Source organism: Panthera tigris, chromosome E3 (genome assembly GCF_018350195.1).
Source record: "Panthera tigris isolate Pti1 chromosome E3, P.tigris_Pti1_mat1.1, whole genome shotgun sequence".
NCBI lineage: Eukaryota > Metazoa > Chordata > Mammalia > Carnivora > Felidae > Panthera > Panthera tigris.
The window spans coordinates 9,524,436-9,585,383 of record NC_056675.1 but is presented as its reverse complement, the minus strand read 5'-3'; the positions used below and the strand labels follow the sequence as shown (position 1 = coordinate 9,585,383).

At 46.8% G+C, this 60,948-nt stretch overlaps 2 protein-coding genes and 1 long non-coding RNA gene across 5 annotated transcripts in view; 2 read left to right on the top strand and 1 right to left on the bottom strand.

Annotated features, from left to right (window-relative positions):
- Window positions 1-2,736: 2,736 nt before the first annotated feature.
- On the bottom strand, window positions 2,737-44,353 carry CCL24 (C-C motif chemokine ligand 24). 2 transcript variants are annotated; one of them, XM_042971493.1, is made up of 6 exons: window positions 44,286-44,353; window positions 9,221-9,342; window positions 5,620-5,784; window positions 4,843-4,944; window positions 4,525-4,642; window positions 2,737-3,691 (listed from the first exon to the last, which is right to left on the bottom strand). In XM_042971493.1, exons 4-6 carry the CDS (start codon window positions 4,913-4,915, stop codon window positions 3,523-3,525), a joined length of 360 nt encoding a protein of 119 aa, XP_042827427.1. In that variant the 5' UTR covers window positions 4,916-4,944; window positions 5,620-5,784; window positions 9,221-9,342; window positions 44,286-44,353; the 3' UTR covers window positions 2,737-3,522. The 2 variants fall into 2 exon arrangements, with proteins under 2 accessions (XP_042827427.1, XP_015394159.1); XM_015538673.2 differs by lacking the exon at window positions 9,221-9,342 and having other exon boundaries at window positions 44,286-44,328.
- Window positions 44,354-44,638: 285 nt separating this feature from the next.
- Window positions 44,639-45,770, top strand: LOC122234673. 2 transcript variants are annotated; one of them, XR_006212563.1, is made up of 4 exons: window positions 44,639-44,884; window positions 45,014-45,139; window positions 45,347-45,518; window positions 45,603-45,770. It is a non-coding gene; the product is annotated as an uncharacterized LOC122234673 (long non-coding RNA). The 2 variants fall into 2 exon arrangements; XR_006212562.1 differs by lacking the exon at window positions 45,014-45,139 and having other exon boundaries at window positions 44,647-44,884.
- A 9,632-nt stretch (window positions 45,771-55,402) lies between these two features.
- RHBDD2 (rhomboid domain containing 2) overlaps window positions 55,403-60,948 on the top strand; it is an 11,523-nt gene continuing 5,977 nt past the window's right edge. The window contains exons 1-2 of the mRNA XM_042971771.1: window positions 55,403-55,665; window positions 57,681-58,088. Of these exons, the coding sequence (XP_042827705.1) occupies window positions 55,479-55,665; window positions 57,681-58,088 (595 nt within the window). The 5' untranslated portion in view covers window positions 55,403-55,478. The remainder of the gene's footprint in view (window positions 55,666-57,680; window positions 58,089-60,948) is intronic.

The following is a 60,948-nucleotide window of genomic DNA, read 5'->3' as shown; positions in this document are numbered from 1 at the left end:
GTGAAGGAGGTTTTAGTGGGCCAACCATCTCCCGCCAAGGAAACTGAGGTTCCAAGAGGGGAGAGAATTTGTTCAAGGTCACACAGCTCTCAGGCAGCAGAGCCGAGGTTCAAAGCCAGGTGTGTCTCAAGTGTGTGCCCTCTCCTGCCTCTTGAGCGTCCCCTGTCGCCTGCTCCCCTCCCCTGAGAAAGGGCCTCAAGGTTAGCTTGCTCCGGGTTCTGTCCTGGATCCAAAACTAACCTGCAGTTAAGTGAGGATATCAAAGGAAAGGGCAAATAATGACAGGTACAGATAAGGTGTTGCACCTGTTCGGGCTGCAAGAGCTGGTAGTTTCAAAGAGCTGACACAGAAAGGGAGATGCACTCAGTCCCAGGATTCACAATGTCCAGAACATAAAAACCAACCGCTCGTTGCTTGGGAGAATACAGCTCTTCCCGATTCTGAGCCCCATGAGAAGTTTCTCCTGGTAATCCCCGGAAAGCGTCACCCGGCACTATTGTGATCGGGCCATACCCACGGCGTCCTGGCAAGAAGCGCCCGTTCCATAGAGCTTGTCACTACTCGGAAGTTAGAACGCCAGAAGGATGGTGACGTTTCTAGGGAAAGCCAGTAACAGGGTATCTTTTCCTGGAATCAGAAAACGCAGAGGCCAAAAAGCGACTGCTTGAAAGTGACCAAGGAGCAGCAGCATGACCGCAGATGGGATTGGGTGGGAGCCAAGGAAGAGAGGGAGTTGGGAGTGTAGTGGGTGGGCTGAGCATTCAAGGGGTCCTCTTGCTGTCTGGTTTGGGCCGAGCATTCGAGGCCTGTGAGTCCACCCCACAGCTTCAGGGGGAAGAAATCTTTAAGTGTCCTGAAGGTGTTTTCTGGAAACTGACAGAACTATGATTCTGGGAAGTTAGATAACTCTTAATAGAGATTCAATCCAGAGAAACAAGGCCGTGGAATTCGGCAGAACAAATGGATCTGCAAGATCTCAAAGAGGATTCAAGTACTTCTGATGGCAAAACATCTCCCTCGGCCAGATGAGCCTCTCCAGGCAGGTCTGCTTCCAAAATGGAAATGGGGATGGGGAAGAAGAGAAGCTGTCTCTCTGGAAGAACTGATCCGCTCGGGGGGACAGCCGAGCAGGGACTGCCATCATCACATGGCTGTCCAGAAGCACTGCCCTCTCAGCAGATGGATGGAGCCTTGCTGAGCCCAGTAGGTAGGCTGGCTTTTTGGGGAGAGAAGAATAATCAGGCGGGGCGGGGGTGGGGGGCAGGGGGCAGACAGAGGGAAAGGGTGAAGCTTGAAAAGTTCAAAGGCTTTGAACAAATATGAGACTTTATGATGTCGCCACCTTTATTTTACCGCTGCAGCCGCCATCTGAAAGCAGAAGGAGCCGAGACCATAGAACATTGTATTAGTGTCAGGGGTACAACATAATGATCGGACACGTATATATTGAGAAATGGTCACCGCAGTAAGTTAACATCTGTCCCCACACACAGTTACAACTTTTTCATGCAGGAAGAACTTTTAAGACCTACTCCCTTAGTGACTTTCATATATACAATACGGTATTGTTAACTCTAGTCCCGGTGCTACATGGGACACCCCCAGGACTTACTCATCTTCTACCCGGAGCTGGTACCTTTTGACCCTGCTATCCTCATTTCGCACCCCACCCCACCTGCCTCTGGCAACCACCAATCTGTTCTCTGTATCTGTGAGTCCGCTTATTAAAAAAAAAAAAAAAAAAAAGATTCCACGTATAAATGAGATCATACAGTATTTGTCTTTTCTTGTTTAATTGACTCCGCTTTGCATAATGCCTTCAAGGTCCGCCCCTGTTAATGGCAGGATTGTTTATGGCTGAATTATCTTCCGCTGCATATATATACATCACCTTTTCCTTATCCATGCATCTGCCGATAGACACTTAGGTTGCTTCCATATCTTGGACTTTGTAAATTATGCTGCAGTGAACATGAGGGCACACATATCTTTTCAATTTGGTATTTTCCTTGGGAATGCAAGCTGGTGCAGCCACTCTGGAAAACAGCATGGAGTTTCCTCGAAAAACTAAAAATAGAACTACCCTACGACCCAGCAATTGCACTACGAGGCATTTATCTAAAAGATACTCGTGTGCTGTTTCGAAGGGACACATGCACCCCCATGTTTATAGCAGCACTATCGACAATAGCCAAAGGATGGAAAGAGCCCAAAAGCCCATCGATGGATGAATGGATAAAGAAGATGTGGTCTATATACACAATGGAGTATTACTGGGCAATCAAAAAGAATTAAATCTTGCCATTTGCAACTACGTGAATGGAACTGGAGGGTATTATGCTAAGTGAAATTAGAGAAAGACAAAAATCATATGACTTCACTCATATGAGGACTTTAAGAGACAAAACACATGAACATAAGGGAAGGGAAACAAAAATAATATAAAAACAGGGAGGGGGACAAAACAGAAGAGACTCATAAATATGGAGAACAAACTGAGGGTTACTGGAGGGGTTGTGGGAGGGGGGATGGGCTAAATGGGGAAGGGGCACTAAGGAATCTACTCCTGAAATCATTGTTGCACTAGATGGTAACTAATTTGGATGCAACTCCGGATCATCTCTGGGGCACACACTCCCATTGTTCAGACCCCAACCCTGTCCCCACAGGAAGAGAGCAGGCAAGACACAATTACCTGAGAAGGAGAAATCACATTTTATTTGAACTGTTATTTGAGAAGAGCAATTGTGTCTACACTTTTGACATACAAATCACACAATATCTCATACATGGGTTGGGGGGGGGACCCTGGAATCCTTCTCCTACCAGAGCCCCGACGCCATCCTCACATTCCAAAAATGTAGGGAAAGAACCGGCCTTAAAGGCAGAGCTGGTCTTTGTCCCCAGAGAAGCACAGGGCAAGCCATTCCATAAAGCGGAACGCCTCCCCCAAACCCTTTCTTCCCAAAGGAATTTAACAACCCAGGCTGGCCCCTCATCCTCACCCTCCAGGTCCATTTCATCACAAAAACCAAAGAGTCCCTGAAAACGTCATTAATTACATCCCATGAGCTGTGTGCGAGGAAGGCTGGGGATCGGGCAACGCGTGCCGCAAAGGAGCCCTAGATTTTGTTGGGTTTTTATACACCCGGGATTCTGGAAGTGGGGCAGGCTCAGGGCTTCTGTAGAGTGATGAAGAGCCACAGCTGTTGACAGGTCACCCGTACCCAGACAGACAGACAGATCCCACTGCAAGACCCGAGGACCCAAGAAGCCAGCTCTAGGCTAAGCTTTGAGACACAAGCAGTGCCTGTCTGCAGGTGGGGCCCGATGCACCTGGGCTCTGGGTGCCTGGAAGGCAGGGAAGGGCCAGCATAAGCTCCGGAGGAGGGCGGACGGCTGCCACCATCTTCCTTCCAGAACCTTCTCCGCCAGCTCAGGGAAGGCAAGGGGCCCAGGGTGCATGAGCTCTCCCCCTCTCATCACTGGTGCACAGGCCCCAAGCTGAAGGCCGGGCGGTGGTTAGATGGCAGTGCTACTGGCAGGGGGCCTCTGCGGGAGGGCTTTGACACCCATCGCCCTGAGCCCCGTGGCCGCCTTCTTCCGCTTCGCATCCAGGTTCTTCATGTACGTCTGGACCCAGCGCTGCTCAGGGTCGCCACAGAACTTCTGGCCCTTCCGGGTGGTGAAGCTGCAGGAAGAGTGACAGGGCACACTTGAGACCTGGCCATGACCTTGGACCTCTTGACTTGATGAGGACGTGGGTGTGGAGGCCCACAGAGGGCAAGCTGCTGCCCGGGGCCCCCCTAGCAGTTCCTGACACGGTGTCTTCTCTCTGGGTGTCAGCATCTCTTTGCATCACCTGTTCTCAAGCTCCCTGTCAGATGGGGGGAGGCCCAGCCCTGCCTTTAGTTAATGTTGGATCTGAAGAGAGAGACACAATGTCTACCCACAGGGAGGAGAGGAAAGGAGAAAATGCACTGAAAACCTCCAGGGAGTGGCGCCTGGGTGGCTCAGTCCGTTGAGCATCCGACTTTGGCTCAGGTCATGATCTCTTGGTTCGTGAGTTTGAGCCCCACAGAGGGATGATCCTCTGTCCCCATCTCTCTGCCACTCCCCCACTTGTACTCTCTCTTTGTCTCTCTCAAAGTAAATAAATAAACTTGAAAGAAAGAAAGAAAGAAAGAAAGAAAGAAAGAAAGAAAGAAAGAAAGAAAGAAAGAAAGAAAGAAAGACAAGAAAGGAAGAAAACCTCCAGGGGTTAGTTAAGGTAATGGGATATGCCCCCAAATAGTGCCTAGTATATGTATATATTTATATATATCTGGTGCTCAAGAAATGATTGTTGTCTCAGAGTCCTCTTCCTAATCTCTTGGGGGAGAAAGCTGAGGCTCAGGGAGGTGAGGTGGCTTCCCCAGGATCAGAGAGCCAGGCCCTCCCAACTTTACTCCCCAGTGACCCTGAATGGACGGTCATCTCCCCTGCCCCTCTCGCGCCGGGGGTCCGGGAGAGGAGGTTACTTACATCACTCCTGCCTTGGGGCAGAGGCTCCCACTGGACAGCTGGTAGCTAACCACTCGGCTCTCTGGAACTTTCTTGGAAATGAAGGACATACAGCAGGAAGAGGGGATGGTCACAGAGCCTAGAGGATGGGAGAGAGAAGAGCCCGGGCTGCCTGAGACTCTGGGCTGCCGAGCCCGAGCCCAACACCTCCCAGCCCTGGGGCCACCGCTCCTCAACGTTCCGCTCCAGACCCAGCCCAGTCAGTCCTCCACCCTCCACTGTGCTGTCCCAGCCACACTGTCCTGCCTGACAGCCCCGGGCTGAGGCTGGAGCTCTTACCTGCAGGGGCAATGCGGTGGACACACAGGGCCAGCAGCAGGAGGCTGGCCACCATGGTTGCAAGGCCTGCCATGTGTGGGAGAGGGAGTTCAGGACCTAAAGCTGGGGTGCAGGAGGAGAGGGCCACGTTCCTTTCAGATCACCTTGACCTCCCTCTGCCTTTTATAAGGACAGCTGGGAGGAAACACCCACTGATAGAACCTCCCCTCACCCCTTCCAGGCTTCTCTGAAAGTCCTCAAGGCCCACGAATCCTGCCAAGGGGAAGTTCTTGTGTAGCTGAGTCAGGGGTTATTTGGCGTATTCTAAGAAAGGGCCGGGGGAGGAGAGGATCACCCAACCTAAGTGGAGTGCAGAAGTTCTGGGGGCATAGTTAGAAGGCTGATGAGGACCCTTGGGGTGCTAGCTGTTCATTCCTGTGGGATCCTGGAGAAGTCCCTCACCTTTCTGAGCCTAGTTTCTTCCGTGGAAAATGGGTAAAGCCATCCTATCTCCTCCCACTCATTCATTCATTCGTTCATTTGCCAACTTGTATTCGGCATGTGCTATGTGCCAGGCGTCCAGTGGGGAGACATTTGCAAGTGTGTGCAATACGCGGTTACAGGTGCTGACCAAGTAGGCCTGGGCAGAGCAGATACTCTCATTGTCCACGTGCCCTTGGAGTCCTTTACCTCATTCACACACACTGGCTTTGGGTGGCCTTGCATTTCCAGTGCCCAAGCTGCCAAAGCCACCTCACTGGCAGGCTCTAAGAAGGGGGTAAGGACCCAGAAACTTACATCCTCTGGGAAGACCTTGACCAACATCTGTTGGAGGGTTACACACTCCAGATGCGGCATGACCTGCCCCACTTCCTGAAGTCCTGGCGGAGTCAGGCCAGCTTCCCTCTGTGTGGTAGGGCTCTGCTGACCCCCTTCCCTTCCGGATCTGCTTCTCTCTGCATTCTAGAAGTGAGATGTGGTCAGAGTTGGTTTCCCCTGGAGGCCTTGCCTAATGAATTACTTGCCCATGAATCCTCCTTTTAGGGTCTGTTATGAGGACCCCAATCTGAGACAAAGGGTAGGGAACATAGAAGGAACTGGCCATGGCCAGTTGTGCTGGAAGGAAAGTGGGGGATGCACTTGGAATTGACAGCTGGGCTGAGATATGGAGAATGGAAGAAAATGGTAACCATGGGTGGGGGGCTTTGTAGATCATGATGAGCCGTTCTGTTCTTAGAGATGGAAGTGACCTTGTCGGACAGAGGGAAGTGTGGCACTCGCTTCAGTCTGCCCCCCATTCCAGGACCCCAGGGTGGGACCCCATATTTAGACTCTTGTCACTGCTGCTTCCATGGCCAACCCCCTCCCCCAATTCTTTCCTTTCCACTTCTCATGGAAACATTCGGCTTTCTCTGGCCATCCAGGGCACCCAGCCACACACTGGTCACTCAGATGATGGCCAGTTGTGAGTCTGTGTCTCCCACGTGCCCATGAACACCAAGATCGATGTCCAATTTCCACACCCACCAATTCCCGAGCAGATCACCTATCCCATGGCCAGTGTTTGCAGAATGAATATACAATGGACCAATTCTGAGTTGCTCTCCACTGGACCAGGGACTCCCACATGGTGTCTGCCCTGCATGACCGGGGGTCACCATGCAGGTGGACAAGTCAGTAGGCAAGTCCTCCAATGGGACCAAGACCAGCAGCACCTGATCTCGCCACTGCCCTTCTTTACGGAGTGAAAAATGCCGAGTGCCCCACTCAGCTCCTCACTAGCCTCACACTTCCTGTCACCAGCCAGCAGTGACAATCCTCACCTGACAGAGTATGGGGAGCATTAAATGAGATGCCTTTTACACATGCAGGGGCTTTTGATTCCATCTTATGACATGCATTCTAATATTTGCTTCTCCACAGTGTAGGGGGGACTTTATGACCAAGGGGGAGAGGGCTGGAGAAGGAAGAGACCAGGCAGAAACAGCAAGCAGGAGAAGAATGAGGACAGAGCTGAACAGGGCAGGAAGCCCTTGCTGTCTGTGTGTTGCAACCCAAGTGAGTCCGTATGGCAGGGTCATTGGGTGAGAGGGTTTGGGGTAGGGTGCTTCGCCCTGATTGGGAACATCCTTCAGGCTTTTCCAAGGCTCTTAAAAAAAAAAAAAAAAAAGAAAACGCCAAATCTTGATGCTCTGACTGGGGAAGTAGGCAAGGCAGGGATCACCAACCCCATTTTACAAGGGCAAAATGGAAATCTACAAAGGGTAACTAACTAGACAACATCACAGAACCACCTATCCCGGCTCCCAAAATGGGAACATGCACCCTTCCAGCTTGAAGGGGTGGAGTCCAACAGACAGAGTGATCGTTAAATTTAAAGTTAGGGGCGCCTGGGTGGCTCTGTCGGTTAAGCGTCCGACTTCGGCTCAGGTCACGATCTCGCGGTCCGTGAGTTTGAGCCCCGCGTCGGGCTCTGTGCTGACAGCTCAGAGCCCGGAGCCTGTTTCCGATTCTGTGTCTCCCTCTCTCTCTGACCCTCCCGCGTTCATGCTCTGTCTCTCTCTGTCTCAAAAAAATTAATAAACGTTAAAAAAAAAGTTTAAAAAAAAATTTAAAGTTAGAGCAAAAGAAGGAGCTTCTATTCTGCAATAGAAAGGGAGGACACAAATAGAAAGGGGGAGGAAGGGGGATAAGGGGAAGGAAGGAGGGAAGAGGGAAAGGGGGAGGGGAGGGAAAGAGGAGGGCAAGACAGCATGTACAGACCCAGTAGACTTGAGGAAAGGAGGTGGACAGGAAAGGGAAGGAAGAGGGGCCCTGTGAAATGTCCCGACCCCAGCTGAGCTCCAGCTCAGACCCTGCCCCTCCCTCACCTCCTGTGGCTTCTCCATCTGAGAGGTGGCAGGTGGTCAGAGCTGTGTTTCCCCAAGTGTGGCAGCCACATTACCACGTGATACAAAGCAAAAGATATATATATGAGAAATAAATAAATAAATAAATATATAAATAAAGTAGGTAACAGGACAAATAGCATGCACATGTGACAAAAATTGTGACAATGACCCAGGAATAGCTGAAGCCTGAGAGACGGGGCCAAGATGCCCCCTGAGGGCCTCTCCCATCCCACGTGCACCTAGGCGACAGGCGCCGGAGAGGAGGGAGGAAGAGGTTGGAGGCCAGGTGGGCACCTGGGAGGGGAGGAGCAGGTGAGGAAAATGGAGCCGTGCCTGGCAGGGAGCAGGGAGCAGTGGTCCCACCCTTGCAGAATGGCAGTGAGGGTGGCTGTCCTGGTTGCCTCTCCTATGTGAGCCACCCCAAGGGCAATGATGTCGCACCAAACCCAAAGCTGCGTGATGGGGGCCAATGGACATGAGCCAAGGGGGTGAGGGGACACTCTAAGACACATCCCAGTGAGAAAGAACTAGAAGTGGGCTGCTAGCTTGGACAAGAAATTACTTCCAGGAGCCATGAGGTCATGACTTGAGCAGAAGTTGGTCACTTAACCCACTGAGTCACTCAGGTGCCTCCAGTCAATTGATTTTTGACAGGGGTACCAAGGCCATTCAATGGGAAAGGATAGTCTTTTCAACAAATGGTGCTGGGACAACTGGATATCCACATGCAAAAGAACGAAGTTGGACCCCCTACCTCACACCATATATGAAAATTAACTCAACATAAAGTTGAGTTAAAACTATTGAATTCTTAGAAGGAAACATAGGTGTAAATCTTCATGGATTTGAATTAAGTAATAGTTTCTTTGATGCAACACCAAGGGCACAAGCAAGCACAGAAAAAAAATCATTGGACTTCACTAAAATTAAAAACTGCAAATCAGGGGTGCTTGAATGGCTCAGTCAGTTGAGCGTCTGACTTCAGCTCAGGTCATGATCTTGAGATTTGTGAGTTCGAGCCCCATATCAGGCTCTGCGCTGACAGCTCAGGGCCTGGAGCCTGTTTCAGATTCTGTGTCTCCCTCTCTCTCTGCCCCTCTCCTACTCGCACTCTCTCTCTCAAAAATAAATAAAAATTTTTAAAAAATTTTTAAAAACTTTGCAAATCCAAAGATACCATCTAAAAGATGAAAAGTCAACTCACATAATGGGGGAAATATTTGGAAATCATTGGGTAATTCCAGTATCCAGATAGATTCTTCAGAAAGCTCTTACAGCTCCATAATAAAGACAAAAAACATTTTTTTAATAAATGAAGAATCTGACAAGACATTTTTCCAAAGAAGACATACGCATGGCCAATAAACACACAAAGAGATACTCAAATCATTAGTCATTGGGGACATACAAATCAAAACCACAATGAGATACCACTTTGCATCGATGGCTATGGAAAAAAAAAAAAAGAAAATAAGCATTGGCAGGGGAAGAAATGGAAACTCTCATACCTTGTTCCTGGGAATGTAAGATTGTGTAACCACTGTGAAAAAGTTTGGCAGTTCCTCAAAAAGTCAAACATGGGGTTACAGCATGGTGCAATAGTTCAACTCCAAGGTACATACTCTAGACTCTAGAGAAGAGAAAACATGCTCATGTTCTGCCAGTGAATGTCCACAGCAATATTATTCACATTAGTCAAAAAATGGAAACCAGCTAATGCTCATCAGATGGTGAATTTATAAACAATGATGATATATCTATATGGTGGAATTTTATTTAGCTGTAAAAAGAAAGTACCAATACATTTATTGTGACAGAAGTCAGACCCCAAACGTCATATAGTGTATGATCCCATTTAGAAGAAGATCCCATTTGTTTAGAATGGACAAATCCACAGAGACTTAAAGTAGATTAGTGGCTGTCAGGGGCTGGGAGAAAGAGGGAGTCGAGAGGGATGGGATTTCTTCTTTCGGGTGACAGAAATGTTCTGGAATTGGGGCACCTAGGAGGCTCAGTCGGTTAAGCAACTGACTCTTGATTTCGGCTCAGGTCATGATCTCACAGGTTTGTGAGTTTGGGCTCTGCTCTTGGTAGGGCAGACCCTGCTTGGGATTCACTCTCTCCTCTCTCTACTTCTCCCCTGCCTGTTCTCTCTCTCTCTCTCTCTCTTTCTCTCTCTCTCTCTCAAAAATAAATAAACATTTAAAAAAAAGTTCTAGAATTAAATAGTGGTGAAGGTTGTACCAACTATGGATATGCTACTCAACTGTACACTTTAAAGGCATTAATATGACGAATTTTGTGTTATGTGGATTTTATCTCAATGAAAAGCTAAAGGAAAAAAAAAAGAGCACGCAGAAGGTGAGGGAAGTTTCAAAATATTTGCCCAAATGGTGTGGCCTGCATGAGTTTATTGAGGTCGCACCCATTCTCAAAGCCTCTCTCCCGTGGCTGAATTTGATCCAAAAGTCTGACTTATCAAACTGAACATAGGAGGGTAGGGGTGGGTGGGAGCAGTGGGTTTTTCCCTGGTCCTTCCTTGACCCTGCACACACTTCCTGGCAAGCAGGCAGAAAAGGAGTCTTCTTTTGATCGGTTTCATGGCCATCTTCATAGAGTGGAGGTTTCAGATCCCCCTGACTCTCTTCTTTTTCTTCCCTGATAACCCTCCTCAGGGCCCAGCACCTCCTTACTGCCTTTATCCCTTGTTATAGAAACTACTATTTTATAGAAAGGCAATAAAAAGGTATTTGCTCCAGGGGTGCCTGGGTGGCTCCGTCGGTTAAGCATCCAACTTCAGCTGAGGTCATGATCCTGCAGTTAGTGAGTTTGAGCCCCGCATCAGGCTCTGTGCTGACAGCGCAGAGCCTGGAGCCTGCTTCGGATTCTGTGTCTCCCTCTCTCTCTCTGCCCCTCCCCCACTCACGCTCAGTCTCTGTCTCTGTCTTTCTCAAAAATAAATAAACATTTAAAAAAATTTAAAAAAAAGCATTCACTCCACAGATAAGTGACTGACAACAGTTTAACTATAAGAGGCTTCTTGGATTCGAGGCCTCTGCAAATGAAGACAATGGGAGCCAGGCTTCTCCCTACTGGAGAAGCCCATTGAACATGGAGGGGGGGAAGGAAGGCTGTTGGAATGAAAGCAGAGGTATCAGTGAGTATACGTAAGCAAACATTTAGAAACGATGACATACCAGTGGCGACGAACATACCTAGTAAAAACATTACTTCTTGGAAAAACAGCTGAATCTAGCCCTGGAGCAGAGAAGGTAGGGCCTGGAACATCTTTTTGGGCCAGAAAGTAGTAAAGTGCTCAAAGAACCATGGGAATACGTCAAAAGGACATGGAAGGCAGATTGTAGGAGCTCACACAGGCCAAATCTTGGACAATTTGACCAGTAATAGTGATAATGATGGACTGAGAAACATGAAAAAGAATCCATAAATATGTTTTGGGTTGAACTGAGTCCCCATCTCCACCAAAAAGCATGTATATTGGAGTCATAACCACATTCTAGAATGTGATCTTATTTGTTTATGTTTTATTTTTGAGAGAGACAGAGACAGAGCATGAGCAGGGGAGGGGCAGAGAAAGAGGGAGACACAGAATCCGAAGCAGGCTCCAGGCTCTGAGCTGTCAGCACAGCGCCCCATGCAGGGCATGAACCCACAAACCATGAGATCATGACCTGAGCTGAAGTCAGACGCTTAACTAACTGAGCCACCCAGGCACCCCAAATGTGATCTTATTTGGAGACAGGGTCTTTGTAGAGATAACCAAGTTAAAATGGGGTCATCAGGGTGGACCCTAACCCATGATGATGGGTATCTTACTAAAAAAGGGAAATTTGGACCCAGTTATAGACATGCATAGAGGGAAGACCTTATGAAGACACACGGGGAGAAGGTGACCATTCACAAACCAAGGAGAGAGGCCTGGAGCAGAGCCTTCCCTCACAGCCCTGAATGGGAACCATCCCTATAGACACCTTGACCTGGGACTTCCAGGCTCCAGACTTTGAGACCATGCATTCCTGTTGTTTAAGGTCCCTGCCCTGCCCCAAGTTGGTGGTACTTCATCACAGCAGCCCTCGAAGATTAACACAGGGGGAGGAGACAAAGCTCTACCTTGCAGTGGGATGCCAACTAATAAACAGAGAAAATGCTAGAACTAGAAAATCACTCATGGACACTAAAGCTCTAAGGTGACAGTGTGATGGGAAATGGGGTATGTCCATTGTCTCATTGTGTCTCCCCACACATTCTAGCTAATTATGAACAGAAAATCAGTAACTCGCCGGGAGGACATTAAAACAAGCGAATAAAAACAAATTCGAGTCTTCCTAACAAGGTTTGAAACTGGACTGAGGGTCAAGGAGAGGAACAGCTATGGTATGTTGGAACATTCTAGTCCCGGACCTGCTAAAAAAACAGCAACATGAACTTGGGCAAATCACTCACTTCTCCCAAGCTTGGATTTCCTCACCTCTGAAATGGGGTGGGGTGGGGTGTAGACTCATGTGGTCCTGAGAATCCAAAGAAATTATGGATGTGAGAGCTTTGGGTAAACTTCGAAGCACGGCACACCTACAAATCTTCACCATCCGTGGGAAATAGACAAGCTGACAAATTGAGCCCCTTCCTTGGACAGCACAGAAGCGAATAAATATTTGGGGTCAGCGGGCCTTTCTGGGCCCCTAAAATTGGATTTCAAGGCATTCTGGCTCTGCTGTCTCTTGAATGGACTTTAATGATGAAGAAAAATGACTAGGAATGTATGTCCCACACTATTGGGGTTGTGTTTTTCTTAAGACCTGGGCCTGGGTGACAGCTATTTCAGGATGTGCTTTGAGGGGTGGAGAAAATTTCTCCCTCTTCATGATATGGACCATGGAGTTACCCTCTGAATAATGCCTCCTTTGTTAAAATGCAAATATGTCTCTTGGCAGGGATAACAAATCCCTCATACACACCCACTAATAAAACTGAAACCAGTCATCCAACCATCCATCCACTCATTGAACACTCATGTGTGCCAGCTTCTTGTTCACCAGAAGCACCTGAGGGTGTATTGCCCTCGGGGTCCTCACCCGGGGCTGTGAGAGACAAAAGCAATCACAATTAGAGGGGGAGGAAGTACACCTGGCCACACTGAAGAGTGGATGAGGACAGAGAACACGTTCTGGAAGACGTACCTCCTGAGCTGAGTAAGGCTGATTGAGGTGGGAAGGCCTGGGAGGGTAGCTGTGGAGACCTGAGAGGTGTGTTCCAGACCCTGGAGGCCACAGGTACAAGGTCAAAGAAGAGAGGTGACTTGGTCCAAGTCTATAGAGTTTTACAGAGACCACTCTGGCTGCAGGTAGGCTATGGGAGGGATGCAGGGGGCGGGGACAGTAGGAGGCAGTGAGGGGTGGAAAGAAGGGGATGTTTTTGAGAACTACTCAGAAAGCGGATTTGACAAGATTTGGTGCTTTGGTGATTGAGGAAGGAGCAGGAGCAGCCAGGATACCATTCAGGCTTCAAACTCGGGTGCATGGTGGGGATGGGGCCATTCAAGGAAGAGTAGAATCCATCAGGGAAAGCAGGTCTGTGTGGAAGCTATTTGGGGCTGTGGGGTTCAGAGTTGTGGTGGTCCTAGTAGAGCCTTTGAGGATGTAGCAGGCCCAGAGAGATTGCACGGTCAGATGCCCCCACCCGGCCCAATCCCCAGGCATGGTCAGTAGAATGCCATGAAAATGGTGCACCCCCTACAAGCAGACTTTCCTGGGTTTGTTCCCTGCTCCTACTTACTCTCTTGGTGGCCCCGGGCAAGGCGTTGAACATCTTGGAAGCCTGGCCCATTTGCAGTAAAATGGGAATATGAGGGCGCACCTGCCAGGACGGTGAGGGGTCCTGAGCCTCAGCGAGGGACTCTATCCCAGGCCTGCATTCTAGGACTTGGCAAGTCGCCGCCAGACTAGACCTGCATCCCTTAGGCTATTTCCTTAAAGACCCACTTGGCTCCTTCGAACTCTCACCTGACTCTCTTATGGTCTCCATTCTGTAGGGAAGAAGCGGAGCCTCAGAGAGGCTGCGTGACTTTGCTCAAGAGCCCGAAGCCATAATGCAGCCCAGCTGGTCCTACGCCTTCCTAATAAAGAACCTGTACCCTTGCCACGGTGCCAGGCGGACCCAGGCTGCTGCCCAGTGCCAATTCCGACAGGCAGAGTCCTCTTCCTCAGTTGACCCTCACTGCCACCCCGTTTCCTCAGGCTCCGTCAGCTCCCTCCTGGATTTCTGTCCCAACCTCCTAACCGAAGGTGGCTGAAGATGGACAGAGTGTCGGGGGTTTGAAGCAATGGGAAGTGACAGGAGGGTGCCAGGTGGTCAGATGGGCACAGGGGTGGGGAGCACAGGGGATTCAGGAAAGCAGGCTGGGGGTGTTGTTGCTACCTGTGTTCCCCTCCCCCCCTCCCCACCAAACGCACGCACACACACACACACAGTCCCACTGGAAACAGTGTGTTCCTGGGAACCACTTACCTGGAGATAACAAAGGGACAGCCTCAGCACCAAGTGCAGAAGCATTTCCTCTCGTTTAGTAGATCTGGGGTGGCAGGGAGAGTGGGTGGGAGAAGGGGAGAGTGCCCCCCCTGATCCCCGGGCAAGGAGAGGAGCCGCCTGCACATCTTACCTTTTTTTTTTTTTTTAATTTGAAAGAGAGGGAGAGTGTGTGAGAGGGGGAGGGAGGTAGAGGAAGAGAGGGGAGAGAATCTTGAGCAGGCTCCGTGCCTAGCTCAGATCCTGACACGGGGCTCGATCTCATGAACCTTGAGATCATGGCCTGAGCTGAAATCAAGAGTTGAACGCTTAACAAACTAAGCCATGCAGGTGCCTTTACCATGTTACCTTCAATTGTCTTGGAAATTCAGGAGCCCAAGTTTCCACAAGGACTTTTGAGAAGTTGGCTTCGTGGCAATACACAGACATCGACAGGTGCAGATGCAGGGGTGGGGGGACGTCCCCACCAGGAGAGCAGTGAGTCCACTGTTAAAACCGACTTCTCCCCCACCCCGAGCCTGGTCCTGGAAGGAGTGTGTCCCTGAGGGGAGATGGGTGGCAGCTATGGAGCAACTTGCCCTTTCGTCTCCTCATGGTAAGGCTTGAAAGAGCTCAACTTAATAGGAACCAGAGGGGACAGATAGCAGCTAAACCCGAGAGCACTGCTAACCATCTGGCCCAGTCTGCATAGTGCACTGGAACAGCAAGGGATCCCCTTGTATGTCTCAGTGTCATTGCTGCCTCCTATACTTTGGAGGTTAAGGGAAACAGAAGCAGAGTTAAGCGGTAAAGCTCAAAGGAGGAAGACATCTTGTGGTGGGCAAAGCCATCCAGAAACAGATCTGACTGCCTTGGATGATAGTGAGGTTCCCACCAAGGCGGGGGGGGGGGGCGGGGGGGGGGGGGGGGGGGGGGGGGGGGCGGGGGCGGGGGGGGGTCGTGCAAGCATCTTTTGGCAGAGCTCCGAGTAGGAAATTCAGGCTTCAGATAAAGAAGCTCCATCCAGCTCTGGGGTTCTGGGATGGAGGGAAAGACTCATTTTAGACTCAATGCCATTAGAACTCAGAGTCCACTGAAAGAGAAATACATAAACACATAATCACAGTATAGTGTGAGAAGGCATAGGGAGCAGAGAGGTTAAGAGTGTGGGCTGTAGAGGCAATTAGGCCTGGGCTCAGATCCTGGCTTTTCTAGCCTCTGTTTTGTCATCTGTGAAGTGGAGATAAAACCTTCTGCTTCCCAGGGTACTGTGGGGAGACAGAGTGAACCACTGCACATAATGTTCCTGGCATGGTACCTCACCTGCAATAAATGTTAACAAGGGGAAGTCATTGCCAGTGAGAGGCACCTGACTGCAAAGGGCTCTGGGAAGATGCAGCTCTGTGCTGGGGATCAGGGAAGCTTCGGAGGAGGACGAGCAGGAGCTCCAGAGGGACAAGGGGTCAAGAGCATTCCAGGCTTAAGGGGAAGAGCATGGGCAGAGAGAAACCGGATGAGCAGTGGAATATGCTGAGTTCTGGAAGATGCTAGGAAGACGTGAGATTGGGAGGTAGGGGGCAGGGGCTGGGGTAGCACATGGCATCTCATCTGTCCTGCCCCAGATGCAACTGGTGTATCATTCCTCACTGTCCAAAGAAGGCACTGTTGTCCTCCCTCCCTGTATCTGATAATGTCTCTGCTGTTCTTGATTCTACCCATTTAACAACTCCTGGACTTCTCCATTGCTCCTCAGACCCATTCTGCTACCTACCAGCTTGCCTTCCTCCAAGCTATTCTGCGCATGGATGCAAGAAAGCCCCACCCTAAGATGCAAACCAACCCTGGTCACTCCCCTGCCTAAGACGCTTCGCTAGTTTCTCATCACCAACAACCAACTTCATCCATTCTCTCATCTCCATAATTTTTACCATCTCTGTCCACCACTTAATCTGTCATATACTTAATGGCTTTAAAAAATTGACTTCATTCAAAAATATCCATGAAATTATAGGTTTAGTATACTGGCTCTATTTCCCCCAATACACATTGAAATAAACCCAAAAGTATTAAAGTAAACCAGGTGTGGGTGCGTAGGTGGCTCAGTCGGTTAAGTGTTGAACTCTTGATTTCGGCTCAGGTCATGACCTCAAGGTTTGTAGGATCAAGCACCACATTGGGCTCTGTGCTGGCAGCATGGAGCATGCTTAAGGATGCCATGCCCATCCCCCCGACTCTCTCTCTCTCTCTGTCTCTCAAATGTGTGTGTGTGTGTGTGTGTGTGTGTGTGTGTGTTTCAGTCTGTAGCAGAAACTTATCCATGTTCTGCCCATATCCCCTTGTTCTTGCTAATTCAGGGAATGCTGGCTTGATTTCTGCCTGCCACCACCTGGCTGGCCTGCCCCCTGGGCCCAGGCTGACCTATTGGAGAGGAAGGCTCAAGAACTCCACAGGGAAGTGGCTGATACCAACACCAGTGATTCTCAGCAAACACCGTGGCAGATCTTGGTTGACGGACAGGTAAGGTGGGGCCAGTGATGTGCTGGTAAATGTTTAACAACTGGCCCTGTGGGGGGAACTCTGATTTGTAGCATTTGCTGACTCCTATGGTGCAACACCCCTAACACGGCTGATTTCAAGCTTTCAACCTGACGTCACTGAAACCGGAGCTGGGAAGAGATGCTCTCCCAAGTAGACATGAGCCTGCTTTGTGTACCAGTGGGTGGGGCCCAGGAGAAGCCCTCTAAGAGGGTTCTTAAGTTCTGGGAGATGCAAGGAGGGAGAAAGTGGTGTGGAAAGGGAGGTTGGAAGATATTTACTAACCTGAAGCTCACTGAAATCCAAGTGGGTGCAGGAGGAGGAAAGTCCTCTGAGTATGTGCCCAAGGATACTTCAGGTGGGCCACAGCTGAGGCCAAGAAGGCAACGAGTCCCAGAGCAGATGGAGACAGAAAGCCCTAACCACCCAGTTTTCCTGTCTTGCCTGAGGTTAGGCCCCATCCTTCTCCTTATAGAAATAGCTCTTATACAGAAGCCAGGGAAGGATCAGATTCTGCTGATCCACAGTATCTGGTAGCTGAAGAGCTCACTAAATGAAGAACTGAAAGACCATTCCTCCTGACGACTGACCCAGCTGGATTTCTTCCCTAATACAGAAAAACCTGAGGCTAAAGTCACAGAACCCTAGGTCCTTCTCTGGGCTGCCCAAGGCTATTGAAGTTCTGGGTCTGGAGTCAGACATATGCTTCTCACGTACTTGACTCCCAAGACTCATGGGGTCCGTTGGAATAGTTGGGAATCTTGCTCTCTGGGTTCCAAGAGACAGTGTGTGGCAGGGAAGCTCTCTACCCTGGAGAGCTGGAGCCAGCGCCCTGATTCTGCCCTGTAGGGGGGATGTGAAATTGGACTACAGGCTCTTCCTCCATGCACTCATGAGAGAGTCACAAAAGCACTTTGCAAAGTGCAAAGCCTTGAGCAGAAGTGAGCAATGGGATGAGAGTGATGCCTCGTCCACCCAAGATTCCTGGGGAAAGGCTCCTGCACATTAGCTCAACACCAACCCTCACGCTGTGTCTGTGAACCATCTCTGTCCTCAGGTGCCTTGCAGGGAGACAAGGCACATGAGAAAGCCAATTTTGTTCATCCTCTCCCTGGTGTCTGCCACTATGGACAATACTCCTAAAGAATGTCTCCTTACAAGGAATGATCTCTTTATGTACACAGTCTGCCAGAATATAATGACTCCAAGAGGAGTAGCCACCGATACGATGGTAGTTCGGATGACTTCGCAATCTTTGAGAAACAAGGGAAGACACTGGATCGAGAGTTGATAGACCTAGATTCAAATTCCAGCTCTAACTTACTAGCTCAGTGGGCAAGGTACAGACTCTCTCTAAGCCTCAGTTTTCCTACCTGTAAGATGGGTAGAGTGATCCCCACCCTGTGTGCCAACCTGAAAGCGATGTCAAGAACTTAGCTGAGTTAGTGGGTGTGAGTTGGGAGCTCCCCATTCAGGTATGAAGACTGGTAAGTGCTAATTTGGCTGGACCATAGACCTGGATCCTTAGAAAGGAATGAAGAATACCAGAAATGATAAATATGTGGGCAAAACCAAAAAGCAATCTTTTTTCTTCTAATTCATATAAAATACATAGACTATTTATAGCAAAAGTAAAAACATTTTATTGTGGGGTTTATTACATATGTGGGTGTAAGACATATAACTACATGAAGGATGAGAAGAAATGGATCTATGTGGTTGCAAAGTTCTTAGAATTTCTGTCAAATGGTACAATATTAGCTCTAGACTGTGAAAAGTAGACTGTGAAAAGTTAATGATGCATATTGTATTCTTTAACCATCAAGGTCATGCAAAGAGATATTGCAAAAAAAGCCAACAGATAAATGAAAAAGAAATTCTAAAATAAATATGCAACGAACCCCAAAGAAGATAGGAAAGTAGGAACAGAGGAACATAAAAACAAAAACAAAGGGTAGAATGAGCACAAGCCAAATAAAATGGTAGACTTCAACCCTAAATCATTACATTAAATGTAAACGGACCTGTGTTGGGCCTCCAACACCAGCTTTACATTCCAAGACTTACTAGAAGAACTCAAGACTCAGCATGCAGTTGTGTGGTTGCACTGATGTATTAAGGATGCACAGCTGGGATTATAAGGAAAAAAGACTCAGGTGGAGTCTGGAGGAATCCATACGCAGGCATCCTTCTTCTGGCTCCCTCCCATGAGAGATCACATAGAGCACACTTTTCCATAAGCCATGAAAATGCAGCAACACATGTGTGTTCCTGCACACAGAAACCCATTAGAGACTCAGTACTCGAGATTTTTATTAGGGGCTGGCCAGGCTGGCCTCTGTCTGACCTCTGTCAAAATTTCAGACTCCCTAGGGGCGCCTGGGTGGCTCGGTCGGTTGAGCTTCTGACTTCGCCTCTGGTCATGATCTCACGGTCTGTGAGTTCGAGCCCTGCGTCAGGCTCTGTGCTGACAGCCTGGAGCCTGCTTCGGGTTCTGTGTCTCCCTCTCTCTCTGCCCCTCCCCCTGCTCATGCTTTGTCTCTCTCTCTCTGTCAAAAATAAATAAACATTAAAAAATTTTTTTTTAAATTTCAGACTCCCTAAAGGAAAACAGATGCTCAGGGTACAGTGAATCATTTTTATTAGTTAACTATTGACTAGGAATATTCCAAGAGCCAAATTCCCAGAAGCCAACCAAAAGCCAAATTTGCAGGATGCCTGGGTGGCTCAGTCGACTAAACATCTGACTCTTGGTTTTGGTGCAGGTCATGATCCCACGATTCATGGGTTGGAGCCCTGCGTCAGACTGTGTTGACAGCATGGGGACTGCTTGTGATTCTCTCTCTCTCTCTCTCTCTCTCTCTCTCTCTCTGTCCCTCCCCTGCTCATCCTCTCTCTCTCTCTCTCTCTCTCTCTCTCTGTCCCTCCCCTGCTCATCCTCTCTCTCTCTCTCTCTCTCTGTCCCTCCCCTGCTCTCTCTCTCTCTCTCTCTCTCTCTCAATATAAATAAATAAATACACTTAAAAAAAAGAAGGCCAAACTTGCAAGCAAGACTTTCTAAGGCTAAGTTTCAGCTATGCTACATTAACTCTTTTCTGCATAGGACTAAACACTCCAGTTAAAAGAGATTGTCCAACTGGATAAAAGAGCAAGATCCACTACCTGCTGTCTACAAAAATTGCATTTTATTATTTTTTTTAATTTTTAATGTTTTTTAAATTTATTTTTGAAGGAGAGAGAGAGAAAGAGCATGAGTGGAGGAGGAGCAGAGAGAGAGGGAGACACAGAATCTGAAGCAGGCTTCAGGCTCCGAGCTGGCAGCACAGAGCCCGACGCAGAGCTCGAACTCACGAACTGTGAGATCATGACCTGAGCCGAAGTCGGATGCTCAACCGACTGAGCCACCCAGGTGCCCCCAAAAATTGCATTTTAAATACAAAGACACAGATAGGATGAAAATAAATTGATGGGAAAAGATGTACTATGTAAATAGAAGGATAGACATTTCACAGTAACTCACCAGGAAGACAGTACAACTGTGTGTGTATACATAATTATGAGTTAAAAATACATAAAGGTAATTTTGCCATAATTAAAGAGAGAAACAGGTCTACAATCATAGTTTGAGATTCTAATAACACAGCCTTCCCAGTAATTGATAGAGCAAGTAGATCAAAATCAGCATGTACATAGAAGACCTGAAGCACCATGACTTAACTGACACAGAACACTGCATCCAATAAATGCAGAATACACATTTTCCCCCCAAACACACATAATATGGCCACTGAGATACACTATATGCTTGGCCAGTGGTTCAATACATTGTAAGAATTGAAATGTTAAAGAATGTGTTTTCTAACTACAATGGAATTAAGTTAAAACTCATAACAATAATGTACCTAGGAAAACATATTTAAAAATTAAACCAAACATTCCTAAATAACCCATGGATCAAAGGAAATTATAAAAGCTTTTTAATTAAATAATAATGAAAATGCAACATATGAAAAGTTGTGGGATGCAGTTAAAGCAGTGCTAGTTGGAGATTTACAGTGCTTAATGCTTATATTATTAAGAAAGAGAATGAAAAGAGAAAGTTCTAAATCAGTGACCCAAGTCTTCATCTTTATTTATTTTTATTTATTTTTTAAGTCTTCATCTTTAGAAACTAGATAAAGAACACCAAGATCAGGGGCACCTGGCTGGCTCACTTGGTAGAACATGTGACTCTTGATCTCAGGGTTGTGAGTTCAATTGGGTGTGGAGCCTACTTAAAATGAAACAAAATAAATTAAAAAAAAAACCACCAAGGTCAACCCAAAGTAAGCAAAAAGAGGGAAATAATAAAAATAAGAGCAAAAATCAATCAAATGAGTAACAACACAGAGCAAATTAACAAAGCCAAAAGTTGATTGCTTGAAAGATTAACAAAATTGATAAGATCCTAGCTAGATGGATAAAGAAAAAAAGGATTGTCACTACAGATTCTATAGACATTAATAAGATAAGAGAAACAACCAGTAGATCAGAGAAGAAATCACAAGGAACATTAGAAAACATTCTGAGATTAACAAAAATGAAGACCCAACCACGATGGGATGCAGCAGTACTTCCAGGGGCATGTATATCTGTACATGCCTATACGTAACAAAAAAGAGAATAGAAAAAAAATTGATGAAACCCAAAGTTGGTTCTTTGAAAATATCAACAAAACTAACCAACTTTTAGCAAGACTGGCCCGGAAAAAAAGGATCAGTAAAATTGGGAATGAAAGAGGAGACACTACTACCATCCTTATAGAAATACAAAGGATCATGAGGGAATACTATAAATAACTGTATATACCAACAAAACAGATAACTAGGATGGAATAGATTCCTAGTAGGGCACAAACTATCAAAATTGACTCAAGAGTAACTCAAAACTCTTAATAGACATATAATAAGTAAAGAGATTGAATTCATAATAATAATTTAAAAAAACCCACACCCAAAGACAAGTCCAGGCTCAGATGGCTTCTCTGGTGAATTCTGCCAAACATTCAAAGAAAACTAACATCTAACTCTTCACAGACAAACTCTTCCAAAAAATAGAAGAGGAGGGAATGTTTTCCAAGTCGTTCTATGAGATCAGCATTCCTCTGATGCCAAAGCCAGATAAAAACATCACATGAAAACTACATACCAATATCTCTTATAAATATAGCCACAAAAATTCTCAGCCAAATAGTAGCAAACTGAATCTAGCAGCATATAACAGTTATTACACACCATGACCAAGTGGGATTTATCCCAAGAATCCAAGGTTGGTTTAATATACAAAAGCCAATCAATATCAATAGAATAGAAGAGAAGAGAATAAAGGGGGAAAAAACATATAATCACCTCAGTAGGTGCATAAAAAGCATTTGACAAAATTCAACAGTAGGCATATAGTACTCACCCCAATAAAGGGCATCTACAAATAACCCACAAATAACTCGTGGTTGGTGGGTTCCAGCCCCTCACTGGTCTCTGTGCTGACAGAGCAGAGCCTGGAGCCTGCTTTGGATTCTGTGTCTCCCTCTTTCTCTACCCCTCCCCCACTCACACTCTGTGTCTCCCTCTCTCTCAAAAATAAATGAACGTTAAAAAAATTTTTTCACTTAATAGTGAAAGACTGAACGCTTTCTCCCTAAGATCAGGAACAAGACAATGATGTCTATTCGCATTACTTTTACTCAACATTTTACTGGAGGTTCTAGCCAGGATAGTTAGGCAAGGAAAAGAAATAAAAGGCATCCAGATTGGAAAGGAAGAAATAAAACTATCTCTATTTGCTGAATACATGATATTATTTATAGAAAATCCTAAATAACACACACACACACACACACACACACACACACACACACATACACTAGGGCTAATAAATGAGTTCAGCAAGGTTGTAGGATAGAGAACAACATAAAAAAACGGTTGTAGGGGGGTGGCTGGTGGCTCAGTAGGTTAAGCGTCTGACTGAGTTTCAGCTCAGGTCATGATCTCACAGTTTGTGGGTTTGGCTTCTGCATCAGGTTCCACTCTGATAGTGCAGAGCCTGCTTAGGGTTCTCTCTCTGCCCCTCTCTCTCTCTCTCTCTCTCTCTCTCTCTCTCTCTCTCTCTCTTTCTCTCTCTCTGAAAATAAAATAGACTTAAGAAAAACACAACAGTTGTAGGGGCACCTGGGTAGCTCAGTCAGTTAAGTGTCCAACTCTGATCTCAGCTCATGTCTTTTTTTTTTAATGTTTTTATTATTTTTGAGAGAGGGAGAGAGTGCATGAGCAGGGGAGGGGCAGAGGGAGGGACAGAGAACCCGAAGTGGGGTTCCCCCCAATGTGGGGCTCAAATTCACGAACCATGAGATCATGATCTGAGCCACCCACGCACCCCTCAGCTCAGGTCTTGAGGTCTTGATCTCAGTGTTGTGCGTTCAAGCTCCATGTTGGGTTTCATGCTGGGTGCGGAGCCTACTTTAAAAATAAAATAAAAAACATGGGGCGCCTGGGTGGCTCAGTCAGTTGGGCGGCCAACTTCAGCTCAGGTCATGATCTCACGGTCCGTGAGTTCAAGCCCCGCGTCGGGCTCTGTGCTGACAGCTCAGAGCCTGGAGCCTGTTTCAGATTCTGTGTCTCCCTCTCTCTGACCCTCCCCCATTCATGCTCTGTCTCTCTCTGTCTCAAAAATAAATAAACGTTAAAGAAAAAATTTAAAAAATAATAATAAAATAAAATAAAATAAAATAAAATAAAAAACAAGAAACAGTTGTAAGGCGCCTGGGTGGCTCAGTTGGTTAAGCATCTGACTTCAGCTCAGGTCATGATCTCATGGTTTGTGAGTTCGAGCCCCCAGTCGGGATCTGTGCTGTCAGTTCAGAGCCTGGAACCTGCTTCAGATTCTGTGTCTCCATCTCTGCTCCTCTCCCACTCACACTCTGTCTCTCAAAACATGAATAAACGTTAAAAAAAAATAAAAACAAACAGTTGTATTTCTACATACTAGGAATATACAATCAGAAAATAAATTAAGAAAACAATTCCATTTACAGTAGCCCCAAAAAAGAATAAAAGAGAATAAAATAATAATAAATAAAATAGCCAAGAATAAATTTAATCAAGTAGGTGAAAACATTATATACTGAAAACTATAAAACATTTTTGGAAAAAAGAAGCCCTAAAAAAATGGAAAAACTCAATATTGTTGAGTTAAAAAACTCAATACTGTTCGGGTTAAAAAACTCAATATTGTTAAGACAGCAATCTTCCCCAACTTGATCAACAGATTCAATGCAATCCCTAGCAGAATACCAGCTGGCTTTTTGCAGAAATTGATGAGCTGACTCTAAAATTTATATGGACATTCAAAGGACGCAGAAGAGCCAAAATAATCTTGAAAAAGAAGAACAAAGTTGAAGGACAAACACTTCCCAATTTCACAACTTACTACAAACTAATCAAGGAAGTGTGGTCCTGGCATAGGAGAGACATATGGATCAACAGAATAGAACTGAGAGTCCAGAAGTAAACCCTCACATTTATAGTCAATTGATTTTGACAAGGGTGCCAAGGCCATTCAATGGGAAAGAATAGTCTTTTCAACAGATACTTACATGCAAAAGAAAGAAATCAAACCCCTACCTCGCACCATATGCAAAAATTAACTCAAAATGGATCTGAGACCTAAATGTAAAAGCTAAAACCATAAAATTGGAGAAGGAAATCTAGGAGTAAATCTTCCTAACCTTGGACTTAGCAATGGATTTTTAGATGTGGCACCAAAAGCAAAAACGACCAAAGAGAAAACAGGTAGACTGAACTCATTAACATTTAACATTAAGATTTAACATTTAACAAAGAATGTCATCAAGAAAGGGAAAAGACACAGAAAAGGATAAAATAGTTGCAATTTATATGTTTGATAAGGGACTTGTATCTCAAATATGTAAAGAACTTTTACAACTCAATAATAAAAGGACAACCTAATTCTAATAGGCAAAGAATCTGAATTTCTCCAAATCTCCAAAGAAGATGCTCAAATGACCATTAGGCATGTGAAAAGATGCTCAATATCAATGGGAAATGCATTCAAAATCACAGCGATAGTACTTTATACCCACTATAAAGGCTACAATTAAAAGGACACTAAAAAGACTCGTTATAATACGTATTGTGAGGACGTGGAAAAATTGGAACTCTCATGCAGTGCTGGTAAAACGTAAAATGATGTGGCTGTTTTGGAAGATAGTCTGGTAGGTCCTCAAAAGGTTAATCATACGGCCTTACAATTCTGCTCTAGGACATAGAACCAAGAGAAATTAAGACACATGTCCACGCAAAAGTTTGTTATGTAAATGTTCATAGAAACATCGTTCATAATGGCCAAAAGGTAGAAACAACCCAAATATCCATCAACTGATGAATGGATAAATAAAAGGAAATATATCCATACAATGGACTGTTATTGAGCAATAAAAAGAAAGGAAATACTGACATGTGCTACGTGATGAATCTTTAGCAAATATGCTAAATAAGCCACAAAAGATCACATATTGTGTGATTTTATTTAAATGAAACGTCATAAATGAACAAATCTATAGAGACAGAAAGTGTATCAGTGGTTACATAGGTTTGGGGGCAGGTGAAGAGGAAGAGAGGGGAAAAGAGGAGTGACAGCTAATGAATACAGGATTTTTGGAGGAGTGGGAAATGAGAGTGTTCTAAAGTTGTTCATAGTGGGGGCGCCTGGGTGGCTCAGTCGGTTAAGCGTCTGACCAGCTCAGGTCATGACTTCATGGTTGGTGGGTTCCAGCCCCTCATTGGTCTCTGTGCTGACAGCGCAGAGCCTGGAGCCTGTTTCGGATTCTTTGTCTCCCTCTTTCTCTACCCCTCCCCCGCTCACACTCTGTGTCTCCCTCTCTCTCAAAAATAAATGAACGTTAAAAAATTTTTTTAAATAATAAAATAAAATTGTTCATAGTGTTGGTTACACAACTTTGTGAATATGCTAAAAACCAATGAATCAGGCCTTTCAAGTGGATGAATTCTATGCTATGGAAATAAATCTCAATAAAGCTGCTCAATAAAAAAATAAGGGAATATTATAAGCAATTTTGATGAGAAAATTCAGCAAGTTAGATGAAATGAACAAATTTCTTGAAATATAAAACTTGCCAAAGATGTGTCAGAAAATCTGATTCTCTTTATAACTCTTAAGTAGATTGATTTCATTGTCAAAATCCTTTCCATGTCTCTTCAATAAATGATGTTGGGGGGAACTGGACAGTTACATGCAAAAGAATTAAACCTGACCGCGTAATCACCCCATAGAGACAGAGCATGTGCGAGCAAGCAGGGGAGGGGCAGAGAGAGAAGGGGACAGAGGATCCGAAGCAGGCTCCGTGCTAACAGCAGAGAGCCCGATGTGGAGCTCAAACTCACAAACCATGAGGTTGTGACCTGAGCCAAAGAGGGACACTTAACCGACTGAGCCACCAAGGCGCCCCCAAATAATCCAATTTAAAAAATGAGCAGAGGACTAAAAGAATAGACATTTTTTCCCAAAGAAGTCATGCAGATGGCCAACAAACATTTGAGAAGATGTTCAACTTCACTACCAGAAAAATGCAAATCAAAACCACAATGAGATATCATCTCACACCAGTCGGAATGGCTAGAATAAAAAAATATAAGAAATAACAAATGTTGGAGAGGATGTGGAGAAAGGGGAACCCTTGTGCACTGTTGATGGGAATGTAAATTGATGCAGCCACTAGAAAAAATAGTATGAAGTTTCCCCCCAAAATTAAAAATAGAAATACTTTATGACTCAACAATTCCACTTCTGGGTATTTGCCCAAAGAAAATAAAAACACTAATTCAACAAGATATATGCCCTCTGATGTTCATTTCAGCATTACTACAATAGCCAAGATATGGAAGCAATCTAAGTGTCTATCAATAGATAAACAGATAAAGAAGATGTGATATATATACAATGGAATATTACCCAGCCATAAAAAAAAAAAAAAAGAAATTTTGCCATTTGCAACATGGACAGACCTGGAGGGTATTATGCTAAGTGAAATAAGTCAGACAGAAAAAGACAAATACTGTATGATTTCACTTATATTAGAGTCTGAAAAACAAAATGAAACAAATGAACAAACAAAAAAACAGACTCATAAATACAGAGAATAAACAGGTGTTGCCAGAGGGGAGGGTGGATGGGGGATGGGTGAAATAGGTGAAAGAGATTAAGAAATACAACCTTCCAGTTATAAAATAAGTCACAGGGATTTAAAGTATGGGGGAGGGGGTGGCGGCTGGGTGCCAGACAAGCCTCTGACTTCGGCTCAGGTCATGATCTCACAGTTGGTGAGTTCGAGCCCTGCATCGGGCTCTGCACTGGTGGTTCAGAGCCTCCTGAGGATTCTCTTTCTCTGTCTCCCCTCCTCCTCTCTTTGTCTCTCTCTCTCTCTCTCAAAATAAATAAATAAACTTTTAAAAAATTTTAATAAGAAAAAATTCAATTCCTTGGGGCACCTGGGTGGCTCAGTTGTTTAAGTGTCCAACTTTTGATTTCAGCTCAGGTCATAATCTCGCTGTTCTTGAGATTGAGCCCTGCGTTGGGCTCTCCACTGAGCGTGGAGCCTGCTTGGGTTTCCTGTTCTCCCACTCTCTCTGTCCCTCCGCCCTCTCAAAATAAATTTTTAAAAATAAATAAAACATTAAAAAAATAAAATAAAATAAAAATTCAATTCCTCCAATAGTGTCAAAATAAAATCGTTAGGGATAAATTTGGTCACAGATACATAAGAGCTGAATGTGAAAACTATAAAACGTTGCTAAATGAAATCATAGAAAACTTAAATCAGTGAAAGACTCAATATTTCTAAATAGTTAAATCTTCCCAAATTGATCTAAGGATTCAGTGCAATCCCAGCAATAAATCCAGAAGAATTTTGGAGAAACTAACAAGTTGATTCTAAAATTGATATGGAAATGCAAAAGACTTAGAAGAGCAAAACAATCTTGAAAAAGAACAAAATTAAAAGGATTTATATGGGCCACTGGGTGGCTCAGTCAGTTACGTGCCCGAATTCAACTCAGGTCATGATCTCACGGTTCGTGGGTTCGAGGCCCATGTCAGTCTCTGTGCTGACAGCTCAGAACCTGGAGCCTGCTTCAGATTCTGTGTCTCCCTCTCTCTCTGCCCCTCCCCCACTAGCTCTCTGTCCCTTTCTCTCTCAAAAACAAAATAAACATTAAAAATTAAAAAAAAATGTATACTCCTTGACTTCAAAGTTTACTACAAAATTACTGTAAACAAGGCAGAGTGATATAAGGATAATCATACTGGGGCACCTGGGTGCTTCAGTTGGTTAAGTGTCTGATTCAATTTTGGCTCAGGTCATGATCTCACAGTTCATGAGATTGAGCCCCGCGTGGGCTGTCAGCACAGAGCCTGCTTGGGATTCTTTCTCGCCCTCTCTCTTTGCCCCTCCCCTGCTCGTGCTCTGTCTCTCGAAATAAATAAGTAAACATTAAAAAAATAAGGATAATCATATCAAAGGAACAGAATAGAGTCCCCAGAAATGTATATGCGTGTCCGTGGGTTGTGGTTTTGGTTAGCAATCGATATATAACAAGATAACCCAAACCCCAGTGACTTAAAAACGACAAAAATTATTTATTTGCTCACAGTGCTGCAATTTTGGCAGGGCTTAGAGGGAAAGCTCATCTCTGCGCCTCATGGCACCAGCTGGGCTTTTAAATCAGTGATCCCGTTTGACTAGGACCAGGGGATCTACTTCTAAGATGGCCTCTCTCAGAGCTGTTGGCCGGGAACTCACTCAGCCAGAGTCCTCTGTTCTCCTCCAAGAGGTTCCATGGAACCTGTTACTGCGTTGTGGTCTCAACATAATTCAGTTTTATAGGCTTTGCCCAGCATGAGCATTACAAGAGGACAAAGCCCAATGTGCATGTACTTATCAAGCATCTGCGTGCATCACACCTGCTCGTGTCCCATTGGCCAAAGACAGTCACGTGGCTAAAGCCAGCATCGACGTGGAAGTGTAAATGCAAGGGTGTGAATACCAAAAGACACGGCTTATTCCCAAAGTAGCACTCCACCCTGGTCCACTCACTGGCTGCTTCTCGTCTCTCCCACATGCAAAACACAATTATCGTCAGACTTTATCACCTACGAGAACGTGGTAAAGGTCAAACCATCCCAGCAAAAAGTCTGAATTCTGGACCAATCGACTTTTGTTTCTAATTAGGCTTTCTCTTTTAGAGCAGTTTTAGGTGCATAGCAAAATTGAGAAGACACAGAGATTTCCCATGTACCCTCTGTCCTCACACATGCACAACATCCCCTGTTATCAACACCCCCCAACAGAGGGGTACGTTTGTTACAATCGATGAGTATACATGGACACGTCATTGTCACCCCGAGTCCTCAGTTTACATTATGGTTCCCTTTTTTTTTCTTTTTTTCACATTTCTTTATTTTTGAGAGAGGGAGACACAGAGTATGAGCAGGAGAGGGGCGGAAACACAGAATCTGAAGCAGGCTCCAGGCTCTGAGCTGTCAGCACAGAGGCCGACATGGGACTTGAACGCACGAACGGTGAGATCATGACCTGAGCCAAAGTCGGACACTTAACTGACTGAACCACCCAGGCGCCCCTCTTTTCTTTGTTAAATAAGCTCTAGGCCCAACATGATGCTTGAACCTACGCCCTGAGATCAAGAGTCACATGCTCTACCAATTAAGCCAGCCAGGCACCCCAGCATTTGAGTTCACTTTTGGTGGACCAACCAATTTTAAGAAATAGTGCTGCTTTCAATGCATATGTCACATTGATGACAGGGATAAAGGGTGTGTGTGTGTGTGTGTGTGTGTGTGTGACTACCTGTGCCAGCCAGTTTACCCATTCTCCACTCTTTCAAAGACTCACAAATTTGTAATTGTGGGGTGTTAAGATTCTCCATATTCCCCCTTGCACCAAAATTTAAATAAGAAAACTAACTGTACAATATTTTAAAAATCATTTTAGCTTTAAAAAATCTTTCATGTAGGGGGCGCCTGGGTGGCTCAGTCAGTTGAGTGTCTGACTTTGGCTCAGGTCATGGTCTCACAGTTCATGGGTTCAAGCCCACATTGGGTTCTGTGCCAAGAGCTCCAGATTCTCTGTCCCCCTCTCTCTGCCCCTTCCCTGCTCTCTTTCTCTCTCTCTCTCAAAACAAAAAAAGTCTTTCATATTTAAAAATAAAATCTAAAGGGGTGCCTGGGTGGCCCAGTCAATTGAGCATCCGACTCTTGATTTCAGCTCAAGTCATGATCTCAAGATTCATGAGATCAGGCCCCACATTCGGCTCTGCACTGAAGCATGGAGCCTGCTTGGGATCCCCCCCCCACCTCTCTCTCTCTCTCTGCCCTCCCTCCCTCTCTCTCTCTCTCAAAATAAATAAATAACATTAAAAAAATAAAATCTAGGCAGTTTTGACTAGAGCCAATGGAAGAGTGTCACAGCATTTACTGAGAAGGAGAAGGGAAAAATAAAAAAAAACACTTGATACATTGAAAAGAAAATAGGTAACATGTACTTTACAACAGTCACAGTGGTTTGTATATATTTTTTGAAATAAGTATTAGGCCCAAGCAATACCACCGGCCCAAGAAATACCATAATGCTTGTAAATATTTTATTCTTTAATAAAGAAAAAAGAAAAAGAAATACGTATTTTCTAGCCCCATCCACTGAAAAGGCCTGAAAACAATGACATTATGCAAAGTGCTCTATTTAAAACCTGAGACAACTTACGGACACCATGCTCAGGACACTTTCCTGAGTGATCCAAATGTTTCTCTGGGTGTACATGCGTTGGAATAAAGTAGTTGCATGAAATGTGAAAACAGGAATCAGGCTATTATTCCCTATAATACGTGCAACTATGTGAAAATTGGATATTATAAAGAAGAAAGAGACTTCAACATTACAGCTGAATGCAGTGTGGCTTAAACCAACCACAAAAAGACATTAAAAAAAAATTTTTTTAACGTTTATTTATTTTTGAGAGAGACAGAGCATGAGCAGGGGAGGAGCAGAGAGAGAGGGAGACACAGAATCAGAAGCAGGCTTCAGGCTCCAGGCTGTCAGCACAGAGCCCGATGCGGGGCTTGAACCACCAACCTCGAGATCATGACCTGAACCGAAGTCGGATGGTCAACCAACTGAGCCACCCAGGCGCCCCCTAAAAAAGACATTTTGACACACCCGGGAAAACTAAATACAGACTGGGTATCACGTGATTCCAAGAAATTACTGCCCATTCTGAAGGATGTCATAATGGCATTATGAACATATTACACCCTCCCAAAAAATCTTTATTTATTTAGAGACAAACTAAACTGGATAAAATGATATGTGGCCTGGGATTTACTTTAAAATAATACCAAAGAGGCACCCTTTCGGTGGCTCAGTCCGTTAAGCATCAGACTCTTGATCTCAGTGTAAGATCGAGCCTTGCATGGGCCTCTGTGCTGACAGTGCAGAGCCTGCTTGGGATTCTCTCTCTCTCCCTCTCTCTCTGCCCCTCCCCATCTTGGGCGCATGTGTGCACATGCACTCTCTCTCTCAAAATAAATAAAGTTAAAAAATAAATAAGATAAGGGGCACCTGGGTGGCTCAGTAGGTTGAGTGTCTGACTCTTGATTTCCACTCGGGTCATGATCTCACAGTTTGTGGGTTCGAGCCCCACGTCAGACTCCCCACTAACAGTGTGGAACCTTCTTGAGATTCTCCTCCCTCTCTCTGCCTCTCCCCTGCTTGTTGTCTGTCTCCAAATAAATAAATAAAGGCCAAACCTGAATCTGGCCCACTACCCCTCCACACGTGGAGCAAAAACATCTTTGCCATGATGTCTAGGGTGCAGCTGGCCTCAGACGCCCTCCTCAGTCTTCCTGGGCCTGGATGCCACAGGGGAGGAGTGAAAATGTGATGTTCTGGAAAGTGATGAGCTGATTGAACGGGGGATTCTGGAACATGTTTACATATGTAATTATCTGATGCCTGAAATGTACTTCAACATATTATGAGAGTCTATTTTTTTAAAAAAGTTGGGGGGGGGGGATAACAAGTATTGGTGATGATGTGGGGAAATGGGAATCCTGATGGCGGGTTCTTTTTTTTTAATGTTTGTTTTTGGTTTTGTTTTTTTGTTTTTTTTTTTTTTTAGAGAGAGGAGGGGAGCAGCAGGGAGGGGCAGAGAGAGAGAGGGAGACACAGAATCTAAAGCAGGCTCCAGGCTCTGAGCTGTCAGCACTGAGCCCGACCCAGGACTTGAACCCACAAACCAGGAGATCATGACCTCAGCCAAAGTCAGATGCTTAAACAACTGAGCCACCCAGGCGCCCCTGATCACTGGTGCCAAGACGTCGCTGGTGGGAGTGTTAGAACAGTGCAGCCGCTGTGAAAAATAGTACAATTTCCTCCAAGTGTTGAAAACAGAATTACCCGTATGAGTCAGTAGGTTAAGCTTATCTTTTTATTTTCTGTATTTGGATGCTTTGACATCCGGGCATTGTTGAGACCGCCCCTCCCTCGGTTAGCTAATTCCTAGAGATAACAAACACCTGTGAGTGGCCTGTGAGTGGACCTTTTGCATGCAAACCACCCCTTCCAGGGCCCACACCTTTAACCACCTCATCTACGGGGCTCTCACACTCGGGGCCACTATCCCCCTGCCCTAGTCATCCCACGGCCGGGTACCCCATGACCTAGAGCCTGCAGAAATTATTCAAACGAATCAATCCTAACTCTGTTTTATGCAGCCTGGCCTGTTCCTTCTCACAGAAACCACAGTAAAGGCTCTTGGCCACATCTCTCCCATTCCGTCTGCCTCCCGCATGACTTTGGTGCTTCTTCCAGTGGCCCTGTGTGGTGTGGGGTGCCTCCTGTTCCTAGGGGTCTGTTCCTATAAACTTTCTCCTTCACCACAGTGATCTCCACGCACGCATGTCTTACCATACTGGATGGCTCCGTTGGTTAAGCGTCCGGCTCTTGATTTCAGCTCCGTTCAGGTCATGATCTCACGGTCTTGAGATCGAGCCCCGCATCAGGCTCCGCACTGGGCATGGAACCTGCTTGCGATTCTCTCTCTCCCTCCCTCTCCCCCTCCCCTGCTTGAGCACATGCGTGCTCTCTCTCTAAAACAATTAAATAAATAAATAAATAAATAAATAAACAAATTCCAGAAATACCCGGAAATTCCACTTCTAGGTATGTACCCCAAAGAATGGAAAGCAGACACTCAAACTAATACTTGTACATCAACGTTCCCGGCAGCATTGTTTACAACGGCCAAAAGGTGGAAACAATCCCAAATGTCCATCAAGGGAGGAATAAAAAAATTGTGGTATGTATATGAAATGGAATATCATTTAGCCATAAAAAGGGATAAAATACTGATCCATGCTACAATGCAGGTGAAGTTTGAAAACATTATGTATGCTAAGCAAAAGAAGACAGATACAAAAGGTCCTGTGTCCTACTCATCCAATTGTATGAAGTGACTTAAACAGGTAAATCTGTAGGGACAGAAAGCAGATTAGTGGCTGCCAGAGGCTCGAGGGAGGGAGTCTTGAGCCCAAGGGAGCTTAACGGATTTATGGTTTCTTTGGGAGGTGATGAAATATTTTGGAATGACATAGGGCTGGTAGGTGTACATCATTGTGAATGTACTAAATGCCAATGAGTGGTACATTTCAAAGTGGTGAATTTTACATTATGTGACTTTTAGCTCAATTTTAAAAGAAGAAAAGAAAAAAGAATATGGGATAGACTAAATGAGGGGGCATAAAGGAAATAAGATTGGCCAGGCATTGGTAATTATTATTATTATTTTTTAACATTTATTAGACACAGAGAGACAGGGTGTGAACGGAGGAGGAGCAGAGAGAGAGGGAGGCACAGCATCCGAAGAAGCAGGCTCCAGGCTCTGAGCTGTCAGCATGGAGCTTGACCCAGGGTTCGAGCTCACGGACTGCGAGATCATGACCTGAGTGGAAGTTGGTCGCTTAACCAACTGAGCCACCCAGGCGCCCCATTGATAATTACTGAAGCTGGTGATGGGTACTTGGGTTTCACTATACTGTTCTCTCGACTTGTATATATATTTAAAATATGCCATAAGAGGGGCACCTGGGTGGCTCAGTTAGTTGAGCGTCTGGCTCTTGGTTTCAGCTCTGGTCACTGTCTCATGGGTTTGTGAGTTCAAGGCCCTTGTCCAGCTCTGTGTTGTCAGCGGGGGAGCCTGCTTGGGATTTCTCTCTCCCTGCCTCTCCCCCACTCATATTTTTCACAGCAGCTGCACCACTCTAACATTTGTGTGTGTGTGTGTGTGTGTGTGTGTGTGTGTGTGTTTAAGAGGAGGGTTCCAGTGATAATACACTAGTGTCAAAGATTCAGGGGAAGATTTAAATAAAACAACAATAGGGGCACCTGGGTGGCTCAGTCAGTTAAGCATCCGACTTCGGCTCAGGTCATGATGTCACAGCTTGTGAGTTCGAGCCCCGCCTCGGGTTCTGTGCTAATAGCTCAGAGCCTGGAGCCTGCTTGGGATTCTGTGTCTCCCTCTCTCTCTGACCCTCCCCTGCTCATGCTCTGTCTCTCTCTCTTAAAAATAAATAAACATTAAAAAAAATTTTTTTTAAGCCATCTTCATTCATGGAGCAGGGCCACGTCCCCACCCCTTAGCAGAGCCCGGCGACTCTCAGCACCTCAAGAGACTAATCACTTTATGATCCGAGTCCTTGCCCACCCACCACCCCACTTCACCAACTCGGTTTCTATGTTGAATGATTCTCATCTTCTGTCCACAAAAAGGGAGAGTCGAGACCTTTCTAAATAAGGTCACATTATTTTCACTAAACCCTCAAATGAGATTGACTTAGAGCCTGCTTTGCCTATATTGAGACCCAGGTCCCCTCACATTATCCACCTCTGATTTCCGCATATCCCTCAAAGTGCTGCTTCTCATGGACACAAAGAGAATCTCCAGTAGGGTTTTTTCCCCTCTGACCTCTGACCACACCTACCTTTTATGATATGACCATGTCCTCATGCCCTGGGCACACACCTTCTCTCACGGTGGTCTCCACTGCCCCCACCTCTCCGACTCTTGGAGAAGCCATCGACCTTCCTTTGACATCCTACATCCCTTAATTTCCCACAGAGCAGCTGAGACCAGGATTTAACATCTGGTAAGAGTAGACCGAATATTAAGGGATACTGGTCTATTGCCAGGTTGGCGCACTTGTTTCTGTGAAGGGCCAAATCATAAATATTTTAGGTGTTGTGGGCCACACACAGTTTCTGTCACATAGTCTAATTTGTTTGTTTGTTTGATAACCTTTTAGACATACAAGAACCACTCTCTTTTTTTAAAGTTAATTTATTTATTTTTGAAAGAGAAAGACGGAGAGAATGTGTGCGTGGGGGGGGGGGCGGGCAGAGAGAGAGGGAGAGAGAGAGAATCGCAAGCAGGCTCCGCAACGTCAGCGTGGAGACCGAGGTGGGGCTGGATCCCGCGAACTGCCAGATCACGACCTGAGCCGAAGTCTGACTCTTAACCGACTGAACCACCCAGGCGCCCCCCAAACCACTCTTAACTGGGTGAAGTAGACGCAACGGGTTGGGGGTCGCTTTGGCTCGCAGGCCAGACCCTCCTCTGATGGTTCCAGCTGAGTCTTAGAAGGGGCTGCAATCAGAGTCCACGGGTGTTAGCTCATCCCCAGGATCACTCACAACACTGTTCTTGCCCAATTTCCAAGGGTCGGCCCTTGCAGTGGAGGGCAGTTTCTAGAGAAACTGCTGGTGTTTAGTCAGGGTTTTCAGAGAAATACACCCAAGAAAGTATAAAGATACAGCAATACAAATAGAGATAGAGATTTCCTTTAAGGAATTGGCTCACATGACTGTGGTGGCCAGGAGGCCACCAGGCCAGGGGAGCAGAAATTCAGGCTGATGTCACAGTGTTGAGTCCAAATTCCACAGGGCAGCAGACTAGAAACTCAGGGAGGAGAGCTCCAGTTCCAGAAACCCTCATCAGAAACCCTCAGGCGCCTGGGTGGCTCAGTCGATTAAGTGTCATGATCTCACAGCTCATGAGTTCAAGCCTCGCATCGGGCTCTGTGCTGACAGCATGGAGCCTGCTTGGGACTCTCTCTCTCTCTCTCTCTCTCTGTCCCTCCCACTTGCTCTTTCTCTCCCTCTAGCAAAATAAATAAACGAACATTAAAAAAAAAAAGAAGGAAACTCTCCATCTTTGCTCATATGGCCTTCGACCAATGGAATGGAGCTTATCCACATTATAAAGAGTAATCTGCTTTACTTTGACAACATTTACTTTTAAATGTCCACAGCAACATCTATCTTGGTGTTCAGCAAACAACAGGCGCCCGAGCCTGGCCAAGTTGCCACGGAATCAACCATCCCGTGGCCTGTGTCTCGGAATTCGGGTTCAGTCGGCCTCGGGCCAGGAAAGAGAGGAAGCACTCTCTCTGTCTCCAGCCGGAGGCCCGCCTCCCTACACTCGATTTATGTCCAAGGATTAGCCTTGTTGCTGGACAGCAGACAATGAAATGTCTACTCTTTTCTGGGGAAATCACATGCCCACCCCCCAGTGATAAAGGACACCTCCCTAGTACTGATAGGAATTGAATTCTGGGACGTCTGGGTGACTCAGTGGCTAAGCATCCAACTTCAGTTCAGGTCATGATTTCGTGGCTCATGAGTTCAAGCCCCATGTCCGGCTCTGTGCTGACAGCTCAGAGTCTGGAAACTGCTTCGAATTCTGTGTCTCCCTCTCTCTCTGACCCTCCCCCCCTCAAGCTCTGTCTCTCTCAAAAATAAACATTAAAAAAAATTTTTTTTTAGAACTAGTCTTTGCATCTTCTCCAGGACTTCAGCCATGCCTCATGTCACCTCTCCCCAAGCCCCTTTCCCACCCACCTTGTCAGCTCCCCCCCAAACCCACAAAATTCAGTGATTCTCAGTGGTGGCCACTCCCCGGAATCATGCAGGGAGCTTCAATAAATATTGCCACCTGAGAAAGTTATCCTGAGGAGAAACAGGATATTTGCATAGTCCCAAAGTATATCCTTCAAGATTTTGTTAAGAATAAAGGGAGGGGTGCCTGGGTGGCTTGGTGAGTTGAGCGACCGGCTCTCGATTTCAGCTCAGGTCGTGATCTCGCGAGATGTGAGATCGAGCCCCGAATGGGGCTCTGCACTGACCGTGCAATTCTCTCTCTCCCTCTCTCTCTGCCCCTCCTCCCACTTATTCTCCCTCCCTCTCTCAAAATAAAGAAATAAACATGAAGAGAAAGAATAGAGGGAAAAGTAGTAACTCTGCAGTGCAGAATCCCAGAAGACACCTTTGTAACCAAAAGATCAAGGTGAATATCGCCAGAAATAAGATTTTATCAGGGAAAAAAAAAAAAGTAGCTTTTCCTCCTGTGAGTCTCCTATACTTTCACACAGAACACTTCACTTTTTTTCTTAAGTTCCACGCCCAATGGGGAGCTTCAACTCATGACCCCAAGTTCAAGAGTCACATGCTTTACCGACTGACCCAGCCAGGTGCCCCAGAACGCTCCACTTTTGACCCTTCTGGTCATCAAATGTGTGAGGTTTATCCCCACCAAGAAATTCTGTGTGACACCAGCTGGGTGTCCTACAATTTAACTCAATTCTATCTGGAATTAGCGTTGGATCCCACGAGACTTGTCCTCACTTCAGACGCCAGTCACCAAGTAGTAGGTCCCCAGGTTACCCACAAATTCTGTCCAACTTGGCTCCAAATTGGAGGTTCCCATGACCGACTCCTGCTCTGGATTCAATTAATTTGCCGGAGCTGCTCACATAACTCAGGGAGACACCTGCTGACATTTACCAGTTTATTAAAGGCCATCACGTAGTCACAATTGTTAACTCCATTTTCAGTCCCTCTTCTTATTCTGGAGAATGAATGGAAGGTGGGGCTGAAAATTCCACGCTTCTAATCATGGCTTGGTCTTTTTCTGGTGACCAGCCCCCATCCAGGAGCCCATCTACAGTCACCTCATCAGAACAAAAGCCACTCCTTGGGCACCTGGGTGGCTCAGTCGGTTAAGCGTCTGGCCCTTGATTTTGGCTCAGGTCATGATCTCACAGTTCATGGGTTCAAGCCCCAAGTCGGGCTCTGCGCTGACAGCAGGGAGCCTGCTGGGGATTCTCTCTCTCTCCTTCTCTGGCCCTTCCCCGCTCACGTTCTCTCCCTCTCTCTAAATAAATAAATCTTGAAAAGAAAAGAAAAGAAAAGGCAAGAGTAGAGGAACAGATTAAATTTAAATAAGGTCTGTCACCCAGTTAATAGTATTGTACCTGTGTTAATTTCTTTTTAAATTTTTTAATGTTTATTTTATTTTTGAGACAGAGAGAGACAGAGCAGAGTGTGAGCAGGGGAGGGGCAGAGAGCAGGGGAGACACAGAATCCGAAGCAGGCTCCAGGCTCTGAGCTGTCTGCACAGAGCCCAATGCGGGGCTCGAACCTACAAACTATGAGCTCATGACCTGAGCCAAAGTCGGATGCTTAACCAAGGAACCACCTAGGTGCCCCATGTACCAGTGTTAATTTCTTAGTTTTGCTCTTTGGGATGTGATTATGTCAGATGTTACCATAAAGGGAAGCTGGGTGAAGGGTATATGGGAATTTTCTGTATTTTTTTTTTTTTGCAACCCTTCTGTAAGCCAATATCTATCTATCTATCTATCTACCTATAGATACCTATATATATCTACATTTATCTATATATCTATAGATCGAGGTCCGGATATTTCATCTCCTTAGATTTGGTCCTTTGTTCCAGCCTATCAGGATGCTGAATGCCTCCTGCCACATTGTCTCTACCCTTACTCCCAGATTTGGGCACACGCACTTGAAAATCAGGGTTTCTCCATCTTTTTTTTTCTTAATGTTTATTCATTTAAAAAAATTTTTTAATGTTTATTTATTTTAGAGACAGAGCACGAGTGGGAGCGGGGCAGAGAGAGCCAGAGACAGAATCTGAAGCAGGCTCCAGTCTCTGAGCTGTCAGCACAGAGCCCGACGCGGGGCTTGAACCCACAAACCGTGAGATCATGACCTGAGGCGAAGTCGGACATTCAACCTACTGAGCCACCTAGGCGCCCCAAGGGCCTCTCCATCTTTATTTAAGACACCAGCGACAGCCTTGGACAGGAGGACAGAACTCTACAGCCCATCCCTAGATGTCCCGGTTACCATCCGTCTGGTTGTCTCTGTTAGGGGACTGGGCTTGTGGTCCCAAGGGGCAAAGATAGTTTGTCAGGGAGGTTATCCAAAGCGTCCAGGATGAGGATGAGCCAAAGAGAAAGTAGGAGCCAGGTCCTTACAGGACACCAAAGGTCAAGCCAGGGAAGCTGCAGTTGGTTACCAAATTCACAGGGCAGGGCTGGCAAAGAATGGAGAAGACAAGAGGTTGGGAGACATGCAGACCCCGAAATAAAGAGGAGAGCAAGAGTAATGATGGGAATACCGTGAGGGCCACCCTGAACGGCTTCCATTCCCCAAATGTGCCAGCTGCCATGACTTTGGCCAAGCATTCCCTCTGCCTGGGTTGCCTTTCCTCCTGAGGCGACCTTGAGGAGACGCTGTTTACAGGCCATCTCTTCTGGGAAGCGTTTGCCATCTTTCCCAGGTAGAACTGCAGAGAATGGGAAGGAAGGGGAAAACGTTTCCTGTCTCTCAGGACAGAGAGCCAGTCCAAATACGGAGAAGCCGGGAATGGTTCGGGAGGTGGAGGGATACACCAGCCCTGGCCTGGAAGAGGCAGACAGACATGAGGCAGGTTGTAGCCCAAGAAGACCACACATTGTCAGAATGCACCACACGGGCTTCTGACTGTGAGCTCCTTGGAGGGGCAGAACCTTGTTCTAGTCACCTTCACAGCCAGGGCCAAGGCCAGCACCAAGGCCAGTGCTGACAGCTGGCCATTTTGGAGTGGACTTTTGAGTGATCCACTGACCAGCCTGAAAAGAACAGTACTGTGCACTCGGTCTCTGTCTCTCTCTCAATAATAAACATTAAAAGGGGCGGGGCGCCTGGGTGGCTCAGTCGGTCAAGCGTCTGCCTTCAGCTCAGGTCATGATCTCGCGGTTCATGAGTTTGAGCCCCACGTAGGGCTCTGTACTGACAGCTCAGAGCCTGGAACCTGCTTTAGATTCTGTGTCTCCCTCTCTCTCTGCTCCTCCTCTGCTCATGCTGTCTCTCTCTCTCTCTCTCTCTCAAAAATAAATACGTATTAAAAAAAGAGAGAGAGGACAGCACTCTGCCAGGTGAGCAGCGGTGCGGAACAGTGGAATCTGGATCCACACGGTATCTCAGCAGTTAAAACAGTGGAACAGAAGAGCTAAGGTAACTTTTAACAAGGAGGCTTGCAAACACCCAAACCTAAGCCCATCAACCCAATAGACTATTCAGAAATCATGGCTAAATGGCAGCCCTTGTGAGACAACTCAGGACTCCAGCTGATGCTAGACAAGGGGATGCGATGATACAACGAGGCACCTCCCACAGCTGTGATGGCCGAAGCTCCGAGGCTGGTTGGGCTTTAGCCACGGTCCACTCTGGCCGCCCCTGCAGTAATGTCTAGCTTAGAGGCCTCCCGATTGAAAGGATGTGTTTCCCAAGTTTAAACCACATGTAAAAACCGTTTGCAATGTCACTGCTTCTTTTAGACGTGTGTATGTACGTGTGTGTGTTTGTATATGAACTAGTGCTCTATATAAAGTTTCACGTCTTGCTAATTTCATCTATCATTGTGACACGAACACTTTCTCACACTGAAAATTATTCAGTGAACATAGTTAACGGAATGAATGAGTTCTAACTCAAAGAGAGAGAGAGAGAGAGAGAGAGCACAAGGCAGAGGCAGAGAAAGGAAGAGAATCCCAAGCAGGCTCCACACTCAGTACAGAGCCCAATGCGGGGCTCGATCCTCCGACTCAGTACAGAGCCCAATGCGGGGCTCGATCCTCCGACCACGAGATCACGACCTGAGCCAAAATCAAGAGTCAGATGCCCAACGACTGAGCCACCCAGGCACCCCAAACACAAATTTAAACTGCAGCATAATACTGTGTGCAGTTATATCATCCTGGGCTGTAAACACACACCCATTTTACTAACACTGGAGACAATTTTGTGATTCTTTCTGCCATTACAAACAATGCTGTGATGAATAATTCAGTGTGTGAAGCCTCGCCTATATTTGGGGTTGTCTTCTGTGTAAAATGGACGTGGATGTGTTCAGAGCAGAGTGTCCAGGATGGAGATTGAATTTTGAATCCACACAATGCAATAACTTGTGTGTGTGTGTGTGTGTGTGTGTGTGTGTGCATGTACGCGTGTGGCACTTTCCATCTGATCAAACGCTTACCTCTTTCTCTCTTTTAAAGATACATCAGGGGCGCCTGGGTGGCTCAGTCAGTTAAGCGTCTGACCCTTCACTTCAGCTCATGTCATGATCTCACGATTGTGAGATCGAGCCCCACATTGTCTGTCAGCGCCCAGCCTGCTTGGGATTCTCTCTCTCTCTCCCTCCCTCTCTCAAAATAAATAAACTTAAAAAAAAAAAGATACATGAAACCCATGGGGATATTTAACCTGAAAAAGAGGAGACTTAGGGGAGTCGTCATTGTCGTCCGTAAATACCCGGGTGGCCATCCTTTGAAAGGGAAGAGACCAATTTGATAGGGTTCCAAAGAACAGACTCTGCCCTCTGTTGGCCAAGCTCTGCCCTCTGTTGGGGTTGTGCATTTTCTCCCAGCCTTTCTGTATAGAGAGGACAGCCTTTTCTTATTTTTGTACGTCTACTTGTGAGTCAGAGTGAGACTCCATACTTCCTGTGAAATAAAGATGGGTTCTAGCCAGGAAAAATAATTGTCAAATCTTTAGCAAAAAAGAGATTGACCTAAGCTTATGCTGTCAGCAGAGTTGAGGTTTACCACTGAGCTGACCTCCCGCAAGAAGAGAACATTTTGGTCTGGGGTGCTGTGAAGGGATTGAGGTGAGGGCATCTGTGTTTATACGGGTGTGTTGAGAAATTTGGCTGCAGCTGGGAAGGGGGCAGAGGAAGTTGGGTCCAAATGTGCAGAAGAAGTTGCGGTTGGGGGCCAGTCAGTACTGAAGGATTTTTGTTTCTCTGGAAGTCATGAAACACATTGACCCAGAGAGCAATTGGCAACATCTCAGAAAGTGACCGTGGAGGTAGATATGTGTTGCTTGAAGACCTGTCAATCATTGAGAAACACGGAACTCTTGCCAGCACTGGGCCATAAGAATGGAAGGATAGTTGCCCTCAAGTTGCTAACGTTGCTGATGTAATGCTAAAGAAGGTGACGTTTAATTTAATGATCACGTATTTTAATAAGTACTTCTAAACCCCGCCCTCCCCCGGGGATACCTTGCAAAAGGTCTCTACCAGGGAGTAGGGGAAATGCTTCGACTTCCAGACACCCGCCCCCTCCCCGATATTTACCCACACACAATAGGAGAACCGGAAAAGGTTAACCACATCCAACGGTCTCGGGTAAGGGAAAGATGAAAGGCTGCCTACCCGGGATTGGGGGAAATTACTTAGCTCGCCCCAGCGATTCCCGGTGGCGTGTGGGTCCACTCTACACCATTACACCCAATGGCCGTATCTGAAACAGACCATGGACCATGTGTTCCCCATGAAGGCTGAGCTGCTTCCTCATCTAGCTCCCTGCCTGTAAAACGTTGGGAGACCCAAAAGTTATTTCAAGTGTTGAACTAGTCGCTGTTTCTTTTAGTTCAGATTAATGGTTCTTTTGGCACCATGGCTTGCAAAAATATTTAGTTGGCTTCATGATTTTTTTTTTCAAGGGCAACCAACCACCAGCACCCCATGCTACCAAAACTCTTGTTTTCCCATTTCTGTATCGAAAGCCCAAACCTTACTAGCCGGATTATCTCCCTACCAAGTTGTCTCAGATGAGAATTTTAACGAAGGTTTTGCCATCGCACAACAGGACTGCCACTTTCCCAATCGTGAATGACAGCGCCCTCGCGGTCCTCCATCCGGACCATGCCAATGCCTCTTATTTTTAGATTTTTGTACTTACTTCAGGCACCGATTTTTGTGTAGGTCAGTATTCACTACTATGTTACCACGGCCGCCCCTCAATCTCAGCAGCCTACAGAAGAAGGTAAAGGTTGATTTCTTGCTCACTTTACATGTATTCTAGCATCAGTCCCAGCTGTGCTCACATGTCCCAGGCTGGCAGAGCAGCTCGTATCTGGGACAACAAACAAGGCTCAAGACAGAGAAGGAGGACAGAGAACAACGGTGCAAGAGCACCGGCTCTTAGGACTTCTTCTGGGAAGTGGCCCATGTGATTCCTACTCACATGGTTTGTTAGCCATATTAAATAAATGACCAAGGGGCGCCTGGGTGGCTCAGTCGTTTAAGCCTCTGACTTTAGCTCAGGGCATGATCTCACGGTTCATGAGTTCGGGCCCTACCTCGGGCTCTGTGCTGACAGCTCGGATTCTGTGTCTCCCTCTCTCTGCCTCTCCTCTGCTTGTGCTCTCTCTCTCTCTCTCAAAAAAAAATAAATATTAACAAAATTAGATAGATAAATAAATAAATAATCAAGGCAGGCTTTGTTGGCGGTGGAGGGAATCATCTTCTCACAGGGAAGAACTGAATATTTGGAACAATAACACAATCTACCACAAGGCCAATAAACAGAACCCTCTTTCTCCCCTGAGTTCTGAACTAGGGCACGGGACAGCTGAGCCAACACATAGACAATCAAAATGATTCCTTTGTTACCAATATAGGCTAGATTGAGGACCGCAGCTTGGCATGAGAGCCGACAAGGGACTGTGGACAGAAAAGGCCAGACTTGGAAACCTTACTGCCCAGCCGTTGCTTTGCTGGAAGGGGCAGGCCTGTAGGGGCGACCCTGCTCATGGGGGAGCGGAGAACACGCTCCAAGGGAAGAAACAGGTTCTCAAGCAAAGGCAAAGGGGGCGGGGGAGAAACCTCACAAACTTTCCAGGCAAATAAGTTATTCCAACTTCCCTGAACCAGAATGAAGTGAACAGACAGAGGAAAGTCAGGAGGGCCATGCTAAAAAGCTCCCGCCACTTGGAAAGAAACAAGAGCAGTGGGGAAAAAACCCTTGGGGAGTAGGTATCTTTCAGATGAGGAAACTGAGCCCAGTGAAGACCAGTCACTCGTCCAAGTCCCAAGTGGGCAGCCGAATGCTCCCCAAGTCCAGGGAAGGGGGGATAGATTTCACTTAAGAGACATTACGGGGTGCTTCGGGAAGAAGAATTTGTGATTTGGGCGAAAAGCTTAAGACCGGAGGAGTATTTTCTATGTGCCTCTATGTACTCACATTTGTAGCTGCTGACTTCATAGAAGTCTTCTCTTTGTTACTGCCATGGACCCTTGCCCCTATTCCCACTCCCCAGGGAGGTGGCAGCCCAGGCCCGTGAGATTGCAGGATCCCGGGCCAGTGCCCCGGGGAGGGGGGGGGGGGGGTCCACTCAGCCCCTCCCCCGCCCCTCCCCGCTCCCCCGCTCCCCCGCTTTGCCTTTCACAGGAATGTGATTCCTTCCTGGTAGCAAAGCCGAAAGACAGAAGAGGCCGACGTCACCGACGTGCAATTCCAGGATTTTAGGCCAGCTGCGTAGCCTGGAGGCGGGTCTGCAGCACAAACCCTTCCCCCAGTTCTTCCCCCGCACCCCCCTCCCCCGCAAATCCGTAGGGAAGCGGGAGAAAAGGGGAAGGCGCCCCAGTGTTGATCCCCTAGGACTCTGGTGGCGCGCGGTGGGGGCGGAGTCTGTTGCCAGGGCAACCCGCGGTGGCGGGCCCTGGGTCCATCTTTCCTTTTTTTTCCCCGGTTCGCTCTGTGTGCTCGGCTTTCCTCACTCTAGTTGCCAGAAAAATGCACACACCACGTCATCGTTCTGCTTCCTCTTCTCTCCTTACAAGGTCTGAATCTCTCCCTACGCGATCAGGTTGACCTCTGTCATTTCCCCGGCTTACTCACATCCCGGATGCCTCCAGCCAGTCTTGATGCCTTGGCCGGTGTGATAAGCAGTCTCTCGATTTCTCCTTTAGGTCCACACTTCCCAAGCGAGGAGTTTGTACTTCCCTTTCCTGCCGATGAGCGGCCACAGCTGGATTCTGAGCCCAACCTGTTTTTTGGAGAGATTGATCTGGCACCGGTGGGGTGCGTGGGGTGGGGTCAGTAATAATAGCTATAATTTATCGCTCACTTGTCTTGCCAGGTGTCTTACATACATTGCTTGTAATGTTTTGAGGGAAGCCTTACTGTGCACATTCTACAGCTGAGAACATTAAAGCTAAAAGGATTAAGTCAAATCCCCAGCTGTGGATTCAAGCCATCATGGACTTGGCTCCAATGCCTGTGTCCTTCCTGTTCCCTTCCAGGAAACAGCCAAAGGCAGGGAGGCCACTTGGGAAGCCCCTAGAGATAACGGTGGCCCAAATGAAGACAACGCAGTGGGAATTGCTGGGGCGGGGATGCCAGGAAGAGGCAGAGAGAAGCCCAGGGAATGCAGAGTCTGGGATGGCTCGTGGTCCTGAGGAGGGACACACAGAGGTAGGAAGTAATTAAGGTCAATTATTTTTGTATACTACTTTATACAACTTCCACAAATATTAACTTGTTTGTTCCTCTTCACAGATTTGGGAGGTGAATCTCATTATCCCCTTGAATTCAGGTATTCTGATTCAAAAGCTGATGCACTCCACCCCCCCCCCCCACTGCCCCATCACAAACTCTAGGAATAAACTCCTATGAAGGACGTCTGACTGTTAGCCGTGGTGTAATTTAGGGTAAAAACAGTGGTGGCTATAACAGAGTAGGTGGGATCTTTTCCGTCCTCCAGACACACCCTCCACCCTTCTCCATCATTCTCCGTGGAGTAGGCTGACCTTTATGCACTGAATCAGGAGTCTCTCTGGTCAGGGCGCCTGGGTGGCTGAGTAGGTTAGGTGTCCGACTTGGGCTCAGGTCATGATCTCACCCTTCATGGGTTTGACCCCACATTGGGCTCCGTGCTGACAGCTCGGAGCCTGGAGCCTGCTTCGGATTCTGTGTCTCCCTCTTTCTGCCCCTTCCCTGCTCACGCTCTGTCTCTCTCCCTCAAAAAATAAATGAACATTAAGAAAAAATGAAAAAAAGAAAGGAGTCTCCCTGGTCCTCTCTACCCGGGACTCCTCTACCAGACAGCTGCTGTCATCTGGCCTTTCTTTCTTTCTATTTTTTTTTAATATTTATTCATTTTTTTGAGAGACAGAGCGCGAGTGTGGGAGGGCCAGAGAGAGAGAGGGAGACACAGAATCTGAAGCAGGTTCCAGGTTTTGAGCTGTCAGCAAAGAGCCCGATGTGGGGCTCGAATTCATGAACCATGAGATCATAACCTGAGCCAAAGTCGGACCTCAGGCAACAGAGCCATGCAGGCGCCCCTAGAACGTTTTTACCACCCCCCAAAAAGACACCATACCCATCAGCACTCCTTCCCCATTCCCCTTTCCCCCCACTACTTGGTGGCCACTAATGTATTTTCTATCTCTACGGATTTGCTTACACTGGGCGTTTCATACAAATAGAACCATGTGATCTGTGCTCCTGTTGGACTGGTTTCTTTCAGTGCACATGTTTTCGAGGTTCGTCTGTGTTGTAGCATGTGTCAGTCCATCGTTCTTTTTTTTTTTAATGTCTACCTGTTTTCGAGAGAGAGAGAGACAGAGCGCGAGCAGTGGAGGGGCAGAGAGAGAGTGAGACATAGAATCTGAAGCAGGCTCTGAGCTGTCAGCACAGAGCCCGATGCCGGAAGTCGGTCACTTAACCAACTGAGTCACCCAAGTGGCCCAGCGCATCATTCTTTTTTACAGCCAAATATTTCTCTGTATGTACATGCCACATTTTATCTGTCCATTCATCAGTTGATGGATATTTGGGTTGTTTCCCCTTGGGGGCTAATTATGAATAATATTGCTATGCACATTCCTGCATACATTTTTGTTTGAATAGCTGCCTTCTCTTCCCTTGGGTATATTCATAGGAGTCGAATTGCTGAACCATCTGATAACTCTATGAATAACTTCTTGAAAAACTGCCATTGTTTTATAGTAATGTCACCATTTTACATTCTCCACGGCAGTGTATGAGGGTTCTAGCTTCTTCACACCCTCACTAACTCTGTCATTTTTTCCTTCCTTCCTTCCTCCCTTCTTCCCTTCCTCTCCTCCTCCCGCCTCCTTTCAATTTAGAAATCCTACTGAGTATGAAGAGGTATCTCACTACAGTTTTGATTTGCATTTCCTAAATGATTAATAATGTTGAGCCTGCGTTTATTCTGGAGAAGTGTTCAGTCAAATCCCTTGCCCAATTTTTCAGTTGGGTTGCCCTTTTGTTGTTGAATTATGACAGTTCTTTATATATTCTGGATCCTAGACCCTTACCAGATTTGTGATTTACAAACATTTCTACCATTGTATCATTTCACTTTCTGGATGATGTCCTCTGACACACAAATGTTCTTAATTTCAGTGATGTTCGCCTTGTCTATATTTTTCTTTGGTTGTTTGTACTTTTGGTGTCAAAACTAAGAAACCCATATCTAATCAAAAGTCACAAAGATTTACACGTGTATCTTCTTCAGAGAGTTTTCTCCCGTTCCATCCTCTTCGTAGGGTCCTTTGATGCACAAGTTTTTCATTTTGATGAAGTTCAGTGTATCTCTTTTTTATTTTATTGCCTGTGCCTTTGGTGTCACATCCAAGAAATCATTGCCAAATTCAAAGTCATAAAGATTCCCCCCCTGCCATGTTTTCTCCTAAGAGTTTTATAGTTTTAGGGTTTTGATCCATTTTGAGTTCATTTTTGTGTATCTTTTTTTTTTTCTTTTTGTACAAGATGAGGATCTGACGTCACTCTTCTGCGTGTGGATATCCAGTTTTCCCGGCACCGTTTGTCAAAAAGATTATCCTTCCATCAGGGAAAGTTGCCCGTGGGTCTTGGCACCCTTGTTGAAAATCCACTGGCCACGTATGTGAGGGTTTATTTCTGGGCTCTCTATTCTATTCCATTGTCCCCATGCCTGTCCTTAGGCCAGTACCACACCATTTCGATTACTATAACTTTGTCCAGACTCGTTCTTCATCCATCCTGCCCCCTTGCCCCCAACGCCTTCCCTGCCCTTTCAGGGTCTCCCGATCCTTCCTCTCCTCCGGAATGATTTCTACCACTCCCCTAATGTTGCTCTCCCTCTCCTTGTCCCCAGATCTTCAAGGGGCGCCTTGAAGGATTCTCCCCCTTGATCTCTCCCTTTCTCTCACTCTGCAAACCCACTCTGTCAACCATCTCATGGCCTCTGCCTCCACACTATACTCCAAACCCATCCTCCTCTCTCCGTCCCCACTGCTACCATATGTCTGACCATTGTCATCTTTCTCTAGGACACTGCGCTACCTACTGATGGGACCCCCTATTTTTACTCTTGTCCCTGCCACACAGTAACCAAAGTCACCTCCTTTTTTCCCGTTTTTATTGTTTTAAGTTTCCTTGCTTTGGGGGAGAGAGAGAATTCCAAGCAGGCTCCACACTGTCAGCGCAGAGACTGATGTGGGGCTCAAACTCACGAACCACCACATCATGACCTGAGTCAAGATCACAAGTTGGACACTCAACCCACTCAGGCCACCCAGGAGTCCCTCCCCCCTCCCATTTTAAATATTTTATTTGTATTCAAGCATTCCACAGAATGGCCAACAAGCTCTTGAGAAGATGCTCGCTGCCCCTAGTCATCGTGGAGAGATAATTAACACTAAAATGAATGCACACCCACGTTGACAAAGACGGGAAGCAGTTGGAACTCTTAGTTACTGCTGGCAGGAGTATCAAATAAGAGAGCCACGTTGGAAAACTGGTGACCTCCAGTAACATTCAAGTGGTGCTGTTACAGGTTTGGGCTCTCCAGAAAGCACATTCTGAGATAAAGATTAATATTTATTGGCGGAGTGCTCTGGGGATCAGCACTTAGGGAAAGGAAGGAAGCACGATTGTGGAGGAAAACTAGGGTGCCATGCTGTCTCAGTGGGGGCCTCAGCCAACCCTGGGGAGTTTGAAACCACCGTGATGATTTAGCATTGAAAAAAATGAATTTTTATCCCCCAGCATCTTTATGGTAGCACACTATTTCCAATCATTAACCTTGCTCCTCCCACACTGCAAAATATTTTAGATATCATTCCATATTGATATATAGCTTCCTCGGTTTTTTGTTACATTTTGTTTTTAGGACTGTATAGAGTATTCCTTTGAAGGGCCAGACCGTAATTTATTTATTTTTTTAATGTTTATTTATTTTTGAGACAGAGAGAGACAGCATGAACAGGGGAGGGGCAGAGAGAGAGGGAGATATAGAATCCAAAGCGGAGCTGTCAGCACAGGGCCCGACGCAGGGCTCGAACCCACAGAGTGTGAGATCATGACCTGAGCTGAAGTCCGACACTCAACCGACTTGAGACACCCAGGCGCCCCCCCCCAAAAAAAATTTTTTTTTAATTAAAAAAAATCACTGATAAAATTTAAAAAAAATTAAGTGTTTTGTTTTTATTTATTTTTGAGAGAGAGAAACAGAGCGCAAGTGGGGGAGGGGCAGAGAGAGAGGGAGACACAGAATCCGAAGCAGGCTCCGAGTTCTGAGCTGTCAGCACAGAGCCCGATGCGGGGCTCCAACTCACAGACCGTGAGATCATGACCTGAGCCAAAGTCGTTGGAAGCTCAACCGACTGAGCCACCCAGGAGCCCCCAGACCGTAATTTATTAATAATTCCTATGGCAATGTACATCAGGATGTCTCCATTTTGTCATTGCAGCCAACACCACAATGCATAAGACATTTTCCACTTTACATCTGTCGCTCAAAATACTAGAGGTGGAATTGCCGCTTCAAAGATATGCCCGTTCGTCATTTTGCAAAATGTTGTGAAATTTCCTTCCCCAGAAATTGTACCAATTTTCAATCCTCTCAGCAATGTGAACAGTGCTCATTTCCCCAACCTTTCTAAAGCATGAATGGGTCATGACTGCCCCAGCTTAACCCCTGTAAACTGCAGCGGTCACGAGATAACATCTCACCCCCCCCCACACACACACACACCCGCAGCCTGGGAGGGCTTCCACAATTTGGCTCCTGCCCACCTCACATTCCACGACGCACTGAAGCCCAGTGCTGGGGGAGATCCTGAAGATGGCTGTAGAAACCTGGATGCCATGCAGAAGGGGGTGGGAGGGAACTGGCTTTCCGTCCTCAGTCGGTGCGGGGGGGGGGGGGGGGGGGGGCAGGGGAGGCGGAGGGGAGATGCGTGTTCAGGCACCAGGCTTGCTGCTGGGTGCCCCCAACCTGTGAATGTGGAACAAGAGAACTGGGGAGAGATGGTGTGGCAAATGAGTGCCACGGCAGGCTGCAGTCACCTTACTTTGGGGTGTTGCCGTCCAAGATTTGGGACCTAAACAGGACTACTCAACTGTTACGGGATTAAACTGTCTGGATGAGGGCCGCTTCCCGGGACAGCCAGCAGGTGGCAGCATTCTGCTTTGGGACCGGGCCTTTTCTCCATCATAGAGGAGCCCTGCACGGAGCTGTCCACCAGAGGGCAGTAAGGACGTGGCTCGGAGGCCCCAGGGCGGCGAAACGAAGCTCAAGTCGGGAACTGGCCGCCCACGTCGTTCTGCCCTTCCGCCATCCTCCAGCAACTGACGAGGCAAGAGAGGCAAGTGCGGGGCAACAAGGAGCTGCGCTACTCAGTGCGCTCGGGCTGAGAAGCTGGACCCCTTGGGAGGTCCCCCCAGGGACCTGATGTCCCGCGCCCCTGGTGCAGCTCCCCAGCCTCCCGCCCCGCCCCCAGCCCTAGGGAGCCCTGCAAATCATTCTGTGCCTTTTGCAGACGTGCCCTGGGATGGGGGGCGGCAAATCCAGGACACCCCAACCCGCCAAGATGGGTGGTTAGCCCTGGTCCCAGAGCTGTCTCAGCTGTGCAAAGTGAGGCATCTGGTCCTTGTTTCTCAGCTCCTCAAACAACCATTTCTTCCCCACCCAAGGACACCAGCTGTGCAGAGGAGGGACTAACAAGTGTGTCTGAGCACCCACTATGTCCCAGGATCTACTCCAGGTACCAGGCCATAGAGCAGGTCTCTGCCTTCAGGGACCTCACAGTCTAGTGACAGTGACAGAGGAGGAAAGATGAGAATAGGCAAGATAGTTTGGGACAGCAGCAAGCACACCAAACAAAGAAGTAACCGGGAGAATCTGGGACCTGGGGAAGGTCCTTCCGAAGGAGCATCCGAGCTGGAGACTTGACGGCTAGCAAGGAAACCACCATACTAGGAGCCAGGAGAAGAACGTTTCAGCAGTGGAAGAGCAGGTGCAAAGGCCCTGAGGCGAGAAAGGCCTTGGCCTCTTTGAAAAACAGAAGGAAAACCAGTGTAGTGAGTGAGGGAATGCATTCATTTCCTGTTGCCGCTATAAGAGGAAATTGCTACATTACCGAATTACTACAAACTCAGGGTCTTAAAAGCAACACAAATGACTACATCACACCCCTTAGGATGGCTACTATCAAAACAAAACAAAACAAACAAAGCAAAACAAAACAAAACACCAAAAAAACCCCAGAAAATAGCAAGCATTGACGAGGATGCAGAGAAAGTGGAACCAGCCCCTGCTCTTCGTTAGTCGGCATGTAAACTGGTGCTTTTGCCACGGAAAACAATATGGCAGTTCCTCAAAAAATTAAGAAGAGAACTGCTATGTGATCTAGCAGTTTTACTTCCAGGTATCTATGCGAAAGAATTAAAAGCTAAGTCTCAAAGAGGGATGTGTACGCCCCGGTTCTTAGCTGCATTACTCACGATAGCCACAAGGTGGAAGCAAACCCAAGTGTCCGTCCTCTTGGACCCGGAGAAAATTTCGTATATACAGAGAATGGAATATCATGTACCCTTAAAAGAGGAAGGACATTCTAACACCTGCTACAACATGGATTGGCCTCGAGGACATGAGGCTCAGTGAAATAAGCAAATCACAAAACACACACACACTGTATGATTCCACTTCTATGAGGTCCCTAGAGTAGTCAAAATCATGGAGACAGAAGGTAGAGGGTGGTTATCGGGGGCTGCATGGAGCCGGGGAACGGGGTCTTAGTGCTCCATTGAATACAGACTTTCAGGTCTGGAGACGGATGGTGGTGAGGGCTGCACAACAGTGTGAATGTTTTTAACACCCTCCAAACTGTGCACTTAAAAATGGCCGGGATGGTAAGGGTTAAGCGTATTTTACCACAATTTTAAGACTGGAGTGAAACCCCACAGATTTATAGTCTTGACAGTTCTGGGGTTCAGAGTTCGAAATGGACTTTACAGGACTAAAAGCAGGGTGTGGGCGGACCTGTGTTCCTTCTGGAGACTCTTGGGGAGAATCAGTTTCCTTGCTTTTTCCAGCTTCTAGAGATTGACTCATTCCTTGGCCGGCAGCCCCTGCCTCAACCTTCAAAGCCCATAGCTTTGACCCCTGCTTCTGTCTCCTTACCCTCTCTTCCTCTTGCCCTCCTGCCTCCTGAAAAGGACCCTCCTGACTCCATGGGCTCAGGATAACCTCGACTCCTAACTTCATCACGTCTGCAAACTAGCTTTTGCTGCATGAGATAGCGTATCGATACGATATGGATATCCGGAGGTTAGGACACAGACACCCTTGGGGGCCATTATTCTGGCTCCCCCAGGGTATATAAACTGGCAGAAAGATAAGCTGAGAAAGATTCGCAGGGAATAGGACACAGATGCACCTAGGCTCTTATGAGTTGTAGCATAGCAGCAACACCTTCTGATTTACTTTTGTAAAAAACCACCCAATCGCACTTGCTCATGGATTTGATCTAGAAACTCCGTGTGTGTGTGTGTGTGTGTGTGTGTGTGTGTGTGTGTGTGTGTGTTTTCTGTCTCTCAGCCTCAAAGTCTGGCACCTGGAGAACCAGACACTCTCCAAGCAGGAAGAGAATGCCTGGTAGAACAGAGGCGTCCCTGGGGAGCACACTTGAGGCCCGGAAGCCTCTCTGTAGACCAAGGGCAAAGTGGGTAGAACAAAAATGATTCATAGTCGGGCCCCATCCTCAAGGCTGACGATAGCTCTTCTTGGCTCATGCCAGTTCTCTACCCCCTGAGCTTAAGAGAAGGTCTTGGTGTCTTCTGGAGGCATAATTGGGAGAAAATGAGGAGGAGGCAGAGTCAGAGAGACAGGAGACTGTTGGAGGCTCCCTTGACTGTAAGATATGTGACATCACTACAGCTCTCGTTCTGCCAGGAGACCAAATGCACTTATCGTGGACCCCCCGCTAAGTGGTAAATGCATCAACCCTCCATATGTGTTTGTGTTTGTGGAGACTCAGAACTGGAGTATCCAAAGGAATTTTAAAAGCCATCGACTTCTACTTCCAAGTAGATGCTTGAATATCTTCAATATTCTCATCAAGTCACCACATGGCCTCTGCTTGCACACTACTAGTGACGGGGAGCTCACTACTGATCAAGGCAGTTCATTTCATGGGTGGACAACCCAGACCGTCAGAAAGGTTTCCCTTGTGTCCTGTGGTCTCGCTGCCATTTCCACCTTTCTCTCTCAATCCTTCCCTCTGGAGTGACACAGGATAAACCTACTCCATCACCTTCAGGAAAAACCTCCAGATAGTTAAGCCAGTGGTCAGGACCCCTGACGCTTTTCCAGAGAAATCTCTCTGGTTCCTTTCATTGTTCCTTATCAGATATGATTTGAAGTCCGCCCACCCCTCCTGCTTCCTTCCTAATCCTGGTCCCTTTGGGTTAGACAAGCTCTAATTTCCTACATTCTCTTTCAGGGTCGGTGTCTAGAAGTAGACTCAGAACTCCGAGGGCTGCCTGACTGGCACAGAGGAGCTGGGACCACCACCCCCTTCCTCTTCTCAGGGCCTGGACCTGATTCTAGCAGCCCAAGTTCCCACACTCCTGATTCATATTTCACTTCCTGTTGAGTAAACCTTAATTTTTATGCCCACTGCTGCACCATGAGAAGCATGAGTTAAATATACCCAGTGTTCATTTAAATGTGTCCCATTGATGGGGTGCCTGGGTGAGTCGGTCAGTTAAGCGTCTGACTTCGGCTCAGGTCATGATCTCATAGCTTGTGAGTCCGAGCCCCGCGTCGGGCTCTGTACTAACAGCTCAGAGTCTGGAGCCTGCTTCGGATTCTGTGTCTCCCTCTCTCTCTCTCTGCCTCTCCCCCACTCATGCTTTATCTCACTCTCTCTCTCAAAAATAAACATTTAAAAAAATTTAAATGTGTCCCATTGCTATGTGTGTGTGTGTGTGTGTGTGTGTATATATATATATACACATACACACATATATACATGTGTGTATACGTGTGTGTATACATATATATATATATACACACACACACATATATACATATATATGTATATATAGAAAATCTCTGGAAAATTATACGGTTATATTTTAGTACTGAACACAAAGGACAAAAACAATCTCAGGTTCTCTTCCTGAGGCCCATGGGAACACAGACAGGGCCAGAACTACAGAGCGGGCAGAGTAGGGCCAGAGAATGGACATGAATGTTCTGCACAAAGAGCGAAGCATTGTTTCTTTTTCAGTATCCCGTGTGGCTTCGAGTCAAATTTACATACAGGTAGCAGTAGGCGGGATAGGAGGGGGTAATAATGAAAAGGGCAGAAAATTGGAGCTTGGTAAACCAGAGTCAAATCCGAATCCTACCACTTCCTGCTTGTGACCTCGGGCAGGTTGCCTCACCTTCTTGGGCATCTGGAATCAGGGAAGCACATTCTAGTTGTCTACCTAAAATAGCTGTACTCTGGAGAAGCCGCTTGTCAGATTTGAAGAGTTGAAATAGACCTGAAGGTTAAGGTGTTTATATTACATTCTAACGCTTCCAACGTCATCTCCTGCCCCTTCCTCTCCAATCCAGCCACTGAAAGCCGCCCCGGCTGTACTCCCAGCCAATTATGGGCCTAGTAGTGGGAGGATCTGAGTTCGAATTCTGTCGGCTACTCAACTGAATTGCTCAGGGCCCTCCTTAGACCTCAGTTTCCTCATCGGTATAATGAGGATAAGCACAGATAAGGCAGGTGCATGTGTGTGCGTGTGTGCGTGTGAGTGAAAGAGCTCTGTAAACCGCAAAACACTGTAATCATTAAGTCTCTGGAGACGAGGCGATGGAATTCAAACCTGCGTCCCCCAATTGGTCCCGGCAGTGCACCTGCGCGGGCCCCAGGGTTGCACGCCAGAGGGCGCTGCTCCGACTCTCGGCGGCCAGCGTGCGCGGGAGGCTGGCGGCGCGAGCGGATTGGACAGCTCGACGCGGGGCGGGGCCGTGAGGAGGCGGGGCTTCCGGCCACCGCCGCCGCTGTTGCCAGGGGAGACAGCCGCAGGGAGGCGGAAGGAGCCCGGGACCAGCCGGCGCCGAGGCGTGGCGCAGGCACGATGGCGGCCATGGTGGTCTCGGAGCCCGGGTCTCGGAGCTGGTCCTTGTGTCCCGAGGTGCCATCCGCCACCTTCTTCACCGCGCTGCTCTCGCTGCTGGTGTCCGGGCCCCGCCTGTTCCTGCTGCAGCCGCCCCTGGCGCCCTCGGGCCTCTCGCTGCGGTCCGAGGCCCTGCGCAACTGGCAAGGTGAGCAAGCAGGGGCGGGGCCGGGCCGCGGGGGCCAGCCCTCTTCCTCCCACCTCTCCCGGCGCTCCCAGTGCCCGAGCCGCGGGCTACGCCTCCGGCCACTCCATCCGCAGCGTCATTCTCCCCATCCTGTGAACAAGTCCCGTTTCCCGCGTCGTTGTCCCTCCAGAGTCCCATCTTCCCATTACTCCATCTGTAGTCCTAACCTACCCGAATTTGTTCCCTGCCCTGGCGCCACCGGCCTGGTTAAGGCCCCACAACCCGTTCCCTAGCAAACCGGCTTCGTTCACCCATTGCTCGCTCTCCGAGGAGAAGGATTGTTTCCTCTCCCTGTCCCGTCGCATACACACCTCCTAACCTCCCCACTGGCAAAAAATGTCTCTCTCGCCTTCATCAGGACACTTAAGCATCCTCTGTGGCCACCCTCTATAAGCGTCCTGGCCTCTTTGGGGTTTAGAACGTCTTCTGCTTACTTGCGTGTCTTAATCCTGACTCCCTACTCCCAGCTCATGGGAGGGGGGAGGCATCTTGTGCCTTGGGAAAGGTGTTTGTTTTCTCTAGGTGATTGAATATAAACATCCGCTCATGAGAGACATTCGTAGTCTTTGTCTCTTCCCCGTTCTTTTCTGGGGAGGAAAATGGGAAATTTGTATAGCTTTTGTTGTTTTGCAAAGCACACACTCATGAGCTTTAATCTCCATCCTGTGACGTAGGCTTTGTTATTCCCCATTATTTAGGTGAAACAGGCGTCAATAGGGAACCACAGAGCTATTAAGTCTTGCAATTGAGACAGGAACACGGGTTTTTTATTGTATGATGTTTGGGAACTGGAGCCTTGAGGGTGTATTATGATACCCAAATCATATAGAGTAACTTGTAGAATCTTCACATTTATACTTGGAATTTCAGTTTATACTTGGAATGGTTTCAACAAATCATAAAGTACTCATCAGATCATGAAATTTTATAGAGATGGCCTGAGGTATATGGTTGCCTCCCACCACCACCCTGGATACACAGAGCGCATCCTCAGAGATATTTAAGATGTCAGGGTAAACCGAGCTCCCCCTTTTTCCCTTTAGCTCACAGCTTCTCTGAGTGTGGGGTTCCTGGGCATGTGAGTATCTGACAGATAAGAGACCTTTGAAGTCCTCAGATGTAATGCTATCATTTTAAATGAAGAAACCGAAGCTCGCAGGGCCCATGACTTGACTGAGCTTCAGCCAGCCTGGACATGACCGAGCCAAGATTCCACTTCAAGCCTTTAGGCCTCCAAGGTTCAGTATTACTACTACCTCACCAGTCCCCTCCTTCACTTTAGTGTTTTGGCCTGGGGGGACATAAAAGTACATAAGAAGTGACTGCTTTTAGAAAAATAGGAGTAGTATTCTTTGCTGTCTTACTGCCATAAAGCATTGCTCTACCTGTAAGGTTGGGTACGCACTTTGAAGAAAGATGTCTGAGTTCTATATTTTATTAGTGATAGTTTTATAATCGTTGCAGGTGCAAAATAATTCATGGTCCCTTTTTTCTTCTCTGAACAGCCACTATGGAAGGAGAGGTCAGGATTACAGCCGAGGAGACTGGCACACAGAGTGTTAAGTGATACCCACTCAATCCACCCTGAAGCTGTTACAATTAATTAACCCTCAAACTGCCCGGTGAGATAGGTCAGTATTAAAACCTAAAATAAAAAATTAAAAAGGATTATGAAGCACGTTAACAAATTCCCAGACCATCCCATGCTAAAAAGTGTCATTTTTTCCCCCCCACTTGGAAGCCAGTCACAGACTCGCTCCAGGTCTGGGGAAGAGAGCAAGGACTGGATGCCACACTTCTGCTTTGAGTCTTGGGTCCTTCAGTGCTGTCTCCCACTGCCTTTCATGGCTCCTGGCTGATTTGCTCTGGTGCTGACAGCCTGCCACTCCCCCTTCCCGCGGCGGGTTGTAGCCTGGCTTTCCCTCCGGTAGAGCCCCTCGCGGTCAAGCCTCTAACCCTGTCCGTCCCCTCTGCAGTTTACAGGCTGGTGACGTACATCTTTGTCTACGAGAATCCAATCTCCCTGCTCTGTGGTGCTGTCATCATCTGGCGCTTTGCTGGCAATTTCGAGAGAACCGTGGGCACCGTCCGCCATTGCTTCTTCACCGTGATCTTCGCCATCTTCTCTGCCATCATCTTCCTGTCGTTTGAAGCCGTGTCATCGCTTTCGAAGCTGGGGGAGGTGGAGGATGCCAGAGGCTTCACCCCAGTGGCTTTTGCCATGCTGGGCGTCAACTCTGTCCGCTCTCGCATGAGGAGGGCCCTGGTCTTCGGCATGGTTGTGCCCTCGATGCTGGTGCCGTGGCTCCTGCTCTGTGCCTCCTGGCTCATTCCCCAGACCTCCTTCCTCAGTAATGTCTGCGGACTTGGGATTGGGCTGACCTGTATCCTTCACGGAAGGGAACTGTAGGGTGGTGACACGGCAAGCGGTGAACCACGGTGGAGGGTCTGGGCGGAGGGCGGAGGTAGAGCCGCGGGCTCCGGTGTAGGTAGTCCAGGTTTGAACTTCAGCTTTGAAACCCATGTGGTCTTGGGCCGGTCACTTCCCTTCTCTGGGCCAGAATTTTGCCGCCTGGAAAGTGTCAACATAGCTAGCTTTCTTTTCGTGCCAGTGTAGCACTGCCAGTTAGTGAAATATTCTGACTTGAGGTTTTTTCATCCTCGTAAATGGAGGCATAAACCCTACGTTTCGCTAGTTATGACATGAGTTTTCATGGGAAGAATCTGAGATGCCCATGAGCTGGAGATGTTCCATGAAAGGAATAGGAAATGGGTTTGTTTGGGTTGGGTTGGGTTGGGTTTAGTCTTTTTGTCAGAAGAAACAATGTTTAGGGGCGCCTGGGTGGCGCAGTCGGTTAAGCGTCCGACTTCAGCCAGGTCACGATCTCGCGGTCCGTGAGTTCGAGCCCCGCGTCAGGCTCTGGGCTGATGGCTCGGAGCCTGGAGCCTGTTTCCGATTCTGTGTCTCCCTCTCTCTCTGCCCCTCCCCCGTTCATGCTCTGTCTCTCTCTGTCCCCAAAATAAATAAAAAACGTTGAAAAAAAAAATTTAAAAAAAAAATAAAAAAAAAAAAAGAAGAAACAATGTTTAAAATTTATTTTTAACGTTCATTTTTGAGAGGGAGAGAGCTCTTTCTCTCTGCATGCATGTTGGGGAGGGGCAGAGAGAAACACACACACACACACACACACACACACACACACACAGAATCCAAAGCAGGCTCCAGGCTCCAAGCTGTCAGTGCAGAGTTTGACACGGAGCTCGAACTCGTGAACCATGAGATCATGACCTGAGCCGAAGTCGGACGCTTAACTGACTGAGCCATCCAGGCGCCCCCAGTAGAAAATTTTTTAAAGACAGGCAGGGTCCTATGGGTGGTTAAAAACTTAGGATAAGCCTTACAACCCTTGTATAAATATTCTGGCCATTGCGGGGGGGGGGGGGGGCATTCTAAAATACAATGTGGGTTACCTTTCTTTATTTAAAAAAAACATTTTTTGGGGTGCCTGGGTGGCTCGGTCAGTTAAGCGTCCGACTTCAGCTCAGGTCATGATCTCACGGTCCGTGAGTTCGAGCCCCGCGTCGGGCTCTGTGCTGACAGCTCAGAGCCTGGAGCCTGTTTCAGATTCTGTGTCTCCCTCTCCTGACCCTCCCCTGTTCATGCTCTGTCTCTCTCTGTCTCAAAAATAAACAAACGTTAAAAAAAAAAATTAAAAAAAACAAAACAAGACATTTTTTTAAGTGATCTCTATGCCCAACATGAGGCTTGAACTCATAGTCCCGAGATCAAGAGTCTCATGCTCTGCCAGCTGAGGCGCCAGGTGCCTCCATGTGGGTTACTTTCTTCAACATTAGAAATGGTTAGTGTTGGAGGTTGAATAAGGTACATTCTTAAAATATTTTTCTTTTCTTTCAGTTTATTTAAAGAGCAAGAGAGTGCTTGAGCAGGAGAGGGACAGAGAGAGAGGGAGAGAGAATCCCAAGCAGCACAGACAGAGCCTGACACGGGGCTCGAACTCATGAACCGTGAGATCATGACCTGAGTCAAAATCAAGGGTGGTTTGCTTAACCCCCTAAGCCACCCAGGCACCCTCTAAAATCTCTTTCAATGTGTGATTCTATAAGCTATTAGGGTAGGTAAATATACATTGATCACATAGTTCTTATTTATCTTATTTTAAAAATTTAATTCATTTATTTTGAACCTTTTTTTAATTAAAAAAATGTTTTTAATGTTTATTTATTTTTGAGAGAGAGAGAGAATGCAAGCAGGGGAGGGGCAGAGAGAGAGGGAGACACAGGATCCAAAGCAGGCTCCAGGCTCTAAGCTGTCAGCACAGAGCCTGACATAGGGCTCGAACTCATGAACCATGAGATCAGGACCTGAGCTAAAGTTGGACGCTTAACCAACTGAGCCACCCAGATACCCCTACATTGCTATTACTTTTGTTTCAAACAGTCAGTTATATATTTTTTAATTTAAAAAAGCAGCGTTTACCCACATACTTGCCATTTCTAATTTTCTTCATTCTTTTGTGTGGATCCAAGTTTCCATCTGGTATCATTTTTCTTTTGCCTGAAGAACCTCCCTTCATACCCATACCCCCCAGTAGGTACACTGGTGACAAATCCTCTCAGCTTTCAGTGCTCTGAAAATGCCTTTATTTCACCACATACAGAATTCTGTCCTTCTCTGATCTTCTTTCACTTTTAAAGATGTCATTGCATTACTCCTGGTTTATATTCTTTTATCATGAGGAGGCAGTAATCATTTTTATTGTTTTCCCTATATAATTCGTTGTTTTCCTCTGGCTTCTTTCACAGTTTTTTATCATTGGTTTTCAGCTGTTTAATTTTCATGTATCTTTGGAGTGATTTTCTTTGTTTTCCTTGCTTGTAGTTGGTCATTGGATCTTGGATCTGTGAGTTTACAGTTTTCATACAAGTCTAAAAAAATTATCCTCGTTATGTCTCCAAGTATTTTTTTCTCTTCTACTTTCCCCACTTCTTCCAGGGTGCCAATTAAACATATGTTAGACTACTTAGTATTGTTCAGTGGGTCCCTGAGGCTCTGTTTATTTTGTATTTTTTTTAGCTTTCTTCCCCCTCTCCATTTCAGTTTGGATATTTTCTATTCCATTGCCTTCCAGCTGGGTGATCTCTTTTTCTTCAGTGTGTGCCCAGCTGTTAAACCCATCTGCTTGGGTTTTTTCCCCCTCATGTTGTATATTTCAGCTCAGGAGG

Excerpts from the sequence above, each read along its gene's own strand:
- CCL24 (XM_042971493.1), bottom strand. The coding sequence starts at position 4,915 with ATGGCAGGCCTTGCAACCATGGTGGCCAGCCTCCTGCTGCTGGCCCTG. Across the intron at positions 4,643-4,842 it reads CCACCGCATTGCCCCTGCAG|GCTCTGTGACCATCCCCTCT; the intron begins GTAAGAGCTCCA and ends CCCATCCTCTAG. Across the intron at positions 3,692-4,524 it reads TGCCCCAAGGCAGGAGTGAT|CTTCACCACCCGGAAGGGCC; the intron begins GTAAGTAACCTC and ends CTCTTCCTGCAG.